Raw genomic sequence first — 72,089 nt, 5'->3', positions numbered from 1 at the left:
AGATTGTGAACAGAATTGATCCAAATTTCTTTGAAAAAACGTAATCTGCCCCCTACCAGCTGAGCTGGAATGAGGGCCGCACCTTCATGTGGACTTAGAAGCTGGCTTTGCTTTTCTAGAAGGCTTGGATTTATTCCAGACTGGAGATGGTTTCCAAACTGAAACTGCTCCTGAGGATGAAGGATCAGGCTTTTGTTCTTTGTTGAAACGAAAGGAACGAAAACGATTATTAGCCCTGTTTTTACCTTTAGATTTTTTATCCTGTGGTAAAAAAGTTCCTTTCCCACCAGTAACAGTTGAGATAATAGAATCCAACTGAGAACCAAATAATTTATTACCCTGGAAAGAAAGGGAAAGTAGAGTCGATTTAGAAGACATATCAGCATTCCAAGTTTTAAGCCATAAAGCTCTTCAAAAATGGCATCACAGATAAAATTATTAGCATGTTGAAGAAGAATAATAATATTATGAGAATCATGATCTGTTACTTGTTGCGCTAAAGTTTCCAACCAAAAAGTTGAAGCTGCAGCAACATCAGCCAATGATATAGCAGCTCTAAGAAGATTACCTGAACACATAAGCTTTTCTTAGAAAGGATTCAATTTTCCTATCTAAAGGATCCTTAAAGGAAGTACTATATGCCATAGGAATAGTAGTACGTTTAGCAAGAGTAGAGATGGCCCCATCAACTTTGGGGATTTTTTCCAAAACTTTAATCTATCAGTCGGCAAAGGGTACAGTCTCTTAAACCTTAAAGAAGGAGTAAATGAAGTACCCAAACTATTCCATTCCCTAGAAATTACATCTGAAATAGCATCAGGAACTGGAAAAACCTCTGGAATAACTACATGAGGTTTAAAAACCGAATTTAAACGTTTACTGGTTTTAATATCAAGAGGACTAGACTCCTCCATATCTAATGCAATCAACACCTCTTTTAGTAAAGAACGAATAAACTCCATCTTAAATAAATATGAAGATTTGTCAGTGTCAATATCTGAGGCAGAATCTTCTGAACCAGATAGATCCTCATCAGAGATAGATAAATCAGAATGTTGGCGGTCATTTAAAAATTCATCTAATTTACGAGAAATTTTATAAGACCTTTTACGTTTATTAGAAAGTGGTATAACAGACAGGGCCTTCTGAATAGAATTAGAAACAAATTCTCTTACATTAACAGGAATATCATGAACATTAGATGTTGAAGGAACAACAACAGGTAATGGATTATTACTAATGGAAATATTGTCTGCTTTCGAAAGTTTATCATGACAACTAACACAAACTACAGTCGGAGGAACAGTTACCACAAGTTTACAACAAATGCACTTAGTTTTGGTAGAACCGACATCAGGCAGCAGCATTCCAGAAGTAGATTCTGATACAGGGTCAGATTGGGACATCTTGCAATATGTAATAGAAAAAACAACATATAAAGCAAATTGATCAAATTCCTTAAATGACCAGTTTCAGGAATGGGAAAAATGCAAACAGTATAAGCCTCTGGAAACCAGAAGCAAAAAGAAACAAAGACTTAAATAATGTCAAAAAAACTGGCGCCAAGTATGACGCCCAGAATTGACAAAAAATTTTGTCGCCAAAAACGTCTGCAACAAACACGAGCGTCATAGATGACGCAACTACGTGAAAACTCTCGGCGTCAACTATGACGCCGGAAAAGACATTAACGTCAACAAACGTAATTCTCGCGCCAAAAAAGTATCGTGCCAAAAATGATGCAATAAATTCTAGCATTTTTTGCACCCGCGAGCCTAACAGCCCGCAATTTAGAAAGAAAAGTCAAATTTTAAAAATTTTCAGGTAAGAAAAAAATGTATTCATATGCATTTCCCAAAAATGAAACTGATAGTCTGTAAGAAGGAAATATACTGATTAACCATGGCAAATATAAGTATAAAACATATATTTAGAACTTTATAAAAAAAGTGCCCAACCATAGCTTTAGAGTGTCACAGAAAATAAGACTTACTTACCCCAGGACACTCATCTACATGTTGTAGAAAGCCAAACCAGTACTGAAACGAAAATCAGCAGAGGTTAATGGTTATAATATAAGAGTATATCGTCGATCTGAAAAGGGAGGTAAGAGATGAATCTCTACGACCGATAACAGAGAACCCATGAAATAGACCCTGTAGAAGGAGATCATTGAATTAAAACAGGCAATACTCTCCTCACATCCGTCTGACATTCACTGCACGCTGAGAGGAAAACCGGGCTCTAACCTGCTGCGGAGCGCATATCAACGTAGAATCTAGCACAAACTTACTTCACCACCTCCATAGGAGGCAAAGTTTGTAAAAACTGATTTGTGGGTGTGGTGGGTGTATTTATAGGCATTTTGAGGTTTGGGAAACTTTGCCCCTCCTGGTAGGAATGTATTTCCCATACGTCACTAGCTCATGGACTCTTACTAATTACATGAAAGAAATACAAACTTACCTGTGAAATAAAAGTAAAACCTACGCTGTCTTACACTAAAACCTAACATTACAAAAAATAAAAAACACTAAAATTACAACAAATAAAAAAACTACCATTACAAAAATTAACAAACGAAATTATCCAAAACAATAAAAATTATTCCTATTCTAATTAGAAATAAAAGAAACCTAATCTATAATAAACTTCCAATAGCCCTTAAAAGGGCCTTTTGTATGGCATTGCCCTAAAGAAATCAGCTCTTTTGCTACAAAATAAAAACAAACCCCCCCTAACATTACAAACCCCACCCCCCCAACCCACAAAATAACTAAAAAAAACTAATCTACCCATTTCCCTGAAAAGGGCATTTGTATGGGCATTGCCCTTAAAGGGCATTCAGCTCTTTTAAGATTGCCCAATAGCCCTAATCTAAAAAAAAAAAAAAAAAACACCCCAAAAAAACCTTAAAAAAACCTAACACTAACCCCTCTTTAGGTACTCACAGTTGCTGAAGTCCGGCTTGAACGATCTTCATCCCAGCGGCTCCATCTTCATCCAGGCGGCTCTAAACTGCTGTAAGTCACTGGCGACTCCAGAAATGTGTATTTACGCACATTTCTGAACATCGCTATTTTATCCGACTTACGGCAGTTTATGAACTGCCAGCACCGTATATGTGATTCCTTGATATGCGAGGTGAATTTACAGGTGACGCGGGTTTCAGCAGTTACGCTGAAGCCTGTGCCACACATGTATTCTCGCCCGTAGTCTCAGGAGCAGCAATGCACTGCTGGGAGCAAGCTGGTGATTGGTGGCTTATATATGCCTCTTGTCATTGGCTCACCTGATGTATTCAGTTAGCCCATGTAACACATTGATGTCCTTTCAACAAAGCATAACAAAAGAACAAAGCAAATTTGCTAATAGAAGGAAATTGGTAAGCTATTTAAAATGATATACTGTGTCTGAATCATGAAAGAAAAATGCTGGGTTTCATGTCCCTTTAAGTTCCGGTCAATGGAGATAATTAAAGAACAAATAAAAAATAAACACCCTGTTATGATGAAACCACTTCAAAGTACAGGGCCGATTATATAAACTTTGCCAGATCAGACTTGATTTTTCAGGATGACCCTCGCAGGGGCCGCTCTGGTAGAATTACCTTTAAAAAGGGGTAGTTCCTGTGAGTGGTGAGATGTCTCCTATTGAAAGTAAAGGAACTCGCCGGAAAGGGAATCTTCACTGTTTAGGGCAAAGTGAGCAGGGGGCGCACTTTTAAAATTAAATCCTGCAGCCAATATATCTTGCATCTTGCAATTGATTATATTTTCGTATTAAAGTGATTGTAAACTTTAATTAATTAAAGCCCAGTATCAAAAAATGATCTTAAAAACAGGGGCACTTTAATTCATTTAAGTTTACAAAGACGCTTATTTTTTAAAATACTTAACATTGCGTTATGGTAAACATAACGCCGATCCTCCACCTGCATCTCCTGCTTTCTTTAGCATATGGATGACGATTGCGGCTGGATGCCAAAGGGGGCACGCAACGATTGGAGGAAGCCGGATTCATCATCGATTTTAATTTTCATTTGAGAGAAAAAACTGTGAAAACTGCAGGGAAGAAATATTTAGGGAATTATGCTGGGATTTGAGAGAAATTTTCATACACGCCCATAGAATTCCCATTTTACCAAAAAAACAATAATAACACTTTGTATTTTGCACTTAATTATGAATTTTTTAATGTATTTTTGCAAATCCGGTGTACTTAAATTATACTTTACGCTGTGCATATCTAATATGATTTATTCCTGTGTAATTTATAAACAAATTTTACGTTTTTAATAAAATACTTTCTTTGTTTAACAATTTTGTTACAATTTTCGTTGCACCTTAATATTACAATTTTCCCCTGCATATTTTTGTGTGAATGGCTCAATTATTAATTTGGTAAGATTTTAAAATAACGATTTTAATTGTGTACTTTTGTAATGTATGTCTCTCCTTCCGATACAAAAATGCAGTATATGCCTCTTAGCGAGACACCCTGTTTTCAGGGTAAAAGTTGCTTTAGATAATTCTACCATAGAAATAGGACAGACGATCATTCTTATAGAATCTCGCCAGCCCATAGATCATTAGATAATGGGCGCCTAACTTAGAATCTAATTATATAAAATCAGTTTTAGCGGACTTCCGGTGGGCGGGCGAAGTGAACGGACGCAAGGGAAGGAGCTCCCGGTCTGTTCACTGCAGAAAACAATAATTAAACTGCCCGAATTAGAACCGACATCCTTGGCAGCAGTGAAGGGACTGCCCGGAACTTAGTCGGTGAGGAATCTGTCATCCGATTCCCTCACCGTTGAAGGAACAGACAGAGAAGTGGAAAGCTGCGGCGGAGTCAGCCGCCATCAAACTGGGCCGCACCGCAACAGGGCTAGCACGATACCGCAACTGACTGAGCCCAGAGCACGATCCGACAGAGCCCAAGGAATAGGAGAGAAGGAACCTTGGAGCACGGCAGCAGTACATAAGGCAGGAGGGTGAGATAATCTGAGGCGGGAAACCGCCATATTAGGTCTGACAAAGAGGTGATACACAGAGTATAGCGTGTGCAGACAGAGCTGCAAGTAACATCGTGGGTCACACAGGGAGAACGAGTGAGGAGATTAGTGCAAGTCAACTTAAGGCACAGTGAAAGAGGATTAAAACATCATAATATCACCCTCCAAACTGCACAGAGAGTACTAGGGGCAAAGCACTCTAACAGGGGTAAAACTCAAGCACAACACAATAGAGCCAAACAGTTATAGAGATAGGAGATGTGGCGCAAATCAAACTCAAGCTTTTAACTGCCAAACAAGACATCCAGATATTTGGCACATCGACAAAAGCGCAGAGACCCCTCATACACAATATTAGCTGGAGGACACACAGAAAGGCGGGCGCTGAGCCACATTGTACTCCCTAATACCGGACTGACCAGCAGAATAAACTGACAAAAACAAAACTTTGGCAGGAGACATTCCCCCAACTTGAGGGAGGCCTTTAGGGGTTGAAAATACTGCAGAAATCCACAGGTGTCACGTGTTAAAGGGCAAGGGAGCGATCTCTCCCCCCAAATGGACTTCTCTAATTTCAAAGGACAGCTGACATCTACTTTAGACATGCAGGACTAGACCAAGAAAATCCCCATCCCCCTGCTCACCCACCATAACCGTGCTATCATAGAAATTTCAGCAGATGCAGGCCCAGTTACTTATAACCTCAACCTCATAAGAACGAGAGATATTTCCTATTAGATATACACAGTTGGAGATAACAGCTTTAAACCCCAAGACCTGTATGCACAAATATTATAACTCCTACGTTAAAAAAACGGACGCCATGGCAAGTAGGCAAAAAAATGCAGACAAGAAGAAAAATCAAGTAGAGGCTCAACAGGCCTTAGGGCCTGTGGAAGACATTCTCCCCACGAGCTCCCAAGACACACACCCAATAGTGTCACAAATCTCAGCACTGTTCCTGCCAAAGATTGACCAGCTTCAAACAGGCATGGACTCCCTTACAGAGGAAGTTAAATCCTTTAATGGCAGATTGACAAGAGTGGAGCAGAAGGTGGCAGAAGGGGAATCACGCCACAGAGAGACTGAATCCCAAGTTCACTCCCTGCAGCAACAAAATGAAAGGTTGTGGGCAAAAATTGATGACCTGGAAAATAGGTCGCGAAGAAACAACCTTAGAATGGTGGGAGTTCCGGAGTCGCTCCCTGGCTCACAGCTGGTGGAGTTTGCAGAGACAATCTTACCCAACCTACTAAACATCCCAAAACAATCCCTGCCATGTACAGTAGAGAGAGCCCACAGAGTGGGGGACCAAAGAAGACAAGGGGACAATAATAACCTACAACCGCGCCAAGTTATGGTGAAATATCTCAACTTCAAGGACAAAATCACAATTCTACAAGCGTACAGGAAGACCAACTCTTTGGAATATGAAGGGAAAAGAATCTTGCTGTTCCAGGACTATTCGGCGACAGTGGCAGCAAAAAGAAGAGAGTTCACGCCATACTGTAAGCAGCTTAGTGAACAAGGCAGAACAGCAGCTTTGCTGTTCCCGGCAAGGCTGAGACTACACACAGACAGAGGGCCACTGTTCTTTGAATCTCCAACGCAGCTCAAGCTACATCTTCAAAGAGAAAGACGACAAGCACCAGATGAGGGGGACGCTGTCCCTTGATCCAGAATCAGGGCTGGGCCTGAAATTATAAGCCACATTTGAAACATCAAATGTTTATGGACAGAACCATGGACAAATGTATCCTTACAAAGTGAGGGGGGGGGTTACAAAAAGTAAAAAGTTTTATTTGCACTTAATAGTTAAGTTCCTGAGAAAGAAGATAACCCAAAGTTTACAGTTTACAGGTTAAAAAAAAAAAAGTTATCTGTCATAGTCTAATACTATTGTTCTCAATTTTTATGTTTTTATGTTCCTTTTGTATTATGTGCTAATTGCCTGTCTGTATAAGAGAGTGGACACACTGGTTTTCACATTGACATTGATTGTAAAATCTTAGGACAAGGAGGAAGAAGGGCTATATGCTAATAGAATCTATCGCATACTATAGATTAAAGTATCTAGAGAAGGGAATAGCCCACAGTTTAAAGTAGATACCTCAGGAAGCTGACTCACCTAGACGAACTAATCCGTTGCTGGTCTTATATTTCTGTGTATTGTTTATCTTGAGCACTAACTGTTTTTTTCATACTAGAGAAAGAGCTAAGCCGCCTCTCCTCTGGAAACCGCACGGGGGAAATAGGGGCAGAGGACCTGCAAGAATATAACAGCAAGGAAACCGAGACATAAGGACAAATTCTGTAAGGTACCCCATACACGATATACACGCTTAGGGGCCTTAGATTACACTTACCTAGTCTACATAAGACATTTTCATACCTCAGGACCACATGAAGCTCATAACTTGGAATGTGGGGGGGATTACCTCCCCAATAAAAAGGAAAACTATTTTAAGGCACTTAAACATTAAAAGAACTGATGTAGCTATATTGGAGGAGACCCATCTTTCCCAAAAAGAGCACCAGAAACTCAAACAGGGATGGGTGGGGGAGGTTTTGTATACACCGTATGAGGGGAAGAGGGCCAGAGGTGTGGCAATACTTTTCCGTAAAGGCCTAGACTACTCGGTCTCACAAACTGTAGCAGACACAGAGGGGAGATACCTCATAGTTAAGATCAAAATAGGCAGCTTACACGTGGTACTGTGCGGAATATATGGACCGCACACAGACAAGAAAACATTTCTGACTGGATTGCAGACCAAACTTCTACAATTCTCAGACCTTCCCATAGTGATGGGAGGTGACTATAATATTGCACCGCATACACCAGCGGATAGGTTCTGTAACCCACAATACTCCACACGACGTACAATACAATGGCAAGGCTCCAAAGGGGAAACACGTATGCTTAACCACTTCAGAAACACTCTATCTTTGGTAGATATTTGGAGGGACAGGAATCCAGAGGCCAGGGACTATACTTGCCTACATCCAGCTAAAACGACACTGTCACGCATTGATTATTTTCTGGTCACTAATTCCCTTTGCCCACGCATAACAGATATCAAGATAGACCCGATAACCATCTCAGATCATGCCCCAGTCTCATTACTCATAGACACTGATACACCCCATAGGCAAACACTTAGATGGAGATTCCCTACACACCTCTTTCATGACCTCAATCTACACAAACACCTACTGGGGGAATGGTTGGTTTATAAAGAACTAAATGCCCAACATATCAATGATATCTCCTTATTCTGGGAATCGGCGAAGGCGGTGTTGAGGGGGGTAGTAATAGCATATGCAGCTAAAATAAAGAAAACACGCAGAATGCGAGGAGACCTCCTATTAAGACAGATACTAAACGCTAGGAATAGGTACTTGAGGAACCCAACAGAACAAAATAGAGTTAGATACAAGGAGGTTAAAGGCCTTAGAGACACATACTTAATACAGACATCAGTGTCTGCCCAAAACCGCTCACAGGCAAAATACTATCGCTACGGGAACCGCACAGGGAAATTATTAGCCAGACTCACTAAACTGGATAAAAAATCAAACACCATAGCAGCAATTCAAGGTAGAGAAGACATACTTACATCAGACATAGGAATACAGAAAGTATTCCAAGACTACTATTCAAATCTATATAGCTCCCAAGAAGTAGACCCAGATAAAAAAGCAAAGTTCTGGGAGGATTTGGCACTCCCGCAATTAGATGAGGACCAACTGCAGTTTCTGAATGCTCGTATTCAGCCATCAGAGATAGCTAAAGTAATTGAAACACTTCCACTAGAGAAGGCCCCAGGACCAGATGGGTTACCCGGGGAATTCTACAAAATTATCAAAGCTGAGGCAGTAGAAACACTAGCATTACTATTCAAAGCAATTTTGGAAGGGAAAGCCGATCTGTCCAATAGGTTCACTGAAGCCAACATAACAGTGCTCCCTAAACCAGATAGGGACCCTCTATTAGCCCAATCCTACAGGCCGATATCCCTTTTAAATTCGGACTACAAGATATTTACCAAATTACTTGCGAATAGATTAGCAGAACTACTCCCGCTATTAGTCCATGAAGATCAAACTGGGTTTGTAAAGGGTAGGTCGGCAGTTAAAAATATGAGAAAATTACAGTTACTGCTTACACACTATTGGAATCAGGACAGGGAAGGTAAGCACTTGGATAAGGAAGAGGCCTGTTTAATATTAGTAGACGCCGAGAAGGCATTCGATAAAATATTGTGGGACCACCTATACAATACTATGGAGAGATTTGGGATAAGGGGATCCTTCATGGAAGCCATTAAAGCCATTTACAGTAAACCTCATGCTGCTATCCTGGTAAATGGGTCACCCTCCGAAACGTTCCTCCTTAAGAGGGGCACGAGGCAGGGATGCCCCTTGTCCCCGCTCCTTTTTGATCTAGCACTGGAGCCTTTGGCAATTAAAATAAGGAAAGAAACGCCAGGCCTGGAGATGGGTGGGGTGGTCAATCACTTATTACTTTTTGCAGACGACATGGTGTTATATATCAGGGACCCCAGGCGAAACATCCCTACTATAACTAAAACTATCGCTGAATTTAGTGAGATCTCAGGCTATCAGATAAACAAGGACAAATCTGAATTACTATGGCTGCTGAACAAAAACCCTGACACACCCCTAGAGGACAAGTTTAAAGTAATCACCCACACCTTTAAATACCTAGGTATCACGCTGACCAGAGATCCAGCCCAGTGGTATGGAATCAATCATAAACCATTACTGAAAAGCATGAAACAAATGTTAGGGACCTGGCACACATTACCAATATCCTTACCAGGAAGGGTAGGGCTGATCAAAATGATTTTATTTCCCAAACTACTCTACACCCTACAGATGCTCCCAGAAATCCTGCACAAACAAGACCTCAAGACATTAAATAGAGATATACTACACTTTGTTTGGAGGGGGAAAAAGCATAGAATTAGCTACCAAAAGTTGACATGTGGGCCAGAGGTTGGGGGCTTCGGACTACCAAACATAGAGCACTATAACTGGGCGGCGGTGACCAAATACGTGATGGACTGGTTGACAGATGGGGGACGCTTTACCAATAGCAAACTGGAGGCAGAATACATTAAACCGTGGTCACTCAAAATGCTACCACATATGACCGGTGCGCAAGTAGACACCATTCTGGGAGGGGTGACAATGTTCAGTAGCCCGATAGAAGCGTGGAGAAAGGTTTGTAGAGCCCTTGGGGTCTCCTCGAGCCATACAATATTCTTGCCGCTGGGAGGTAACCCGGACTTCCCGGCCGGGTTTACCACAAAACCATTTAAACTGTGGGGGGAGCGGGGGGTGACATCTCTTAAACACATCCTCTCTGTGGATGGAACAACAATCCGACCGTTTGGGGACTTACAAAGAGATTATGGCTTACCGAATAGCCATCACTTTGCCTATCTCCAGGCGAGGCACTATGTGCAGAACCTGTTGAGATCTGAGAAGATGCCAGATGCTGGCTGCGACATATACAGACTGCTGTCATTAACACAGGGGGGGCTAACATCCATTTCCCATACATACAAAATCCTCCAGAAAAAAGTGAACAAAGCCAATTTGACACACCTCAGGAACACTTGGAACTCACTTATAGAGCAGGACATCACTGACACTTGTATTGAACAAAGTTTCGCAAAGGTGAGGGAGGCTACACTGTCAAATGAAATAAGAGAATCCCATATTAAATTGCTCCACAATGCATATATAACGCCAAAACTATTCCACAAGTGGCAACAAAACACATCAGGTTTGTGCCCAAAGTGTTCGAATGCCAACCCAGACATAACACACATGATATGGCAATGCCCAAAACTTGCAAAATTTTGGGGTATGACACAAAGATGGCTGGAGATGAGTACGGGAGAAAAAGTCAGTTTAACACCTGAAATGGTGATATTCTTACACACACAGGCAAAGATTAGAAAGCACAGAAACTACATACATAATGTAATCCTACACGCTAGGAAACTGATTCTCAAACAATGGCTAGCACAGGCTCCACCAAGCTTAGCTCAACTTAAGGAAGGATTGAGGAAACAGATGATATGCGAACAAGTAGACACTCAGGGGGACATCACAAAGAGAACAAAAAAGTTTATGACCAAATGGGAACCACTTATCAACACATTAGATATCCTACATCAGAGACAGGTCATCTATCCCTTTAAAGATACAGAATACATATTCAACGCACAATTGAGGGGACAATGGAATATTTTTACTTAAGACAAAATCAGATAAATGATGCGAGGATCTGCATGGGGGGAGGGAGAGGGGAAGATTCTGAGGGCGGTGACTGGAGGAGAGGCGGCCAAGACTGGTCTGGATGGACAGGATTAGAATGTGGACCAGGGGAAGGAGTGCACACCCGGTGCAACTGGAAACAGGTTCTTGTATCAGCATCAAACAGGAGCAAAGTATTAGGAAGGCTAGAAGAGAATAATAGAAAGAATCCTTCTAAGCACGGGGACACCGGATCAGCAACAGTAGAGGATTGGTAGTGAATAAGTAGAGGCAGAAACATAGCTCACATTATACCTCGGGCCTAACAAAAGGAGGTGAGGGCGAGAGAAAGGCGATGGTGAGACTCTGTGGTTAAGGAGACTGTAGGAAAAGGGGGGGGGGGGATAAAATAAAAAAAAAAGCCCAATGCGACTGAGGTGATGAGACATATGGATATACTGTATTCTAATGAAAATGCATGTAATTGTTTCCAATGGTTTTGTATTTATGGTTGAATTCTCACTGTAAGTTGCAATGGAATAAATAAAGTATTGAAAAAAAAAAAATAGTTTATTAGGCACTACAATTGCAGCCAATGAAACCAGGAAGTATGGTGGTATTTGTTACTTCTGCCATAGGTTCCCCACCCCTGGTATAGTGGAAAATAATAAGGGTTTTATTTTACTTTTAAGCTGTTTATTGGGCTTGCAACAAAATATTTAAAACAATTGTTTATGAATTACATTTGGAGAGATGAACTTTTGCATAAAATGGACGTGTGTCATCTTGGGCTAAAAATGGACACATTTTCCTTGATTACTGGAGACAAAGATGACTGTAGGGGAAGATTCACAGAGCTGCATCATAAACAATTGTAAGCAATAAGATTTACCTTTACAAGTTTTCCGTCATTAGTACCCAAGAATGCAATGGTATGTTCCTCTTCAACAGCTACAGCAACTGTTGTAAATGTGTTTTTCTCAAGCACTAGCACTGGTGATGTGACTACACCGTCTCTGCTCTCCAGGGGGTACGGTAAGTGTTCCTGGCCACATGGGTAGTTGATAACAGCATCCTAAAAAAAAAGATAGGGGGGTAAATTGATTTCACCCACCTGACTGATGACACATGAAAATAATGAATATCACCACTAGTTAGGTCAATAAAGCGTCATGAAACGCTAAGACTTTAATATACTGTAGAACATTAACTGTGGACATTACACCCATTATTTATTTCAACTGGCTTTGATTGTAAAATACTGTGTTTTATGTAAAAAATTGCTTGTCCCTTGATCCCTTTGTCTTGGAAATTGCCTATACCAACTACTAAACAAGTGTATTTAGGTGTTTAGCAACAAATGCAGAATATGGCCAGCGTCAATTCGGCTATTTTCAGAGCTGGATTTATTCTTGTGAAAGTGCAACACACAAAGATCTGTGCAAATCCTGGAGTGTTGCACCTTCAGAAGAAGAAATCTGTCTCAGAAAGAGTGCTGATAGCAGCTGGCGGCGGCCATATTTGGCATTCGTTGCTAAATGTCTACCAACTACGTACCACACAGTGATTGTTAACAACGTAGACAAACTCATGTACAGTAAAGATAAAATGAGTCTTCAGATAAGATGAGTCTTCATGTGACATAGTACCTAGTTTCTCAACCTGTAATAAGTGTAACCTTAGGGCATTGGCCTTCATTATTTTTTTCTGATGTAGCTATTGCAAACTTTACATATTAAAGAAAGCTGTGTTTCTCATTGCTACCCTTGAGCACTCCTAACAGGGCAGAGTGTGAGTATTGCCCAGCCTAGGCTGCACAATCACTGATTCACCTTAAATTGGTAAAACCTTAGATTCTGGGGGGCAGTTATCAAGCCGTCTACTTTTCTGCCTTCGCCGGCCCAATACGCCCGCCTAAGCTCGCCTACCTTCGCCGCCACGGACCTTGAATACGTTCGCCTAAGTTATCAAATAAAGCTGTCAAAAAGCCGCGGGGCGATGAGCAGCGGACTGTGAGAGTTATCACTCATCCGATCTCGCTGCTCTTCGGCTTTTTCCCAGCTTTATTGCTAGCCTGTCACTAAGGACTCACACTAAACTACACTGTTCTATCCCTATACCGGCGCCCCCGGAGCCTCCCGCAACTCAATAGTTACTAACCCCTAAACCGCCGCTCCTAGACCCTGCCGCAACTCTGATAAATGTATTAACCCCTAAACCGCCGCTCCCGGACACCGCTGCCACCTACATTATACCTAGTAACCCCTATCCTGCCCCCCCTACACCGTCGCCCTCTATAATAAAGTTATTAACCCCTATCCTGCTGATCCCGCACCTCGCCGCAACTAAATAGTTTAACCCCTAAACCGCCGCTCCCTGAACCCGCCGCAACCTATATTAAACCTATTAACCCCTATCCTGCCCCCCCTACACCGTCGTCACCTATAATAAATTTATTAACCCCTAATCTGCCCCCCCTACACCGTCGCCACCTATAATAAATTTATTAACCCATATCCTGCTCCCCACTACGCCGCCGCCACTGTAATAAAATTATTAACCCCTAAACCTAAGTCTAACACTAACGCCCCCCTAACTTAAATATTAATTAAATAAATCTAAATAATATTTTTATTATTAACTAAATTAATCCTATTTAAAACTAAATACTTACCTATAAAATAAACCCTAATATAGCTACAATATAAATAATAATTATATTGTAGCTATCTTAGGATTTATTTTTATTTTACAGGCAACTTTCAATTTATTTTAACTAGGTACAATAGCTATTAAATAGTTATTAACTATTTAATAGTTACCTAGCTAAAATAAACTGAAATTTACCTGTGAAATAAATCCTAACCTAAGTTACAATTACACCTAACACTACACTATACTTTAATAAATTAATTGATCGGAAGAGCCAATAGAATGCGAGCTCAATCTGATTGGCTGATTCCATCAGCCAATCAGATTTTTCCTATCTTAATTCCGATTGGCTGATAGAATCCTATCAGCCAATCGGAATTGAGGGGACGCCATCTTGGATGACGTCCCTTAAAGGAGCCTTCATTCGTCGCAGTCCGTCAGTGAAGAAGGAGGTTCCGCGTCGGCGGGAGGAAGATTCAAGACCCGGCTTGGAAGATGACATCGCCCAGATAGAAGACCTCTTCAGCGCCTCTTGGAAGATGACATCGCCCGGATCGAAGACTTCTTCAGCGCCGCCTGGATGATGACTTCATCGGATGGAAGATTTCTTCAGCGCCGCTTGGAGGATTAACTTCTTCCGCTCCAGATGTCCACTTCGGTTCCATCGCTGCTCGGCTGAGTGAAGACGACTCAAGGTAGGATGATCTTCAGGGGATTAGTGTTAGGTTTTTGTAAGGGGGGTTTGGGTTAGATTAGGGGTATGTGGGTGGTGGGTTTTAATGTTGGGGGGGGTTGTATTTTTCTTTTACAGGCAAAAGAGCTGAACTTTTTGGGGCATGCCCCCACAAATGGCCCTTTTAAGGGCTGGTAAGGTAAAAGAGCTTTGAACTTTATTTAATTTAGAATAGGGTAGGGCATTTTTTTATTTTGGGGGGGTTTGTTATTTTATTAGGGGGCTTAGATTAGGTGTAAGTAGCTTAAAATTGTTGTAATATTTTAAAAATGTTTGTAACTTATTTTTTTATTTTTTGTAACTTAGCTTTTTTTATTTTTTGTACTTTAGTTAGTTTATGTAATTGTATTTAATTGTAGTTATTTGTAGGTAGTTTATTTAATTAATTTAATGATAGTGTAGTATTAGGTTTAATTGTAACTTAGGTTAGGATTTATTTTACAGGTAATTTTGTATTTCTTTTAGCTAGGTAATAGTTAATAACTATTTAATAACTATTCTAACTAGCTAAAATAAACACAAAGTTACCTGTAAAATAAATATAAATCCTAAGATAGCTACAATATAATTATTATTTATATTGTAGCTATATTAGGGTTTATTTTACAGGTAAGTATTTAGTTTTAAATAGGAATAATTTATTAAAGTATAGTGTAGTGTTAGGTGTAATTGTAACTTAGGTTAGGATTTATTTTACAGGTAAATTTCAGTTTATTTTAGCTAGGTAACTATTAAATAGTTAATAACTATTTAATAGTTTTTGTACCTAGTTAAAATAAATTGAAAGTTGCCTGTAAAATAAAAATAAATCCTAAGATAGCTACAATATAATTATTATTTATATTGTAGCTATATTAGGGTTTATTTTAAAGGTAAGTATTTAGTTTTAAATAGGATTAATTTAGTTAATAATAAAAATATTATTTAGATTTATTTAATTAATATTTAAGTTAGGGGGGCGTTAGGGTTAGTGTTAGACTTAGGTTTAGGGGTTAATAATTTTATTACAGTGGCGGCGGCATAGTGGGGGGCAGGATAGGGGTTAATAAATTTATTATAGGTGGCGACGGTGTAGGGTGGGCAGATTAGGGGTTAATAAATTTATTATAGGTGGCGACGGTGTAGGGGGGCAGGAAAGGGGTTAATACATTTAATATAGGTTGCGGCGGGTTCAGGGAGCGGCGGTTTAGGGGTTAAAACATTTATTATAGTTGCGGTGGGCTCCGGGAGCGGCGGTTTAGGGGTTAATATGTATAGAGTAGCTTGCGGTGGGCTCCGGGAGCGGCGGTTTAGGGGGTAATAACTTTATTTAGTTGCGGCGGTGTAGGGGGGGCAGATTAGTGGTGTTTAGACTCGGGGTACATGTTAGGGTGTTAGGTGTAGACAGTTCCCATAGGAATCAATGGGATGTCTGTCAGCAGCGAACTTGTACTTTCGCTATGGTCAGACTCCCATTGATTCCTATGGGATCCGCCGCCTCCAGGTGTGGCGGTTTGAAAACCAGGTACGCTGGGCCGTAAAAGTGCCGAGCGTACCTGCTAGTCATTTGATAACTAGCAAAAGTAGTGAGATTGTGCCGCACTTGTGTGCGGAACATCTGGAGTGACGTAAGAATCGATCTGTGTCGGACTGAGTCCGGCGGATCGAAGCTTACGTCACTAAATTCTACTTTTGCCGGTCTCGAGCCTTTGATAACTAAGGCGAATCAGCCTCGCCACAAATACGCTGCGGAATTCCAGCGTATTTGAGGTTGACGGCTTGATAACTACCCCCCCCCTGGCTTGAGACAATTTGCAGATAAATGTGCCACTGTGAAATAGGTAAAGTGCATCATACTGAAGTGTTCTGCAATAAAACAAGACAGATAAACTGTGCATGAAATGGTTATTAAAAATATAAAGATGGTATTGTAAATATTACTTTCCTCATCATGCAGAAAATTTTTATTTTCCTTTTTTAATAATATAAGAAGCTCAGTAATTGCATCTAATTATTAACATCAATGGACTATTTATCTGTGTTTTAAGTGTTTATTATTCTCTGCTGTAATATTGACAAATCTTAAATTCCAGAAAACATAAAACAAATATCTAATCCCTATATATTTACTTCATTAAAGGGATAGTAAACCCCACACTTTTCTTTTATGATTCAGATAGAACATACAATTTTAAATAACTTTCCAATTTAATTCTATTATCAAATTTTCTTCATTTTCATTTGTCTGAAGGGACAGCATTGCTCTACTGACAGGAAGCTGAAAATATCTATTTAGCCAATCACAAGAGACAAATGTGTGCAGGCACCAATTAGCAGCAGCTCCCACTAGTGTATGATATGTGCGTATTCATTTTTTAACAAGGGATACTAAGAGAAAGAAGCACATTTGAAAATAGAAGTGAATTTAAAAGGTGTGTTAAAATGGCATGCTCTATCTGAATCATGCAAGTTTAATGTTGACTTTCCTATCCCTTTAATATATCTGATACAAGCTTGTGAAATCAAGTAATACCCATGATTTCCATTTTTGCTCATGTAAAAAAGATTATTAATATTTGTGCTACAGTTGGGGTACACAGGAAACAACTGTATGCCTACAGGGGTACATTTTTAACAAAAAGGCAGAGAAACGCTGGCATGGTACAATTCATAAAGTGAGAGTTTATTAAATAAAATGAGAATTGATTTTAACATTTGTTCTGCATGTGGGTCTTTTCCAATTCAATATTCAAAAAGATTTAAGTGCAATAAGAAAATGTTCTAAAGTGTTATATGCAAGAAATAGCACAATATTAAAATGCTCTAACTATGTTTAACACCTGCAAGGGGTTCAAGTCCTCTGCTAAACAGCAATGCACTACTGGGCCCTAGATGAACACATCTGTTAAGCCAATTAAAAAGAGATGTGTGTAGCTACCAGCTAGCTCACAGCAGTGCATTGCTGCACCTGAGTCTACCTAGGTTGGGCATTCAACAAAGGATACCAATAGAATGAAGCAAATTTGATAACAGAAGTTAATTGAAAAGTCTCTTGAAACTGCATCAGGGAAGTTTAAGTTTGATTAAAGAAGCAAGAAACCAATGGCACTACTCATATGTATACTCCTAACCCTTATTGATAAACAGATTCATAGAGATCTATGTTAACGGGTGTGGGTGAGGCTCATATTTATCTCTACATAGATTGTCAATATGTGTTTTAATGTTGTTTTTCCTACTTTAATAAAAGTTATGTTTTAAACTTTTGTCAGAACTCTCACCCCAGGTGTTTAGGCAAATTACTCACACAGACTGTGTGTTCCTGTTCTTATTATTCCGTTATACTCCAGAGTGCTAAAAGTGTATTCTTGTTAGAGGGCCCCCTCTTTCCCCCTCCAAGTTTAATTTTGACTTTCCTGTCCCTTTAATTGCTAAAATAAAAGAATGTCCAGTGAATTTATAAAAAGATACACGCATTTAAACAAACTGTACACAGAGTTGTGCGTTATTAACTGTTTGACTTAAAGGGACATGTAACCCAAATGTTTTCTTACATTTTTCAGATAGAGAATACAATTTTTAAAACGTTTCCAATTTAATTCTATTATCAAATATGCTTTGTTCTCATGTTATTCTTTGTTGAAGAGATATCTGGCTAGGTAGCGTGCACATTTCTGGAGCTCTGCATGACAGGAAATAGTGCGGCCATCTATTGCATGCCATATAGGGCTCCATTTATCATTCAGTGGCGGACAGGGGCAAACATTTTCGCCTCCGTCCACCCAGCTACCCCTCATACGGGCAGCAATCCGATGCCCGCATTAAACATTGCACACGAGTGCTCCTTTGCGCTCGGCTGCAACCACAACCCCATGCCCACGCACAGCCAATCACACGCAGGCAGGAGCTGTTAATCTTCCCGTTGGATGAGACCGGGGAGATTGAAATTCTCCACCTAAAAGGTGGTGAACTGGGTAGGGATGAAGGGGTCAGATGACCGCTGCTTGATAAATACTGACGGCAGGTTCGCTTGTGGGGGAAAAGGGCTTGATAAATCAAGACCATATGGCTGCAAACACGTGCACACTCCTGAACTTGCCTTCCTGCTTTTCAACAAAGGATAACAAGAAAACTACGAAAATGTGAAAGTTGTTTAAAATTGTATGCTTTATCTGAATAAAGAAATAAACATTTTTGGGTTTTTTTCCCTTTAAGTGCTGCAGGGAGATGTGAAGTATATAAAGCAATTTACATATATTTACTGTTTTCTGTATAATTAAAACTGAGCAACAATGTATTAAAACAAAAAACAAAAATGTTTTAAATAATATCATTTTTTTGGGGGGGGGGGAATGTAATGTTTAATTTTGTGGTTATATTTGTTTCAGGGAAATAAGGTTCTTAGTTTGTGCAATTAACGTACTGCTCTCAGTAATTATGCTATTTATAGAGACTGCTAAAAGCTGTTATTTTAGCTCACACAGAAACTATTATTTCTCATCCTGAAGCTCCTGGGAGTTTCTAAACCCATTAGACAGCGTGTTTAAAATTCCAGGTGCTTCTCGATCACAGATAATATGAACTCTGGGCTGCAATGAATTTCATGCTTTTGGTTAAGGAAGGGCAGCTGGTAAACCATTAGCAGCTGGGCTCATTTTAATATATAGTTACTGCTGAATGCACGGACGCAGCGCAAAATACTTTACTACTGCTCTAAGGGCAGAAACTGTACGGCAGGCACAGTTGGCAAGCAATTAAGTTTTGAAAAAATGATTATCATGAAAAAGTTTAAGTGTCACTGAGTGCCCTAGTGCACAAATGCTTATTAAAAGGTGTATTGTATTTCCCAATTTCAAGTAAAAAGATGGTATTTCAAAATGTTTTAAAAGTGTCCACCCCCCCTAATTCTTCTACTGTATAAACCAATTATTTCTCTAACAGCTCTCCCTATTAGCCAGTGAGAAATAGATACCTAGGTACCAGTTGCATAAAACTACACATTTCCCCTCGAAGGTATATTATGCATTTCAGCCAACTGTATGTAAAGCCTATTTTAAATTAAGGATGAGAAGATTTATGTATCTCAATGCCACAATTCTGTATTGGTAAAACTGTCCTGTGTTGATTCTGTTTCCTACAATAAAAATAATAAAAAACAAAAACAAAAAAAAACCATAATTTATGTAAGAACTTACCTGATAAATTAATTTCTTTCATATTGGCAAGAGTCCATGAGCTAGTGACATATGGGATATACAATCCTACAAGGAGGGGCAAAGTTTCCCAAACCTCAAAATGCCTATAAATACACCCCTCACCACACCCACAATTCAGTTTAACGAATAGCCAAGCAGTGGGGTGATAAAGAAAGGAGTAGAAAGCATCAACAAAAGGAAATTTGGAAATAATTGTGCTTTATACAAAAAATCATAACCACCATAAAAAGGGTGGGCCTCGTGGACTCTTGCCAATATGAAAGAAATGAATTTATCAGGTAAGTTCTTAAATAAATTATGTTCTCTTTCATGTAATTGGCAAGAGTCCATGAGCTAGTGACATATGGGATATCAATACCCAAGATGTGGAGTCTTCCACTCAAGAGTCACTAGAGAGGGAGGGAATAAAAATAAAAACAGCCATATTCCGCTGAAAAAATTAATCCACAACCCAAAACAAAAATAAGTTTATTTCATCTTTGAAAGAAAAAAACTTAAATCAAAAGCAGAAGAATCAAACTGAAACAGCTGTCTGAAGAACTTTTCTACCAAAAACTGCTTCCGAAGAAGCAAATACATCAAAACGGTAGAATTTAGTAAATGTATGCAAAGAGGACTAAGTCGCCGCTTTGCAAATCTGATCAACTGAAGCTTCATTCTTAAAAGCCCACAAAGTGGAAACTGATCTAGTAGAATGAGCTGTAATTCTCTGAGGCGGTGCCTGACGCGACTCCAAATAAGCTTGATGAATCAAAAGTTTCAACCAAGAAGCCAAGGAACTAGCAGAAGCCTTCTGACCTTTCCTAGGACCAGAAAATAAAACAAATAGACTGGAAGTCTTCCTGAAATCTTTAGTAGCTTTTACATAATATTTCAAAGCTCTTACCACATCCAAAGAATGTAAGGATCTCTCCAAAGAATTCTTAGGATTAGGACATAAGGAAGGGACAACAATTTCTCTACTAATGTTGTTAGAATTCACAACCTTAGGTAAAAATTGAAAAGAAGTCCGCAAAACTGCCTTATCCTGATGAAAAATCAGAAAAGGAGACTCACAACAAAGAGCAGATTGCTCAGAAACTCTTCTAGCAGAAGAGATAGCCAAAAGGAACAACACTTTCCAAGAAAGTAGTTTAATGTCCAAAGAATTCATAGGCTCAAATGGAGGAGCCTGTAACGCCTTCAGAACCAAATTAAGACTCCAAGGAGGAGAAATTGATTTAATGACAGGCTTAATACGAACTAAAGCCTGTACAAAACAGTGAATATCAGGAAGTATAGCAATTTTTCTGTGAAATAAAACAGAAAGAGCGGAGATTTGTCCTTTCAAGGAACTTGCAGACAAACCCTTATCCAAACCATCCTGAAGGAACTGTAAAATTCTAGGAATTCTAAAAAAATTCCAGGAGAATTTATGAGAAGAACACCATGAAATGTAAGTCTTCCAAACTCTATAATAAATCTTTCTAGAGACAGATTTACGAGCTTGTAACATAATATTAATCACTGAGTCAGAGAAACCTCTATGACTTAGAACTAAGCGTTCAATTTCCACACCTTCAAATTTAATGATTTGAGATCCTGATGGAAAAACGGACCTTGAGATAGGTCCGGCCGTAACGGAAGTGGCCAAGGCGGGCAACTGGACATCCATACCAGATCCGCATACCAAAACCTGTGTGGCCATGCTGGAGCCACCAGCAACACAAAAGACTGTTCCATGATGATTTTGGAGATCACTCTTGGAAGGAGAACTAGAGGCGGGAAGATGTAAGAAGGATGATAACACCAAGGAAGTGTCAGTGCATCCAAGGCTTCCGCCTGAACATCCCTGGACCTGGACAGGTATCTGGGAAGTTTCTTGTTTAGATGAGAGGGCATGAGATCTATCTCTGGAAGACCCCACATCTGAACAATCTGAGAAAACACATCTGGATGGAGAGACCACTCCCCTGGATGTAAAGTCTGGCGGCTGAGATAATCCGCCTCCCAATTGTCTACACCTGGGATATGCACCGCAGAGATTAGACAGGAGCTGGATTCGCCCAATCAAGTATCCAAGATACTTCTTTCATAGCTTGGGGACTGTGAGTCCCACCCTGATGATTGACATAAGCCACAGATGTGATATTGCCTGTCTGAAAACAAATGAACGGTTCTCTCTTTAGCAGAGGCCAAAACTGAAGAGCCCTGAGAATTGCACGGAGTTCTAAAATATTTATTGGTAATCTCGCCTCTTGAGATTTCCAAACCCCTTGTGCTGTCAGAGATCCCCAAACAGCTCCCCAACCTGAAAGACTCGCATCTGTTCAAATCACAGTCCAGGTTGGCCGAACAAAAGAGGCCCCTTGAACCAAACGAAGGTGATCTATCCACCATGTCAGAGAGTGTCGTACATTGGGATTCAAGGATATTAATTGTGATATCTTTGTATAATCCCTGCACCATTGATTCAGCATGCAAAGCTGTAGAGGTCTCATGTGAAAACGAGCAAAGGGGATCATGTCCGATGCTGCAGTCATGAGACCTAAAACTTCCATGCACATAGCCACTGAAGGGAATGACAAACTGAAAGTGCCGGCATGCTGCGACCAATTTTAAAGTCTCTTGTCTGTTAGAGACAGAGTCATGGACACTGAATCTATCTGGAAACCTAAAAAGGTGAACCTTGTCTGAGGAATCAAGAAACTTTTTGGTAAATTGATCCTCCAACCATGTTTCCGAAGAAACAACACTAGATTCGTGTGAGATTCTGCAGTATGTAAAGACTGAGCTAGTACCAAGATATCGTCCAAATAAGGAAACACCACAATACCCTGTTCTCTGATTACAGATAGTAGGGCACCCAGAACCTTTGAAAAGATTCTTGGAGCTGTTGCTAGGCCAAATGGAAGAGCAACAAATTGGTAATGCTTGTCTAGAAAAGAGAATCTCAGAAACTGATAGTGTTCTGGATGAATCGGAATATGAAGGTATGCATCCTGCAAGTCTATTGTGGACATATAATGTCCTTGCTGAACAAAAGGCAGAATAGTACTTATAGTCACCATCTTGAAAGTTGGTACTCTTACATAACTATTCAAAATTTTCAGATCCAGAACTGGTCTGAACAAATTTTCTTTCTTTGGTACAATGAATAGGTTTGAATAAAACCCCAAACCTTGTTCCTGAGGAGGAACTGGCATGATTACCCCTGAAGACTCCAGGTCTGAAACACACTTCAGAAAAGCCTGAGCTTTTACTGGATTTACAGGGATGCGTGAGAGAAAAAATCTTCTCACAGGAGATCTTACTTTGGATCCTATTCGATACCCTTGAGAGACAATGCTCTGAATCCAATGATTTTGGACAGATTTTATCCAAAAATCCTTGAAAAACCTTAATCTGCCCCCTACCAGCTGAGCTGGAATGAGGGCCGCACCTTCATGCAGACTTAGGGGCAGACTTTGGTTTCCTAAATGGCTTGGATTTATTCCAATTTGAGGAAGGCTTCCAACTGGAAGCAGATTCCTTGGGAGGAGGATTGAGTTTTTGTTCCTTATTCTGACGAAAGGAACGAAAACGGTTAGAAGCCTTAGATTTAACCTTAGGTTTTTTATCCTGAGGCAAAAAAACTCCTTTTCCTCCAGTGATAGTTGAAATAATAGAATCCAACTGAGAACCAAATAAATTATTACCTTGGAAAGAAAGAGACAGTAATCTAGATTTAGATGTCATATCAGCATTCCAAGATTTAAGCCACAAAGCTCTTCTAGCTAATACAGCTAAAGACATGGATCTAACATTAATTTTGATAATATCAAAAATGGCATCACAAATAAAATTATTAGCATGTTGCAGTAAGCGAGTAATGCTATATATGTCAGGATCCAATTCTCGTTGCGCTAAATTCTCCAACCAAAAAGTTGAGGCAGCCGCAACATCAGCCAAAGAAATAGCAGGTCTGAGAAGATGACCTGAATATAAATAGGCCTTCCTTAAATAGGAATCAAGCTTCCTATCTAAAGGATCCTTAAAGGAAGTACTAGCTTCCATAGGAATAGTGGTACGTTTAGCAAGAGTAGAAATAGCCCCATCAACTTTGTTTTTTTTCCCCCAAAACTCTATAGATTTTGCTGGTAAAGGATACAATTTTTTAAACCTTGAAGATGGAATAAAAGAAGTACCTGGCTTATTCCATTCCCTAGAAATCATATCAGAAATAGCAAAAACCCCTGGGGAAACCACAGGCGGTTTAAAAACAGCATTTAAACGTTTATTAGATTGAAGGTCAATAGGACTGGTTACCTCAATATCCAAAGTAATTAACACTTCTTTTAATAAAGAACACATACACTCTATTTTAAATAAATAAGTAGATTTGTCAGTGTCAATGTCTGAGGAAGGATCTTCTGAATCAGATAGATCCTCATCAGAAGAGGATAAATTATTATGTTGCTGGTCATTTGAAATTTCATCAGCTAAATGAGAAGTTTTAAAAGACCTTTTACGTTTATTAGAAGGTGGAAATGCAGACAAAGCCTTCAGAATAGAATCAGAAACAAATTCTTTAAAATTTACAGGTATATCATGCACATTAGAAGTTGAAGGAACTGCAACTGGCAATGTACTATTACTGATGGAAACACTATCTGCATGTAAAAGTTTATCATGACAACTATTACAAATGACATTTGGTGGAATAATTTCTACACTTTTACAACAAATGCACTTAGCTTTGGTAGAACCGATGTCAGGCAGCAATGTTCCAGTAGAAACTTCTGAGGCAGGATCAGATTGGGACATCTTGCTCAATGTAAGAGAAAAAACAACATATAAAGCAAAATTATCTATTTCCTTATATGACAGTTTCAGGAATGGGAAAAAATGCAAAAGCATAGGCCTCTGATAGAGAAAAAAGCAAGAGGCAAACATCAATGGGGTATTGAAATAATAAAAATGACACACTCACGTCACTAATGACGCCGCCGTGTGAAAGGTCTCGGCGTCACGTATGACGCCGGAAATGCCGAAGTTGCGTCATAAACGGCTTTTTCCGCGCCAAAAAAATTTCGCACCAAGAATGACGCAATAAAGTTTAGCATTTGACGCACCCGCGGGCCTAATACCCGCAATAGCAAGAAGTAGTCAATTGAAAAAAAGACTAAAACCCCAGGTAAGAAATACATTTCTTAAAATGTTTAAATTCCCCAAATATGAAACTGACAGTCTGCTGAAGGAAATACATGAACCTGACTCATGGCAAATATAAGTACAATACATATATTTAGAACTTTATATAAATGCATAAAGTGCCAAACCATAGCTGAGGTGTCTTAAGTAATAAAAAACATACTTACCAAAAGACACCCATCCACATATAGCAGATAGCCAAACCAGTACTAAAACAGTTATTAGTAGAGGTAAGGGTAAATTGAGAGTATATCGTCGATCTGAAAAGGGAGGTAGGAGATGAATCCCTACGACCGATAACAGAGAACCTATGAAATAGACCCCCGTTAGGGAAATCATCGTATTCAAATAAGTGATACTCCCTTCACGTCCCTCTGACATTCGCTGTACTCTGAGAGGAATCGGGCTTCAACAATGCTGAGAAGCGCATATCAACGTAGAAATCTTAGCACAAACTTACTTCACCACCTCCATAGGAGGCAAAGTTTGTAAAACTGAATTGTGGGTGTGGTGAGAGGGTGTATGTATAGGCATTTTGAGGTTTGGGAAACTTTTCCCCTCCTGGTAGGATTGTATATCCCATATGTCACTAGCTCATGGACTCTTGCCAATTACATGAAAGAAAACACACACATTTCCTGATAGTTTTATTAAATGGCTTTTAGTTTTTATGCAGTAATATTCTAACATGTTTAACCATTGTTCCACCATATATAGGAGAGAAAAAACAAAATTTATGCTTACCTGATAAATTTATTTATTTCTTGACACAGTGAGTCCACGGAATCATCAATTACTGTTGGGAATATCACTCCTGACGAGCAGGAGGCGGCAAAGAGCCCCACAGCAAAGCTGTTAAAGGGACATTTAACACCCAATAAAAATCCCTAAAACCTACTTTTTCTTATTAATAAAAATAAAATAATCATGTGCTCCTCTTACCCCAAACTGTTGAAGGATATTGTTTTAAAGTACAGCACTGATCCACTGCTGGTGTCTCCTATGGAAGCTGCCATATTGTAACGCACGCTACAGGCAGGGGCACAGAAGTCACATGCTCATGATGCAGTCAAGGACACACACAGCTATATTACATACAGTGTACTTAGAGGATCACATCTGTGTGAGCTGCTGTGACTGAAGAAACATTTGTTAGAGTATAAAAGGTATTAGATTTAGCCATGTATGTATAATACACATAATATGCATCTTAACGTTAATAAAATGATCATTAAGTACTGTTTATTTGTGTTTCTAACTCCCCCCACAGTTAAAACTTCAAACTGCCCACAAGTTTTAGGATTTAAGAAAAGCCGTTTTCTGCAGGCAGCCAGGCACTATCATCAGTGTAATTTATTTGTTGTAACCTCCGTGAGGGAAGAGGGAGGGGGAGGCTGTGACGCTGCATATACTCTCGGTGCAGAAGATTTCTGCTTTTCAAGAGTTCTCCTCTGTTTATATAAATCACTAAGGGCTGACAGTTGTACAAGCTTAGGGATCATTTAGCAATGATTGTCTCTTTCAATGCAGACGATCATTGCTAAACGATCCCTAAGGGAGTGTCGTGAGAAATACATTTATCAGGTAAGCATAAATTTAGTTTTCTTTCTTAAGACACGGTGAGTCCACGGAATCATCAATTACTGTTGGGAATTAATACCCAAGCTAGAGGACACATATAATTAGGGAGGGCAAGGAAGGTAACCCAAACAGAAGGCACATTGCAAAACCTTTCTCCCAAAAGAAGCCTCAGCCGAAGCAAAAGTATCACATTTATAAAATATAGAAAAAGTGTGCAAAGAAGACCAAGTCGCAGCCTTACACACCTGTTCTAAAGAGGCCTCATTTTTGAAGGTCCAAGAAGACACCGCCCTAGTGGAATGAGCTGTAATTCTCTCAGGAGGCTGCTGTCCAGCAGTATCATAAGCCATACAAATAACACTTCTCAACCAGAGGGAAAGAGAAGTGGCAGTAGCTTTCTGGCCTTTGCGTTTACCAGAAAAGCAACCTATGCAGCCTAATTACTTCACCACCTCCTTGCACTAGAGGCAAAGAGAATGACTGGGGGTTATGGGAAGGGAAGTGATACTTAACAGCTTTGCTGTGGTGCTCTTTGCCTCCTCCTGCTGGCCAGGAGTGATATTCCCAACAGTAATTGATGATTCCGTGGACTCACCGTGTCTTGAAAGAAATAAGTACAATGTCCCTTTAAATTAAAGTGCATAATAGTTGTATTACTACTCTCATTGCAATACATATTAAAAAGGAAGAAAAAAAATTGGACAAAGATTTATGGCATTTGTACTCCTTTCTAATAGAAAGTGACAAACAAGCCAGAAGGCTAGCAGTAGTATGCTAACACAACGGAATCTGGAGCCCAACAGTTATGGCAGAACTGCATTAAGCCCTTAACTTCTGATCTATTTACAAACTATGTGCTGAGCTGTTTTGGAGTTTTAGCTGATGCTCACAATTAAGCCTTACTGTATTTTATTTCCAAGTGTGTTTATATATACAAGGAAACGCATATGACAAAAGGTACCAGCTCTGATGACAAACATTTTGTTAAACCCTAAAAGCCAAAGTCCCATGGCTGCCAAAACTTCTTTCCTGGCTCTAATCAATTTGTCAACCCCTGGCTTAGAAAACTATATTTGGGTGCCACAGACTGTTCACCTGACATATCTGCTTTCCACTCCACAAAGACAAAGTGAACTTGGAAATGTTACCCATGGGAACCTGAGAAATCACTAATGATTAGCTATGATAAGAACATGCAGAACTTTGAAATCTATTTTACTATTGTTGTTTAGGGAGACTAAATAAACTCCAATGAGCACTCATTTCTGAGAACCAGCAGAAGAACCTGATTATGTATTGCTAAGGTGGAATTTTCTGATTGGCTTTGAGAATCATAAAATACAAAAGGAATAATGTGCTTTCCTTTGTACAAGATTAACTGAAATTTGAGACACTATAAAAAAAACTAGAAATAGTGACAGGAATGCTCCTATAGGGGATATGGATGAGCAAAACCTTATGCTGACCTTTTGCCTCTACCACTGTCACATAATTTGAGTTTGTGATTTGCAGGTTTGGGAGTGAAATGGATCTCTGGGTATCAAAAATCTCGAAAAGTTAACCCTTTGCACAAATGCTGAAGAATATCAGACAGTATTTGCTGAGGTAGTAAGGACTAATGAATATCAACAGTATCTATCACAGTTGAATTATATGCATAAGCTTGGAAAAAACTAGTGTGATTGGCTTTTTAGACTTCCATGACATACTGTATGCCATCCTCTATATCAGTGGGAGCATGATGTATGCTGGGGATAGGATTACGTTATAATAAATAAATCCAAACATTATTTATTAGACGTAGGCAGAGCATGGTGCACATTAGGGCAGGGCGATATGGACCCAAAAAATTTGCAATTGCGATTTTAATCGCAATTTTCTTATAAATGACTATAACACCTTAATTTTCCAATAAAAACATATTTTACACTACAAAATCTTAATGTACGTTTCTTAATGTCCAATACACTCTTGGAGCATAAAAATCCAAACCACAAAATAGTAAAAATAAAAAGAGCTGCTTGTGCTGTGGTTACATAGTAGCCACTAGCCAGTTCTTAGGTCTTCGGACACAACATTGTCATGTCTTCTTGGGCAGTCATTCTAACTGTGGTAAGATTAACATATGAACCTCCCATAAATCAGAAAAAAATGTCTTTCAAAAACGAAGCCTCTTCTTTAAAAGAAAGTCTTGTTGAAGAGTTTAAAAACATTTCAGAATGTGCGCCATGGAAAATAGATCAGACAGTAGAGTAAAAGTGCACTAGTACTTCACTGTCTGAGCTATTTTCCGTGGTGCACTTTCTGAACTGTTTGAGTCAAATACTTTCTTTAAAAGAAGAGGCTTAATTTTTTCTATGTAAACAGGCTTTATTTTACCTGTGTAGGCAGCTGTGACTGCTGCCATCAGAGCGGAGGCAAACCGGCAAATTCCTCCATAGCGCAGCTCTTGCATAACCTCTCTACTCCCCCATCCCCTCCTTTCCCTACATAAGCCTCCGCGCAATGAACAGTTACAGCCAGCCCTCCTGTATGTCATAGGGGCCATTTCTTAATGGCGGCAATTAATTGTGCAGCCCTAGTGCACATTAAACTAATATACAACCATGGGCATTGTTGTAATAAAGAAAACATTATGCAGTGGGTTAAACTTAAAAAAAAATCCTTTTAAAATGATAAAGATTATTTTAAATATATTTGTGTAGTGTCCATTACTTCCTGTCACAGTTCTACAAGGAGGCCAAGGTCTCTACATGAAGGCATAAATCTTCTAGAGCAGCATGAGCTGGTCTAGGGCCAGATTATGAGTGGCGCAATAACAGTTATGTGTGAGAGATATCGGGTTTATTGCGGATGTTTGCACTTGTCGGATGTAGCCCTCGTATTATAAGTTGAAAGTGAACGTGATTGCTTGAGTGCAATTGAAGTTAACGCGTTTTCGGATAGAGCAACCTCAGATCTCTGGTTCTAAAGACACTTCTGGCCAAACTTTTAAATTGGTTAAATAAAGCTCAGTTTTAACAGCACCAAGGAATCATGCCAGTTTGTTCTTTGATTATGTTTGAAACGTATCCTCATACACCGGGCGTTTTCCTTTCCTGCTGAATTGGGCTGGAGTTTGTTTGATGCCGGTACTTAGCGGTCAGGTGAGCAGGCTGTTTTTGAGAGAAGCTGTTCCTGGTCTGAATACACAGCATACTACAGTGGATATGGATCATCAGTTTTGCTGCTGAAAAGAGGAAGCATTTTAATTTTAGCCTGTATAACTACCGCACTGGCAAACTGGGGGACAAATCCAAGGCGGACCTGCAAAGTTCCCGGGGGACCGGTGATCATCTGGACTCTGGGGAGCAAAGTGTGTTCCGTTTATTGTTCAAGGCAGTGTTTGCTACAACCCGTAGCTGGAAGATAGGAGCCCTGAACAGGGCAGGCTTCATGTGAGATAATTGAGATAACACAACACATCCTAGGCAGCTATTTGGTGAAAATTTCCACTAACATTCTAAAACTGCAGACAAACAGTATTTCTCCATTTTTTGCTTGCCACTGATATTTAACTGTCATGTTTTACTGTGTATTGAGTAAAATTATCTACATACATTTTTGATTATATATATATATATATATATATATATATATATACACACACACACACACAGTTGTGCTCCTAAGTTTACATACCCTGGCAGCATTTAGGATTTCTTGGCCATTTTTTAGAGAATATGAATGATAACACAAAAACTTTTCACTCATGGTTAGTGTTTGGCTGAAGCCATTTATTATCAATCAACTGTGTTTACTCTTTTTAAATCATAATGACAACAGAAACTACCCAAATGACCCTGATCAAAAGTTTACATACCCTGGTGTTTTTGGCCTGATAACATGCACACAAGTTGACACAAAGAGGTTTGAATGGCTATTAAAGGTAACCATCCTCACCTGTGATCTATTTTCTTGTAATTAGTGTGTGTGAATAAAAGGTCAATGAGTTTCTGGACTCCAAACTAAAACAGGAAAGGTATATAAAAAGATATCCAAGGATTTGAGAATGCAAATCAGCAGTGTTCAAACTCTAATAAAGAAGTGGAAAATGAGGTGTTCTGTTGAAACCAAACCATGGTCAGGTAAACCAAATAAAATTTCAGCCACAACTGCCAGGAAAATTGTTCGGGATGCAAAGACAAACCTACAAATAACTTCAGGTGAAATACAGGACATGTGGTGTGGCTGTTTCAAGATGCACAATAAGGAGGCACTTGAAGAAAGATGGGTTGCATGGTCGAGTCGCCAGAAGAAATCCATTAATATGCAAATGCCACAAAGTATCCCGCTTACAATACGCCAAACAGCACAGAGACAAGCCTCAAACCTTCTGGCACAAAGTCATTTGGAGTGAGGAGACCAAAATTTAGCTTTTTGGCCACAACCATAAACGCTACATTTGGAGGGGTGTCAAGAAGCCCTATGATGAAAGGTACACCATTCCTACTGTGAAACAGGGAGGTGGATCGCTGATGTTTTGGGGATGTGTGAGCTACAAAGGCACAGGACAGTTGGTCAGAATTGATGGCAAGATAAATGCAGTATGTTATCAAACAGAACGCCTCATTTTCCACTTCTTGATTAGAGTTTGAACACTGCTGATTTGCATTCTTAATTCCTTGGATATCTTTTTTATATCCCTTTCCTGTTTTATACAGTTCAACTACCTTTCTCCCACAGATCCTTTGACAATTCTTTTTCTTTCCCCATGACTCAGAATCCAGAAACGTCAGTGCAACGCTGGATGAAAGATGCAAGGGTCTTTCAGGAGTCCAGAAACTCATTGACCTTTTATACACACACTCTAATTACAAGCACACAGATCACAGGTGAGGATGGTTACCTTTAATAGCCATTAAAACCTCTTTATGTCAACTTGTGTGCATGTTATCAGGCCAAAATCACCAGGGTATGTAAACTTTTGATCACGGTCATTTGGGTAGTTTCTGTTGTCATTATGATTTAAAAAGAGTAAACACAGTTGATTGATAATAAATGGCTTCAGCCAAACACTAACCATGAGTGAAAGAAAAGTTTTTGTGTTATCATTCATATTATCTGAAAAATGGCCAAGAAATCATAAATTCTGCCAGGGTATATAAACTTATGAGCCCATATATATATATAAATATATATATATATATATATATATATATATATATATATATATATATATATATATATATATATATATATATATATAAAAATATAAAATCCCCAAGAGAGGACAAAAGGAGGCCGATTCATCGCCCAAGGCAGGTTCAAAATAAATTTATTGAGCAAAGGTGCTAGTACATAGGTGAGAGCAAAGCCTTAACACCTGACGCGTTTCGCGCATGCGCACATGCGCTTCATCAGAGGTGATGTGTTCAAGTTGTGAGTGAACTTAAATGCAACAAGGCAGCCAATTAAGGCCCCATTTAGCCCAAAACAGTGGCTACACCTGTAACTTTAAATAACTAGGTGAGTTGTTGCAGATAAGTCACTCATCCTATTTTACAAATATAAGTGTACAAACAAAACATAACAGAACTCCATATATATGCGGTATGAATATGGTAATCAATACATCCTAAAGCATACAAAATTATAATAAAAAAGGTCTAAACAGAAAGTGATTAAAAAAAAACCCATATGAGTTAAAAACCAAATGATCAATACTAAGGGGGGCAAAGTAAATAAGCAATAATTAATTAGCCCATAGTATGTAATAAGAAAAAATACAAATATAAATATCCAGTCCTAATACAAAAAGAAAAATAATTGTGCTAAAGGAAAAAAAACAAAAAATTAAAAAATAAATTATATATATATATATATATATATATATATATATATATATATATATATATATATAAAACATAATTTATGCTTACCTGATAAATTCCTTTCTCCTGTAGTGTAGTCAGTCCACGGGTCATCCATTACTTATGGAATATATCTCTTCCTAACAGAAAACTGCAAGAGAATTACCCAGCAGAGCTGCTATATAGCTCCTCCCCTCACCTATCATACTCAGTCATTCGACCAAAGCAGACGAGAAAGGAGGAACCACAGGGTACAGTGGTGACTGGAGTTTAATTAAAATTTAGACCTGCCGTAAAAACAGGGCGGGCCGTGGACTGACTACACTACAGGAGAAAGGAATTTATCAGGTAAGCATAAATTATGTTTTCTCCTGTTAAGTGTAGTCAGTCCACGGGTCATCCATTACTTATGGAATACCAATACCAAAGCTAAAGTACACGGATGAAGGGAGGGACAAGGCAGGAACATTAAACAGAAGGAACCACTGCCTGAAGTACCTTTCTCCCAAAAATAGCCTCCGACGAAGCAAAAGTGTCAAATTTGTAAAATTTTTAAAAAGTGTGAAGCGAAGACCAAGTCGCAGCCTTGCAAATCTGTTCAACAGAGGCCTCATTTTTAAAGGCCCAGGTGGAAGCCACAGCTCTAGTAGAATGAGCTGTAATCCTCAGAACCACCGAAGCTCTCTCCTGTTTGATCTTGGCAATCAAACGAGGAAGCATCGGGAATGGTGGAAACACATAAGCCATGTTGAAGACCCAAGGGGCTGTCAGAGCATCTATCAGCACCGCTCCCGGGTCCCTGGACCTGGATCCGTAACAAGGAAGCTTGGCGTTCTGACGAGACGCCATGAGATCCAGATCTGGTTTGCCCCAACGACGAATCAGTTGAGCAAAGACCTCCGGATGAAGCTCCCACTCCCCCGGATGAAAAGTCTGGCGACTTAGAAAATCCGCCTGCCATAAGTCTCGTGTGGTGGCGTCAATAGGAAACATTTTCCTAAATATGGGAGGAGGGGTAAAAGGCACACCAGGTCTATCCCACTCCTTGCTAATAATCTCTGTAAGCCTTTTTGGTATAGGAAATACGTCAGTACACACCGGTACCGCATAGTAACTATCCAACCTACATAATTTCTCTGGAATTGCAACCGCGTTACAATCATTCAGAGCCGCTAATACCTCCCCTAGCAATGTGCGGAGGTTCTCTAGCTTAAATTTAAAATTGGAAATCTCTGAATCCAGTCTCCCTGGATCAGATCCGTCACCCACAGAATGAAGCTCTCCGTCCTCACGTTCTGCAAACTGTGACGCAGTATCTGACATGGCTCTCATCTCATCCGCGCGCTCTATCCTTAACCCAGAGCTATCGTGCTTGCCTCTTAATTCTGGCAACTTAGATAATACTTCTGTCATAACAGTAGCCATGTCTTGCAAAGTGATTTGTAAGGGCCTCCCTGATGTACTTGGCACCACAAAATCACGCACCTCCTGAGCGGGAGGCGAAGGTACTGACACGTGAGGAGAGTTAGTCGGCATAACTTCCCCCTCGTCGTCTGGTGATAATTTCTTTACATGTAAAGATTGACTTTTATTTAAAGTAGCATCAATGCAATTAGTACACAAATTTCTATTGGGCTCCACATTGGCCTTTAAACATAGTGAACAAAGAGATTCATCTAAGTCAGACATGTTTAAACAAACTAGCAATGAGACTAGCAAACTTGTAAATACTTTTCAAAATTAATTTACAAGCAATATAAAAAACGTTACTGTGCCTTTAAGAAGCACAGAAAAACTGATACAGTTGAAATAACAATGACCAAAATAGTTATAGCAACCAAATTTTCACAGTAAATGTATTAAGTTAGCAAAGGATTGCACCCACCAGCAAATGGATGATTAACCCCTTAGTACCCAAAAACGGATAACAATTATATAATTAACGTTTTTCTCACAGTCAAATACACTGTCACAGGACTGCTGTGCCTGATTACCTCCCTCAAAATGGATTTTGAAGACCCCTGAGCTCTCTAGAGACAATCTGGATCATGGAGGATGAAGTAGACAGATTGTGACTGAATTTTTACTGCGCAAAAAAGCGCTAAAATAGGCCCCTCCCACTCATATTACAACAGTGGGGAAGCTCAGAAACTGTTTCTATGCAGAAAACAAAAATGGCCATGTGGTAAAAATCATGCCCTAATAAGTTTTATCACCAAGTACCTCACAAAAACGATTAACAAGCCAGTAAACGTTTTAAACATACATTTGAAAGTTATGTATTATTATTAATAAGCCTGCTACCAGTCGTTTTTACTGCAGTTAAGGCTCATACATTATTTCAGTATTAACAGTATTTTCAGAGTCAATTCCATTCCTTAGAAAAATACATTCAGTGTACACACACACACACATCAGCCTGATACCAGTCGCTATCACTGCATTTAAGGCTGAACTTACTTTACAATGGTATCAGCAGTATTTTCTCAGTCAATTCCATTCCTCAGAAAATAAATTACTGCACATACCTCATTTGTTGCAGGGGAGCCCTGCATGCTATTCCCCTTCTCTGAAGTTACCTCACTCCTCAGATGAGAACAGCCAGTGGATCTTAGTTACGTCTGCTAAGACCATAGAAAAAAAAACCCAGGCAGATTCTTCTTCTAATGCTGCCTGAGAATAAACAGCACACTCCGGTGCCATTTAAAAATAACAAACTTTTGATTGTAGAAATAAACTAAGTTAAAAAACACCACAGATCTCTCACAGCTTCCTTTTTAGTTAGGCTGCAAGAGAATGACTGAGTATGATAGGTGAGGGGAGGAGCTATATAGCAGCTCTGCTGGGTAATTCTCTTGCAGTTTCCTGTTAGGAAGAGATATATTCCATAAGTAATGGATGACCCGTGGACTGACTACACTTAACAGGAGAAATATATATATATATATATAAAAGAAGAAGATAAAAATAAACTTGCAAAAGAAGTTCACATGGGTATAAAAAATATGTAAAACAGGAGAAATCAAAACCAATGGGGAAACAATACATTAGTATATAGTCTACACTATTAAGATAAGGTTCCAAGGAATGGAAACACATAAGTGTTAACCCATAATGAAAGAATCAGAGATAAGGGCAAGCTATATAAATACCAGGGAAACAGAGAGCTATTCAACAAATAAATCAACATCCATCCTTTTGTTGATGCCTTCTGGTGCCCTGGTATGCAACTTGACAATCCAAAATATTTCTTTTTTCCCAAGACTTTTTTCCCCATCTCCCCCCCAGGGTGTTTTTTAATTATATCAATGCCAATAAATGAAAAATATTTAGGTCCCATGCCATGCAATCTGAAGTGTTTAGCTACAGGCGTTCTTGGTTCTTTTTCATCCAAGGAACGCAAATGCTCACGAATTCTGTCTTTCAGTGGGCGGGTAGTGATGCTTACGTATTGGCAAGAACAAAATAAGCAATTAATTAGATAAATAACATATTGGGAATTGCAGTCAATCCTATCCCTAATATGAAATACTTGATTAGTGACTTTTGAAGAAAAAGTATCTGTCACAGTAACACAAGTACACCCTTTGCATGGTACATGGCCACATTTAAAACATCCCGGTTTTGGGCTTAACCAATGAGAGCCTACTGTTTCTTTATCTGTAAATTGTTTGCCAGTTATGTCTCTTATAGTAAGTAGGGGCTTTACGTGCTATGCACTTGACTCCTGATGTTAAGATATTTTTTAAGGCCTCATCTCCTTTTAAAATGACCAAATTTTTCTTTACTATACTACAGATTTGATTGTATTGCCTACTAAATTGTGTAATAAACAAAAGATTTTGGTTAGGTAGGACAGTCTTATCAGTTGCAGAGGTCTTATCAAGATTATTTCTTCCTTGAAGTAAATTTTGTCTATTTAAATCTGCCACTTGTTTTTCTATTTTCAATAACAAATTTCTTTGATAGCCTCTGTCTGTTAATCTATTAGTTAGTTCCTTGGCCTGGGAATAGTACTCTGTTAATTCTGTACAATTCCTCCTCAGATGTAAGTACTGGGCCTTCGGAATACCTCTTTTTAAATGATTAAGATGACAGGAGTCAGCTCTCAGTATTGTGTTTCTGGCCAAAGGTTTACGATAGGTGCATGTAGAGATTCTATTATCTATAGCCCTTAGGTTTAAGTCTAAGAAATCAATGGTCTGACTAAACTTATGAGCACAAATTTTATATATATATATATATATATATATATATATATATATATATATATATATATATATATATATATATATATATATATATATATATATATATATACACACATACAAACATACACACAGTCCAGAAAGGGCTTAGCACTCTCAGTTACTCATTCCAGACAGAGGTACTTAACAAAACAAACATTCATAGATATAGAAGGCACTCTCCAGGAAAATCCATCAATGATATACTATACTGGGCAAAGATTTTACCAGATACAGATGTGAATGCTTATGTTATGGGAATTAGATTTTTTTTTTTTTACTTTTAGTGTAAATCCACAATAGAAACTAACTGTATACTTACACAAACTGTGTGTGTCACAAACTATATGTGTGTGTATATATGTAAATGTGAGTGTGTATGTACAGCACCCTCCATTAATATTGGAATATTGGAACCCTTGGTAAATATGTATTAATTTTTTAACCTTTTGATCTTTTGTTAAAAACATACACAAAAACAGAATTTATGTTTACCTGATAAATTACTTTCTCCAACGGTGTGTACGGTCCACGGCGTCATCCTTACTTGTGGGATATTCTCTTCCCCAACAGGAAATGGCAAAGAGCCCAGCAAAGCTGGTCACATGATCCCTCCTAGGCTCCGCCTTCCCCAGTCATTCGACCGACGTAAAGGAGGAATATTTGCATAGGAGAAATCATATGATACCGTGGTGACTGTAGTTAAAGAAAATAAATCATCAGACCTGATTAAAAAACCAGGGCGGGCCGTGGACCGGACACACCGTTGGAGAAAGTAATTTATCAGGTAAACATAAATTCTGTTTTCTCCAACATAGGTGTGTCCGGTCCACGGCGTCATCCTTACTTGTGGGAACCAATACCAAAGCTTTAGGACACGGATGATGGGAGGGAGCAAATCAGGTCACCTAGATGGAAGGCACCACGGTTTGCAAAACCTTTCTCCCAAAAATAGCCTCAGAAGAAGCAAAAGTATCAAATTTGTAAAATTTGGTAAAAGTGTGCAGTGAAGACCAAGTCGCTGCCTTACATATCTGATCAACAGAAGCCTCGTTCTTAAAGGCCCATGTGGAAGCCACGGCCCTAGTGGAATGAGCTGTGATTCTTTCAGGAGGCTGCCGTCCGGCAGTCTCATAAGCCAATCTGATGATGCTTTTAAGCCAAAAAGATAGAGAGGTAGAAGTTGCTTTTTGACCTCTCCTTTTACCAGAATAAACAACAAACAAGGAAGATGTTTGTCTGAAATCCTTTGTAGCATCTAAATAGAATTTTAGAGCACGGACAACGTCCAAATTGTGTAACAAACGTTCCTTCTATGAAACTGGATTCGGACACAAAGAAGGTACAACTATCTCCTGGTTAATATTTTTGTTGGAAACAACCTTCGGAAGAAAACCAGGCTCAGTACGTAAAAACCACCTTATCTGCATGGACCAGATAGGGCGGAGAACACTGCAGAGCAGATAACTCAGAAACTCTTCTAGCGGAAGAAATTGCAACCTAAAACAAAACTTTCCAAGATAATAACTTAATATCTATGGAATGTAAGGGTTCAAACGGAACCCCTTGAAGAACTGAAAGAACTAGATTAAGACTCCAGGGAAGAGTCAAAGGTCTGTAAACAGGCTTGATTCTAACCAGAGCCTGAACAAACGCTTAAACGTCTGGCACAGCTGCCAGCCTTTTGTGAAGTAAAACAGATAAAGCAGAGATCTGTCCCTTCAGAGAACTCGCAGAAAATCCTTTCTCCAAACCTTCTTGTAGAAAGGAAAGAATCTTAGGAATTTTTATCTTGTTCCATGGGAATCCTTTAGATTCACACCAACAGATATATTTTTTCCATATATTATGGTAAATTTTTCTAGTTACAGGCTTTCTAGCCTGAATAAGAGTATCTATTACAGAATCTGAAAACCCACGCTTTGATAAAATCAAGCGTTCAAACTCCAAGCAGTCAGTCGGAGGAAAACCAGATTCGGATGTTCGAATGGACCCTGAATAAGAAGGTCCTGTCTCAAAGGTAGCTTCCATGGTGGAGCCGATGACACATTCACCAGGTCTGCATACCAAGTCCTGCGTGGCCACACAGGAACTATCAAGGTCACCGAAGCCCTCTCCAGATTGATCCTGGCTACCAGCCTGGGAATGAGAGGAAACGGTGGGAATACATAAGCTAGGTTGAAGATCCAAGGTGCTACTATTGTATCCAATAGAGTTGCCTTGGGATCCCTGGATTTGGACCCGTAACAAGGGACCATGAAGTTCTGACGAGAGGCCATCAGAACCAAGTCTGGAATGCCCCATAATTGAGTTATTTGGGCAAAGATTTCCAGATGGAGTTCCCACTCCCCCGGATGCTCCTCCATCGCCAGGGAACTCCTTGTTACCCCCTGATGGTTGATATATGTAACAGTCGTCATGATGACTGATTGAAACCTTATGAATTTGGCCTTTGCTAGTCGAGGCCAAGCCTTGAGAGCATTGAATATCGCTCTCAGTTCCATTATGTTTATCGGGAGAAGAGAGTCTTCCCGAAACCATAGACCCTGAGTTTTCTGGGGTTCCCAGACCGCGCCCCAGCCCACCAGACTGGCGTCGGTCGTGACAATGACCTATTCTGGTCTGCGGAAGCTCATTCCCTGTGACAGGTTGTCCAGGGTCAGCCACCAACGGAGTGAATCTCTGGTTATTTGATCTACTTGTATCGTCGGAGACAAGTCTGTATAATCCCCATTCCACTGTCTGAGCATGCCCAGGTGCAATGGTCTTAGATGAATTCGTGCAAAAGGAACTATGTCCATTGCCGCAACCATCAACCCTATTACTTCCATGGACTGTGCTATGGAAGGAAGAAGAACAGAATGAAGTACCTGACAAGAGCTTAGAAGTTTTGATTTTCTGGCCTCTGTCAGAAAAACCTTCATTTCTAAGGAAACTATTATTGTTCCCAAGAAGGGAACTCTTGTTGACGGGGACAGAGAACTTTTTTCTATGTTCACTTTCCACCTGTGAGATCTGAGAAAGGCTAGGACAATGTCCGTATGAGCCCTTGCTTTTGACGGAGACGACACTTGAATCAGGATGTCGTCCAAGTAAGGTACTACTGCAATGCCCCTTGGTCTTAGCACTGCTAGAAGGGACCCTAGTACCCTTGTGAAAATCCTTGGAGCAGTGGCTAATCCGAATGGAAGTGCCACAGGTAATGCTTGTCCAGAAAGGCGAACCTTAGGAACCGAAAATGTTCCTTGTGGATAGGAATACGTAGGTACGCATCCTTTAAGTCCACCGTGGTCATGAATTGACCTTCCTGGATGGTAGGAAGGATCGTTCGAATGGTTTCCATTTTGAATGATGAAACCTTTAGAAACTTGTTTAGAATCTTGAGATCTAAAATAGGTCTGAATGTTCCCTCTTTTTTGGGAATTATGAACAGGTTGGAGTAAAAACCCATCCCTTGTTCTCCTAATGGAACAGGATGAATCACTCCCATGCTTAACAGGTCTTCTACACAGTGTAAGAATGCCTGTTCGAAGATAATTGAGACCCGTGGAACCTTCCCCTTGGGGGTAGTTTCCTGAATTCCAGGAGATAACCTTGAGAAACTATTTCTAGCGCCCAAGGATCCTGAACATCTCTTGCCCCAGCCTGAGCAAAGAGAGAAAGTCTGCCCCACACCAGATCCTTCCCAGATCGGGGGCCAACACTTCATGCTGTTTTGGTAGCAGTGGCAGGTGACTTGGCCTGCTTACCCTTGTTCCAGCCTTGCATCGGCCTCCAGGCTGGCTTGGTTTGAGAAGTATTACCCTCTTGCTTAGAGGGTGTAGAATTTGAGGCTGGTCCGTTTCTGCGAAAGGGACGAAAATTTGGCTTCTTTTTAGCCTTAAAAGACCTATCCAGAGGAAGGGCGTGGCCCTTTCCCCCAGTGATGTCTGAAATAATCTCTTTCAAGTCAGGGCCAAACAGTGTTTTACCCTTGAAAGGGATGTTAAGCAAAAGCGCTCTGCGCGCCACGATAGCAAACCCTGAATTATTCGCCGCTAATCTAGCTAATTGCAAAGCGGCATCTAAAATAAAAAAGAGTTAGCCAATTTAAGAGCTTGAACTCTGTCCAAAACCTCCTCGTACGAAGATTCTTTATTGAGCGACTTTTCTAGTTCTTCGAACCAGAAACACGCAGCTGTAGTGACAGGAACAATGCATGAAATTGGTTGTAGAAGGTAACCTTGCTGAACAAACATCTTTTTAAGCAAACCCTCTAACCTTTAATCCATAGGATCTTGAAAGCACAACTATCTTCTATAGGAATAGAAGTGCGTTTGTTTAGAGTAGAAACCGCCCCCTCGACCTTGGGGACTGTATGCTATAAGTCCTTTCTGGGGTCGACTATAGGAACTAATTACTTAAATATAGGGGGAGGACAAAAGGTATGCCGGGCCTTTCCCACTCCTTATTTACTATGTCCGCCACCCGCTTGGGTATAGGAAAAACATCGGGGGGCACCGGAACCTCTAGGAACTTGTCCATCTTACCTAATTTCTCTGGAATGACCAAATTGTCACAATCATCCAGAGTAGATAATACCTCCTTAAGTAGTGCGTGGAGATGTTGAAATTTAAATTTAAAAGTTACAATATCAGGTTCTGCTTGTTGAGAAATTTTCCCTGAATCTGAAATTTCTCCCTCAGACAAAACCTCCCTCCTGGCCCCTTCAGATAGGTGTGAGGGTATGTCAGAACAGATATCATCAGCGTCCTCTTGCTCTTCAGTGTTTAAAACAGAGCAATCACGCTTTCTCTGATAAGTAGGCATTTTGGAAAAAAATGCATGCAATAGAATTATCCATTACAGCCATTAATAGTTGTATGGTAATAAGTATTGGCGCACTAGATGTACTAGGGGCCTCTTGTGTGGGCAAAACTGGTGTAGACACAGAAGGGGATGATGCAGTACCATGCTTACTCCCCTCATTAGAGGAATCATCTTGGGCAATATCATATCTATGGCATTATTATCCCTACTTTGTTTGGACATTATGACACAAATATATCACATATATTTAAATGGGGAGACACATTGGCTTTCATACATATAGAACATCGTTATCTGATGGTTCAGACATGTTAAACAGGCTTAAACTTGTCAACAAAGCACAAAAAACGTTTTACAATAAAACCGTTACTGTCCCTTTAAATTTCAAACTGAACACACTTTATTACTGAATATGTGAAAAAGTATGAAGGAATTGTTCAAATTTCACCAAAATTTCACCACAGTAACTTAATTTGCACACCAAATTTGAAAGCTTTAACCCTTAAAATAACGGAACCGGAGCCGTTTTTACATTTAACCCCTATACAGTCCCAGGTATCTGCTTTGCTGAGACCCAACCAAGCCCAGAGGGGAATACGATACCAAATGATGCCTTCTATAAGCTTTTTCAGTGGTTCTTAGCTCCTCACACATGCATCTGCATGCCATGCTTTCCAAAAACAACTGCGCATTAGAGGCGCGAAAATGAGGCTCTGTCTATGACTAGAAAAGGCCCCCAGTGAAAAAGGTGTCCAATACAGTGCCTGCCATTTTTATTAAAACAATCCCCAAGATTTAACAACTATTAAAAGTAATAATCTGCCAAATATACTTAGTAAAGTAATCGTTTTAGCCCAGAAAAATGTCTACCAGTTTTTTAAGCCCTAATGAAGCCCTTTATTCTTTTACTTAAACTAAGAAAATGGCTTACCGGTTCCCATAGGGAAAATGACAGCTTCCAGCATTACCGAGTCTTGTTAGAAATGTGTCATACCACAAGCAGCAAAAGTCTGCTCACTGTTTCCCCCAACTGAAGTTAATTCCTCTCAACAGTCCTGTGTGGAAACAGCCATCGATTTTAGTAACGGTTGCTAAAATCATTTTCCTCTTACAAACAGAAATCTTCATCTCTTTCCTGTTTCAGAGTAAATAGTACATACCAGCACTATTTTAAAATAACAAACTCTTGATTGAAGAATAAAAACTACATTTAAACACCAAAAAACTCTAAGCCATCTCCGTGGAGATGTTGCCTGTACAACGGCAAAGAGAATGACTGGGGAAGGCGGAGCCTAGGAGGGATCATGTGACCAGCTTTGCTGGGCTCTTTGCCATTTCCTGTTGGGGAAGAGAATATCCCACAAGTAAGGATGACGCCGTGGACCGGACACACCTATGTTGGAGAAAATACTCTACACTCATGGATATCAAACAATTGCAAACACAACACAGGTTTATATATATATAAAAAAAATATTGTTAAATATATGTGTGGCACAATAACTGGAACCCTTTAAGTCAATACTTTGTGCTACCTCCCTTTGCCAAGATTACAGCTCTGAGTCTTCTCCTATAATCAAAAAAAACAAAAGGTGGTGGCAGCACTACTTTATTGGAGCATAAACACAACCAAACAGCGACTTTGTTGCTGAACTCTGCCAGTCTGACCATTCTATTGGTTTACCCCTGAACTGCTATACTGCTGGATATCCTTTTGTTGCCGACTCCTGCCTGTTCCAGGTCCTTCTATTCTATTGGTTTACCCCTGAACTGTTATACTGCTGGATATCCTTTTGTTGCTGACCCCTGCCTGTTCCCGCTTCATCTATTGGTTTATCCCTGAACTGCCATACTTCTGGATTACCTTCCTGTTGCCGCTGAGTACTGCCCTGCCTGCTGTGAGCACTGCTTACCTCATGTAACAATCTCTCGCTCTGCTCTGGGATGTTTCCTATCATTCCACTTGATGCTGGGATAAGACGACTACTGGCCAAGTTTGGTCTGATAGTGGAATATCCCACGAGCATTACACTCCTTGCACAGAAGGCAAAGAGAATGACTTGGTGTTGTGGGAAGGGAAACTTAACAGCTTTGCTGTGGTGCTCTTTGCGTCCTTCTGCTGGCCAGGAGTAGTATTCCCAACAGTAATTGATGAAGCTGTGGACTCACCATATCTTAGGAAAGAAATATAATCAATATTCTAGTACAGGGCTCCACAAACCCAGGAGCCTGGGAGCCACTGGCTCCTAGAATTTTACAGCTGGCTCTAACTTTTGGGGGTTTTCTTCATATATCTATATACAAATCCCATTCTCTAGCTCCTAAAAATATGTCTAGCTCCTAAATATCCTTACTGGCTCCTAAATTTTAAACAGATTTGCCAAGCACTGTTCTAGTAATCACTCTGCGTGTATGAAACTACAGAGCTAAGTCTATTAGAACTCAACTAGAGAAAACAATTTAATGGACAAGTATAAGGTAACCTCATTGGGTGCTCTGAACAATTAAAGATGAGTTTCTGCTTATGAGGATGGCATGTTCCATACCATTTAAAAAAGGATAGTGTATAGATGAACCTACAGGGAACCTTACGTGCTTATGGAGAGAGTAAGTAGCAGTATCTAGAAACTACTGATATGTATACCTGCTTTCCCTGAGGAAAAACACATCTCTGATCCCGGCTCCATAGCTTACCCAGGAAGAGTAACAAAATCTGTGCCCGGCGAGAATGTAGGAAACTAACTAGTGAACACTCACCTAATAAACAAAGTGGATCAACCAAGGAACCGAGAGACATCAGTATAGAAACATCCTACCCCATTGTCTTTTGAGCCCGGTGTCCACCCAAGAGCAATCCAATAGTAGTAATAAACTGCCAATTTCTGGAAAAAAGTCACAGTAGTGGCGTATACTCCTCATACTGATCTTGAATATTTGCGGAAAGCACACCATCTAGGAGAAAAGAAAGGCTCGGAAATTCATAGCACCCTCCACCAACCAGCCAATGTCCTGTGCTCAGCCTCTCTCCTCTCTGTCCGCCATAATGGCGTTTGTGCAGATTTGAATACAAAAGATAAAATGAGGAGACCCGAGCGCGGCACCCGCCGGCAGTAACGAGTGAGGATATGAGCCCCGTCACCACTTTCTGTTGGAGTACCGCAAGGCTCTGTCCTCGGTCCCCTTCTCTTCTCAATCTACACGTCATCACTAGGTTCCCTAATAAAGTCCCACGGTTTACAATATCATTTGTATGCCGACGCACCCAAATCTACTTCTCTGCACCAGACCTATCTCCTTCCTTGCTAACCCGTGTCACTAACTGTCTTTCTCACATCTCTAACTGGATGTCCTCTCACTACCTCAAGCTAAATCTCTCCAAAACTGAGCCCCTTATTTTTCCCCCTTCCTCAAAACTCTCCACCCCCAATCTCTCTATAACTGTCAACAACTCCATCATTACCCCTACCCCGCACGCCCAATGTCTCGGGTCACATTTGACTGAGATCTTTTTTTCACTCCTCACATTCAGTCAGCCTGCCGCTTCCACCTTAAAAACATCTCTAAAATTAGACACTTCCTTACACAAGACACAACTAAGATTTTAATCCACTCTCTCATTCTTTCCCGCCTTGATTTCTGCAACTCTGTCCTCTCTGGTCTCCCCACCTGCCGCCTAGCTCCTTTATAATCCATAATGAATGCCTCTGCCAGACTCATCTTCCTTACACGTCGCTCTTCATCTGCTGCACCTCTCTGCCAATCTCTTCACTGGCTTCCTCTTGCCTCTAGGATCAAACACAAAATTCTCATTCTGACATACAAAGCCCTCAACTGCACTGCTCTCCCCTATATCTCAGACCTTGTCTCCAGATACTCTCCCTCCCGTCCCCTTCGCTCTGCTCATGACCTCCTACTCTCCTCCTCTCTTGTCACCTCATCACACTCCCGTTTACAGGACTTCTCCAGACTGGCTCCCATCTTGTGGAACTCTCTGCCTCGCTCCACAAGACTCTCTTCTAATTTTAAAAGCTTCAAGTGCTCCCTAAAGACTCTACTGTTCAGGGATGCATACAACCTACACTAACCTTTACTAATACCAGTTCCTCTCCTCCATTGCTATCCCCTGAACCCCCTTAGCATCTAAGCCTATGAGTCCAGCTGTTTGTAGATCACCTTCTTAAGAGCTGACTACAACAGTGCAACTCTTGGCAGGGCCCTCTACCCATTTGATCCCTATAATTGTTTTGTTGTACTCCGCCTTTGTTTATAGCGCTGCGGAATCTGTTGGCGCTCTACAAATAACCGATAATAATAATAATAATAATAATGATAATAATAATAATAAGTGTCCCTGTCCTTAGTATAAAATATTAGCCAATATTTGACATGTTGGAATGCTGTGAGCTAAACTGCTAGTAAAGTCCCAGAAATACCCAACAAGAGTAACTAGTGGTGCTGTACCATTAAGCCAGGCTATGAACACAAGTGTAGCCATTGGTGGCATTAGGGCTGATAGAGATACATGGGTACTTACCCAGGTGCAGTCCCTTCTACTGTTCTTACCCCTATGGAGACAGAAGGTAGCCCATCCTGTGCTGTAACTAACAGTAAAGGATATCTTGAGAGAGTCCTTTTAATAGCCAAAACAGGAGGAGGCTAAAGAACTATCCCAGCGACACCCATGGCAGGCTTGTGACACAACTCCAACAAGAAGATGTAATTTGCACAGCCAGTACTCTTCTGGAACCTTCTCTTCAATGAACTATCCATTGACCGAAATTCTGGGATTAACATCCCTGCGATTCTTTAAAAAAAAAAAAAAAAAACTGGAACACCTCTATCCTTGCCTGCTCCGTGTTGATGAGGCAAATGACTACTGGGATAGAGAGGAAAGTGGGAGGGATATTTAAAGCTTTGCTGTAGGGTCTCTTTGCCTCCTCATTGTGTCCAGGAAGTGAAATCCCCACAAGTAATGATTTTTGTGGACTATCACCACCATAGAAAGAAATTACATCTTGTGTTCAATGTTCCTGTAATTGATGGACTGTTGGTTGTAGTTAAAGTGATTGTCAAGTTTTTAAATATTTTCTGGCTACTATATAAAATTACTATAAAAAACAGGGGCACTTAAATTGATTAATTATTTTTAAGATGCTGGATTTCTAAAATATTTACCATTTAGAGATAAGCATCGTGCCGTTCCTCCACCCACATCTCCTTCTTTCTTTAGCTGAGCAATGACGAATCCGGATTAATCCAATCATTCGGCTAGATTACGAGTCTTGCGTTAGCCTTAAAAAGCAGCGTTGAGAGGTCCCAACGCTGCTTTTTAATGCCCGCTGGTATTACGAGTCTGGCAGGAGAGGGACTACCGCTCACTTTTCTTCCGCGACTCGAGCTTACCGCAAATCCCCTTACGTCAATTGTGTATCCTATCTTTTTTTTTTTTTTTTTTTTTTTTTTTTTTTTTTAATTTTTTATTGAGGTTTAATGAAATGACATACAGGCAAAGTATACAGAAATAAATTCAAAAACATAATACATAAAGAAATGCCAGCAAAGTTATGGACCTTCTCCTCTACTCCAGAGGCCACTTTTGGACCCCACAACATGTAAAATAAAACAGTGGAAGGTACAATGAAACTAATGAGACCACTCATGGGTCTCAAATGAACCTCAGGTTTTATAATATTTTTTAAGCTATAAAACATGTTTGAGTAAATGCAGGTTCTAAAATATTTTCAAATCTATAAAACATACTTGGATGCATGGATAACATGGGAGAGATAAATAGTAGAACATGCTTGAGTAAATATAGGGTCTGTATTGTTTTTAACACTAGCAAACATGCTTGAGTATGGCAATATAGTAAGATAGATAATATGCAGGTATGATAGGAATACCCAACAATAATAGAAGATGGCATGGACGCCCTCACTTAGAATAACCTAAGCCGCAATTCATTATGCAATTAAGACCTCATATGCGTTTTGCTCTTTGCACCCTGCTCGGCAAGGAAAAAGCAGATATATAAGCTGAAAGGGCATAAAGGGGTACCTTAGGAAGCTCTTGAGATATACCAAGTCACAGTACAGTTAGATCTTGGCTGCACAAATAAACAGTACAGTATGATAGACATTAAGGGATAAATATTAGATTATATAGTTAGAAGAAGGTGGACACATTTGCTGATACATGTCTAAGCTGCAAACTGCAAAGAACCAGAAGCTTATGAGACACAAAAAACTATGCTAGTAAGTTCCTGACACAGGCTAGGCCAGAGTGAGACTAGGTTTTGGCCTCTTAGCTGGGAGAGTAGGCATAGGTATGACAGGAGTCATTCTGCAAGTTGGGTGACTACAGCTCTTATTGGATAGCACAAAATCATAGAAATAGGTGCGCTCAAAGTATAAGCAGTAAATAATAGGAATTCAACGATAACAGTACATGGGAATAATCATATTAGTATTCAAGTGCATAGGCTAGGCTTAGACAGACATGAGCTCTTTAGATTTATACTTGGGATGTAATAACCCTATAGGTAGAAATGGCCTATAGTAATGCAGGAAACTAGGGACATAGGGCTGACAGTTAAAGCGTGAACTGTAGTTTCCGCCTCGGCCGCTGGCGAAAACACAGCCACTAGTTTACATGGTGTACTAACCTAGTAGCAGCTCTATGAGGGAGTCATATATTTAACTAGTCTTAGCTAGACATGGTGGATATATCTACTATAGGTATGCAAACTGTTGATAACATATAAACTATTCAATGTATTAACTAAATAACTAACCAAAACTAGAAAAACTTAACCCATGTTGTAAGGGTGTATTAACTTTGCTGAGCAAATAAACCAAGGTAACCCCCTCAAACAGGACAGTTATCCCATGCATTAATAAATCTTGGCTATAAATGAAAAGAAAAAACATAAATAAATCAAACTTCTTGTACGAGTTGCTGAATCACTCTGTCCACAACATTACAGCAATCCAGATATACAATGCCCGTTCAGGATTGGGGCAGCATTTACCCCACTCCAGCTTTCTCTAAAGAGAAGCGATATTTGAGGTTTGTAATATAAATGTCCCCAAAAATAGCTTTATATTTCGTGACGATATTCAACAAGTCAATCATTTATCCCGGCTGAAGTAAAAAAGAGAAAGCCTATGTGCGTTAAAAGACCGCAAACCACAAACTTTGAACCGGAATGAAAGGAGCAGTCCTAGCCCACACCAAACCTCGAATTTAGCAAAATGTTCTCCTGAGGTACCTTTACTTCTTGTGATGTGAGGCTATATTGAGTTGGCGGGTTCATTGTGGGCCGTGTATGAGAGCCCTCAGTAATAAAAGGCCAGCTAGAGCCAAGTTCATTTGCCCAAATGTTTCCCCGTTTACTGCCTTTTACTCTCCAGTCTGCTAGCAAGTTGCGATAGTTGCTCATCTGTGCTGGGACGGCCCGTGGTTCTTTTATACTCTGGGTGGCAGTGCGGGCTGTGAAACCACCATTTCCCCTGACCTCGGGTCCGAGATTGTCTCTCATAAAACTATGTCGGGCAAACTCGGTAATCATGCTGGTTCTGGGAGCACTATCAGGTAGAAAGGGACAGGAAAGTAAGGGGTTACTGTAGCACTCACTCTCACTTTAATTGATGATATAAAATAAGAACATTCATACTTTATTATTATTAAGTAAAACCAGGATAAACATCCCTAGTGGTTAAATTATGCTACCCACAACCACCTATTATACTAAAATAAAAGCAAAGTTGGCCCTCCTAACACTCCTCTGTTTCCTGGCCGATAACTGGAAGCGTCGGCATCAGGTGGCTGGAGTGATAGGGTGAGCCGGTAGAGAACGTGCTGTACAAACGCGTTTCGGCTATTAAAAAGCCTTTGTCAATGTTTCACATTCCAAGTCTAAAAATAGTAAGCCGAGGCTCCGATGTTCGGAGCTTAATATCTCCCCAGAACACCGGTCAGTAGCCAATCCGGGATCTTTCCCAGGTTCCACCTTCATGTCCTCCAATCGGTTACGGGCTTAGTTCACGCCCATACAAAAGTATTCATCCGATTGGAGTAGAGCAATTCACCTTGACAGTGGTGGATTAACATGCATGATTCACGTCCGTAAGAAAGTCTCCATCTGATTGGAGCAATACCACACGCTTTGTCATTGGTGTAATATCGGACTCTGTGAAATCTGCATCCTATGGCTACTTAACCTTAGATACTTTAAACCCCAATGCATCCATGGAAAAATCCATCATCATTCTGCCAGTTATATACAGTCTTCTAGAATCTATGGCTATTTCATATACAGTGGTTATGTATAGTATCGTAGAGGAGGGATGGAACATATCTCCAGGATGATATGTAGTTATAAAATAGAACAGATATAATGAACCTGATCAACTGTCCTATTTTGGGAGCTAATTTTGAGCTTCCACAGGGTCGAGGTTGGGGGTCTAGGATTTTTATAATTTCTTTTACTTTACATCCTGATATTTGTGTTTTTCCCTCGTCAATAAATTTAATTTTGACCTAAACAATTTCCACCATCTAGTATACATTGATGATTGTTTCACGGAATGGTCGTTTGTGGAGTGAACTTTGTAACAATTAATGCCCCCATATACGAAGGGGTAATGTTTTTACTCCTTCCTATGCCTATAAGAGACTGAAAAAGAATTTATGCTATATAGGTATAGTCCAGTATATGAAGGTGAAACACACAGAGATGTGCATAGGATTATATGTTTAAGTGTAATATTATGGTCTGCTGGTACTTATCGGATACGAATACATATCTTTGTATGGATTTTACGTATCTAAACACAGAGTATTTCAAGCCCACAAAATACATAACTAACTACTTCGGGGAGATAATATTGGTAACATTCCTATGTCTCCACAAATCTGTACACATTTTAAAGTCATCATTATTACGATCGACTTGGATGATGGATTTTTCCATGGATGCATTGGGGTTTAAAGTATCTAAGGTTAAGTAGCCATAGGATGCAGATTTCACAGAGTCCGATATTACACCAATGACAAAGCGTGTGGTATTGCTCCAATCAGATGGAGACTTTCTTACGGACGTGAATCATGCATGTTAATCCACCACTGTCAAGGTGAATTGCTCTACTCCAATCGGATGAATACTTTTGTATGGGCGTGAACTAAGCCCGTAACCGATTGGAGGACATGAAGGTGGAACCTGGGAAAGATCCCAGATTGGCTACTGACCGGTGTTCTGGGGAGATATTAAGCTCCGAACATCGGAGCCTCGGCTTACTATTTTTAGACTTGGAATGTGAAACATTGACAAAGGCTTTTTAATAGCCGAAACGCGTTTGTACAGCACGTTCTCTACCGGCTCACCCTATCACTCCAGCCACCTGATGCCGACGCTTCCAGTTATCGGCCAGGAAACAGAGGAGTGTTAGGAGGGCCAACTTTGCTTTTATTTTAGTATAATAGGTGGTTGTGGGTAGCATAATTTAACCACTAGGGATGTTTATCCTGGTTTTACTTAATAATAATAAAGTATGAATGTTCTTATTTTATATCATCAATTAAAGTGAGAGTGAGTGCTACAGTAACCCCTTACTTTCCTGTCCCTTTGTTCCTCATATAGATTTGAGGGGTAGCACCGGAATTTTATAATTCCTATCTCATCTATCATTACAGTGTAGTGCCAGTTTGTCTTTCTTTTTGTTCCTAGCACTATCAGGTAGCCCAGGGAACGCCAAGTTCTCTGCAGTGTAGCACCTCGAACTTATGGTTAGCAGAACTGTGGGTCCCAGAGGCACATCGCAGCTAACATGGCTGTCATTAGAAGCCCCGTCTCTCTCGGCAGCCAGTGTCTCTCTCTGCTTTAACGGAGCTAGTGTGGCAGTATCTGTACATGGCTGTGACGGTCCCACTTTTACTGCCTCGTTACCCCCTGACTGGCCGTTGGGGCTTGCGGTCCTCCCTAGAATCTGAGACCGGGCGTCCTTTTCCCTCTCAAGGGGCTCCATATTAAGTGTAGATCTGTTACTCGCCCGTCGTGCAGCCTTGCAGAGCGAGTCAAAGGTGTCTGTTATAGATGCCAGGAGGGTCGCTTTATGCAGGTCTAAGAGCTCAGTGAGTTCCACCATGATTGCTATGTTCCTCTCCATGTCGCACAGTAGCGTGGTCTTTCAGCTGATGGTTGCAAATAATAGAAAGTTATTATCCTATAATAAAGGATATCGTAACCCCTGGGTGGGGGGGGGGTATTAACACGGCAGCCCCAGACCCACGTTTCAAGACCTATACAGGATCCTCTTTTCATAAGTTACTGCGTAGCTGCAAAAATGGCTTGAATCCTGTTAATAGGCCTGTCCCGTAGCTGCCTCAGAGAACATAGGCAGGAGCTCCATCAAAACATCAACTCCTAGGATCTCTATTCACCGTGATAAATAGCCAATAAATATCCGTTGTAGAGCGATAGATATTGAAGTTTTGCTATATTAAACTTATTAAAATAACTTCAGATACAGAGAGCTTCACTGAGATGCGTCCTGCCGCAGAGAGTGTAGGCTCCGCCCCCCTGTATCCTATCTTTTTAATGGGACTTGCATAACGCCGGTATTACGAGTCTTGGAAGAAGTGAGCAGTTGACCCTCTCCTGTCAAGACTCCTACCGCATTTAAAAGTCAGTAGTTAAGAGTTTTATTGGCTAACGCCGTAACATAAAACTCTTAACTAAAGTTCTTAAAAGTACACTAACACCCATAAACTACCTATTAACCCCTAAACCGAGCCCCCCCCCCCCCACATCGCAAACACTTAAAGGTTTTAACCCCTAATCTGCCGACCGGACATTGCCGCCACTATAATAAACATATTAACCCCTAAACTGCCGCACTCCCACCTCGCAAACACTAGTTACATTTTTATTAACCCATAATCTGCCGTCCCTAACATCGCTGACACCTATCTACATTTATTAACCCCTGATCTGCCGACCCCAACGTCGCCGCTACTATATTAAATTTATTAACCCCTAAACCTAAGTCTAACCCTAAGTCTAACCCCCCCTAACTTAAATATAATTTAAATAAAACAAAATTAAATTACTACAATTAAATAAATTAATCCTATTTAAAACTAAATACTTACCTATAAAATAAATCATAAGATAGCTACAATATAACTAATAGTTACATTGTAGCTATTTTAGGATTTATTTTTATTTTACAGGCAGGCAACTTTGTATTTATTTTAACTAGGTAGAATAGTTATTAAATAGTTATTAACTATTTAATAACTACCTAGTTAAAATAAGTACAAATTTACCTGTAAAATAAATCCTAACCTAAATTACAATTACACCTAACACTACACTATCATTAAATTAATTACATAAACTAACTACAATTAACTACAATTAAATTAAATAAACTAAAGTACGAAAAACAACAAACACTAAATTACAGAAAATAAAAAAATAATTAAAATTTTTTTAAACTAATTACACCTAATCTAAACTCCCTAAAAAAATAAAAAAGCCCCCCAAAATAATAAAATTCCCTACCCTATACTAAATTAAAAATAGCCCTTAGAAGGGCCTTTTGCGGGGCATTGCCTCAAAGTAATCAGCTCTTTTACCTGTAAAAAATAATACAATATCACCCCCCAACATTAAAACCCACCACCCACACACCCAACCCTACTCTAAAACCCACCCAATACCCCCTTAAAAAATCCTAACACTACCCCTTGAAGATCAAGCAAAGAATGAAGGTTCCTTTAAATGACGTCATCCAAGATGGCGTCCCTTGAATTCCGTTTGGCTGAAAGGATTCCATCAGCCAATAGGATTGAAGTTCAATCCTATTGGCTGATCCAATCAGCCAGTAGGATTGAGGTTGCATTCTATTGGCTGATTGGATCAGCCAATAGGATTGAACCTCAATCCTATTGGCTGATTGGATCAGCCAATAGCATTTTTCCTACCTTAATTCCGATTGGCTGATAGAATCCTATCAGCCAATCGGAATTCAAGGGACGCCATCTTGGATGACATCATTTAAAGGAACCTTCATTCTTTGCTTGGACTTCGTTTGAAGAGGATGCTCCGCGTCGGCTGGATTCAAGATGGACCCGCTCCGCTCCGGATGGATGAAGATAGAAGATGCCGCTTGGAGGACCTCTTCTGCCCGGATCGGATGAAGACTTCTGCCCCTCTGGAGGTCCACTTTTGCCCGGCTGGGTGAAGACGTCTCAAGGTAGGGTGATCTTCAAGGGGGTAGTGTTAGGTTTTATTAAGGGGGGATTGGGTGGGTTTTAGAGTAGGGTTGGGTGTGTGGGTGGTGGGTTTTAATGTTGGGGGGGTATTGTAATTTTTTTACAGGTAAAAGAGCCGATTACTTTGGGGCAATGCCCTGCAAAACGCCCTTTTAAGGGCTATTTGTAATTTAGTATAGGGTAGGGAATTTTATTATTTTGGGGGGCTTTTTTATTTTATTAGGGGGATTAGAATAGGTGTAATTAGTTTAAAAAAATTGTAATTATTTTTTTATTTTCTGTAATTTAGTGTTTGTTTTTGTACTTTAGTTTTTTTAATTTAATTGTAGTTAATTGTAGTTAGTTTATGTAATTAATTTAATGATAGTGTAGTGTTAGGTGTAATTGTAATTTAGGTTAGGATTTATTTTACAGGTAAATTTGTACTTATTTTAACTAGGTAGCTATTAAATAGTTAATAACTATTCTACCTAGTTAAAATAAATACAAAGTTGCCTGTAAAATAAATATAAATCCTAACATAGCTACAATGTAACTATTAGTTATATTGTAGCTATCTTAGGGTTTATTTTACAGGTAAGTATTTAGTTTTAAATAGGAATAATTTATTTAATTGTAGTTATTTTATTTAGATTATTTTAAATTATATTTAAATTAGGGGGGTGTTAGGATTAGGGGTATACTTAGGTTTAGGGGTTAATAACTTTATTATAGTGGCGGCGGCAGATTAGGGGTTAATAAGTGTAGGTAGGTTGCGGCGACGTTGGGGGGACAGATTGGGGTTAATAAATATAATGTAGGGTTTGGCGATGTTGGGGGCAGCAGATTAGGGGTTCATAGGGATAATGTAGGTGGTGGCGGTGTCCGGAGCGGCAGATTAGGGGTTAATAATATAATGCAGGTGGCGACGATGTCGGGGACGGCAGATTAGGGGTTAATAAGTGTAAGATTAGGGGTGTTTAGTCTCGGGGTTCATGTTAGGGTGTTAGGTGTAGACATAAAATTAATTTCCCCATAGGAATCAATGGGGCTTCGTTAGGAGCTGAATGCTGTTTTTTTTGCAGGTGTTAAGTTTTTTTCAGCCAGCTCAGCCCCATTGTTTCCTATGGGGAAATCATGCACAAGCACGTTTAGCCAGCTCACCGCTACCATAAGCAGCGCTGGTATTGAGGTGAGATGTGGAGCTAAATTTTGCTCTACGCTCACCTTTTTGCGGCTAACGCCAGGTTTAAAAAAACCTGTAATATCAGCGTTGTCTTAAGGTAGCGTTAAAAAAAAAGGCTTGTTAGCAACGCACCCCTGTTACCGCAAAACTCGTAATCTAGGCGATTATGTGCCCCACGAGCTAGATGCCAAGTGGGGCATGCTACGATTGGATGAAGCTGGATTTGTCATCTCTCAGATAAAAAAAGGAGGAGATGCAGACGGAGGAATGGCGCAATGTTTACCATGTCTAAATGGTAAATATTTTAGAAATGCAGCGTCTTAAAAATAATTAATCAATTAAAGTGTGCCTGTTTTTTATAGTAATTTTATTTAGTAGCCAGAAAATCTTTAATTTTTACAATCACTTTAACATTGTACAGTTTCATATCTGAAATTGAGAACTTTCAAAGTTCCAATAGGTTTTTATTTTCCAGCATAAAGAAACAAGGCCTGAAAGATTGTTTCTTTCGTTTACAAAGAAATATGTATTGTGGTATATTAAAAATGTATTGCCAACTACACCAATGATAAAAACTAAATTTAAGTACTAACACTTTATTGAATCCAAAAGTTATTTAACAAGAAAAGCATATACAATACCTTTGCAAGTCCTCCACACTGTATATCAGCACCATACGGTTTGTAAAAAATCTTTATCCCATTCTTCATCACAGTACTCTCCTTACTGGTATAACATGCTTCACGATTATATTCAAATTTAGCATTTATATCTTTCAATGAAAATACACAGAGAGCAGATCTCTCTGAAACAGATTCTTTCCCATTTTTGCTGTAAACTCCAAATAGAAATTTCCCTTCTTCAGGTGACTTGTTCATGACACGTGCTAACTCCTCTCCAGGGGTGGTGATAAAAAACGAATGGCAGAAATTGTAATCATGCTGATTGTCTTTACATTCAAGGTCCATCTCAATGTAGGAATAATAGTTAGGATCATATTTACACATCCTGGAAATTAACGTCTTATTTCTACCTGTACTTTTCTCCAAGCGGGTAGATATAAAAAAAACGTATCGATCATCCTCAAACGCTGTGACAAACTGCTGAAAAGTGAACGATAATGCAGCAGACTTGAATGCTGTAGAATCTACATATGTCTCAAAGGGTCCCCGATCACCATATTCATCTAGAAGTCTAGTGCTAATGATAATTCCATTGTCTGACTGCCCATTGCCTTTACCAACAAATAAGACCCGCAATGTTTCAGACATCTTTACGACTGTCAAGTTGGTCACCAAACCAACAGTTGAAATATTTTCATCGTTGCTTGCAACAAATGATTTCTCACCTTTGCTATCATCATAAGATATTTCTGCTGAAATATTCACTGCTTTCCTCAGAGAACATATTCCTTTAAAGATGCTTCCACATACAACAATCCGATCATTTGGCCCATCTAGCAAAAGTAGTTTATTATAATTGTCTGTTAGCGTTGCATGGGAACACTGAGAGATATCAATAGGAGGAGTACACGTTTTTAAATCTAATCTTGGACCTGTCGACACATTAACTTGCAATCCAAGATCTGCAGAAAGTTGATATAAACGGTTAATGGCTCCTACATAAACTATGCCATTTTCAGGGTTTATTGTTTGTTGATTTAGTTCAGTGTCACTCTGAAAATACTGGAATGTCTCTGCTTTTGATGATAATATAAAAAAGTTCAAAATGCTCAGTGCTTGAATCCATGCAGCCATGTTGGGATAGTGCCTGAAAGAAAAAAAAAGAAAAAGCAAGTTTAAACAAAAACACATTAAGTGACTGCATCCAGAATTAAATTTGTCAAGAAATACAATTATCTGCTACATGACTGCATATATACCCAAAAAAATCAGGGTATATTTTAGCCTAGGCAAACAAAGAACTTGCCTAGGGCAGCAGGTTTGGGCGGGGGCAGCACTTTGAGTATGACTTCACACACACTCACATACACATTTACATGAAAAGAAGTCACTTTACACCCTCACCAAAAAAATATTATGGCCAAAAAAGGCCTATATCCGGACATCCGGCAGCAGAGTTTTGAGTGCCTATGGCAGCACAAAACCTAAATACACCAGCACATAAAATAACAGAATTTATGCTTACCTGATAAATTACTTTCTCTTGTGGTGTATCCAGTCCACGGATTCATCCTTTACTTGTAGGATATTCTCCTTCCTAACAGGAAGTGGCAAAGAGAGCACACAGTAGAGCTGCCCATATAGCTCCCCCTCTAGCTCCACCCCCCAGTCATTCGACCGGAGGTTAGGAAGAAAAAGGAGAAACCATAGGGTGCAGTGGTGACTGTAGTTTAAACAAAAAAATCTACCTGACTTAATAGCCAGGGCGGGCCGTGGACTGGAAACACCACAAGAGAAAGTAATTTATCAGGTAAGCATAAATTCTGTTTTCTCTTGTAAGGTGTATCCAGTCCACAGATTCATCCTTTACTTGTGGGATACCAATACCAAAGCTTTAGGACACGGATGAAGGGAGGGAACAAGACAGGTACCTTAAACGGAAGGCACCACTGCTTGTAAAACCTTTCTCCCAAAAATAGCCTCAGAAGAAGCAAAAGTATCGAATTTGGAAAATTTGGAAAAAGTATGCAGCGAAGACCAAGTCGCTGCCTTACAAATCTGTTCAACAGAAGCCTCATTTTTAAAAGCCTATGTGGAAGCCACTGCTCTGGTAGAGTGAGCAGTAATTGTTTCAGGAGGCTGCTGGCCAACAGTATCATAGGCCAAACGGATGATGCTTTTCAGCCAAAAGGAAAGAGAGGTAGCAGTCGCCTTCTGACCTCTCCTCTTACCAGAATAGATGACAAACAATGAAGTTGTTTGTCTGAAATCCTTAGTTGCTTGTAAATAGAACTTTAAAGCACAAACCACATCAAGATTGTGTAACAGACGTTCCTTCTTCGAAGAAGGATTAGGACACAGAGAAGGAACAACAATTTCCTGATTAATATTCTTATTAGACACAACCTTAGGAAGAAAACCGGGTTTGGTACGCAAAACTACCTTATCTGCGTGGAACACCAAGTAAGGTGAGTCACACTGCAAAGCAGATAACTCTGAAACTCTTCGAGCAGAAGAGATAGCTACCAAAAATAAAACTTTCCAAGATAAAAACTTAATATCTATGGCATGTAAAGGTTCAAACGGAACCCCTTGCAGAACTGAAAGAACTAAATTCAGACTCCATGGCGGAGCCACAGGTCTATAAACAGGCTTGATTCTGACTAAAGCCTGACTAAACGCTTGAACGTCTGGTACCTCTGCCAGACGTTTGTATAAAAGAATAGACAAAGCAGATATCTGTCCTTTTAAGGAACTAGCTGATAATCCTTTCTCCAATCCTTCTTGGAGAAAGAACAATATCCTAGGAATCCTAATCTTACTCCATGAGTAACCCTTGGATTCGCACCAACAAAGATATTTTCGCCAAATCTTATGGTAGATTTTCCTGGTGACAGGCTTTCTAGCCTGAATCAGGGTATCGATAACCGACTCAGAGAAACCACGCTTAGATAGAATTAGGCGTTCAATCTCCAAGCAGTCAGACGCAGAGAAATTAGATTTGGATGTTTGAAAGGACCTTGAAGTAGAAGGTCCTGCCTCATTGGCAGAGTCCATGGTGGAACGGATGACATGTCCACTAGGTCTGCATACCAAGTCCTGCGTGGCCACGCAGGCGCTATTAGAATCACCAACGCCCTCTCCTGCTTGAATCTGGCAACCAGACGAGGAAGGAGAGGAAACGGTGGAAACACATAGGCCAGATTGAAGGACCAAGGCGCTGCTAGAGCATCTATCAACACCGCCTGGGGATCCCGGGACCTGGACCCGTAAAGAGGAAGTTTGGCATTCTGACGGGACGCCATCAGATCCAATTCTGGAGTGCCCCATAGCTGAGTCAGCTGGGCAAATACCTCCGGGTGGAGTTCCCACTCCCCCGGATGAAAAGTCTGACGACTTAGAAAATCTGCTTCCCAGTTGTCTACTCCTGGGATGTGAATTGCTGAGAGGTGGCAAGAGTGATCCTCTGCCCACCTGATTATTTTGGTTACTTCCATCATTGCTAGGGGACTCCTCGTTCCCCCTTAATGGTTGATGTAAGCTACAGTCGTGATGTTGTCCGACTGAAATCTGATGAATTTGGCAGCAGCTAGCTCAGGCCATGCCTGAAGAGCGTTGAATATCGCCCTCAGTTCCAGAATGTTTATCGGGAGAAGAGCTTCTTCCCGAGACCATAAGCCCTTAGCTTTCAGGGAGTCCCAGACAGCACCCCAGCCCAACAGACTGGCGTCGGTCGTTACGATGATCCACTCTGGTCTGCGGAAACACATTCCCTGAGACAGGTGATCCTGAGACAACCACCAGAGAAGAGAATCTCTGGTCCCCTGGTCCAACTGTATTTGAGGAGACAAATCTGCATAATCCCCATTCCACTGTTTGAGCATGCATAGTTGCAGTGGTCTGAGGTGTATCCGTGCAAAAGGGACTATGTCCATTGCCGCTACCATTAGTCCGATTGTCTCCATGCACTGAGCTACAGACGGCCGAGCGAATGGAATGAAGAGCTCGGCAAGTAGTTAAGAGTTTTAAATTTCTGACCTCTGTCAGAAATATTTTCATTTCTACCGAGTCTATTAGTGTTCCTAGGAAGGGAACTCTTGTGAGGGGGGAGAGAGAACTCTTTTTGATGTTCACTTTCCACCCGTGAGACCTCAGAAAGGCCACTACAATTTCCGTGTGAGACTTGGCTCTTTGGAAAGTGGACGCCTGAATTAAGATGTCGTCTAGATAAGGCACCACTGCTATGCCCCGCGGTCTTAGCACCGCCAGGAGGGACCTTTGTGAAAATTCTGGGAGCAGTGGCCAACCCGAAAGGGAGAGCCACAAACTGAAAATGCTTGTCCAGAAAGGCTAACCTGAGAAACTGGTGATGATCTTTGTGGATAGGAATGTGTAGATACGCATCCTTTAGATTCACGGTAGTCATATATTGACCCTCCTGGATCATTGGTAAGATTGTCCGAATGGTCTCCATCTTGAATGATGGGACTCTGAGGAATTTGTTTAGAATTTTGAGATCCAGGATTGGTCTGAAAGTTCCTTCTTTTTTGGGAACCACAAACAGGTTTGAGTAAAATCCCAGCCCTTGTTCCGCAATTGGAATTGGGTGGATCACTCCCATTGTATGTAGGTCTTCTACACAGCGTAAGAACGCCTCTTTCTTTGTCGTGTCTGTAGACAGACGAGAAATATGGAACCTTCCCCTTGGAGGGGTGTCCTTGAATTCTAGAAGATATCCCTGGGATACAATCTCTAAGGCCCAGAGACCGTGTACGTCTCTTGCCCAGGCCTGAGCGAAAAGAGAGAGTCTGCCCCCTACTAGATCCGGTCCCGGATCCGGGGCTACCCCTTCATGCTGTCTTGGAGGCAGCTGCAGGCTTCGTGGCCTGTTTACCCTTGTTCCAGCCCTGGTAAGGTTTTCAGGCTGCCCTGGGTTGTGAAGTGTTACCCTCTTGCTTTGCAGCAGGGGAGGATGAAGCGAGACCGCTCCTGAAATTTCGAAAGGAACGAAAATTATTTTGTTTGTTCTTTGTCTTGAAGGACTTGTCCTGAGGGAGAGCATGGCCTTTTCCCCCAGTGATTTCTCTCTCAATTCAGGCCCGAAAAGGGTCTTTCCTTTGAAAGGGATGTTCAGCAGTTTGGATTTTGACGACACATCGGCCGACCTTGAGCCATAGCGCCCTGCGCGCCAGAATGGCGAAACCTGAATTCTTTGCCGCTAACTTAGCTAGTTGGAAAGCGGCATCTGTGATAAAAGAATTAAGCTTAAGAGCCTTAATTCTGTCCATAATATCCTCATATGAGGTCTCCGTCTGGAGCGCATCTTCCAGCGCCTCGAACCAGAAAGCAGCTGCAGTAGTTACAGGAACAATGCACGCTATAGGTTGGAGAAGAAAACCTTGATGAACAAAAATTTTCTTAAGTAAACCCTCTAACTTTTAATCCATAGGGTCTTTAAAAGCACAACTGTCCTCAATTGGTATGGTTGTGCGTTTAGCAAGTGAAGAAACAGCCCCCTCCACCTTAGGGACCGTCTGCCACGAGTCCCGCGTGGTGTCAGATATGGGGAACATTTTCTTAAAAACAGGAGGGGGAACAAACTGAATACCTGGTCTATCCCACTCCCTAGTTACTATATCCGCAATCCTCTTAGGGACCGGGAACACATCAGTGTAAACAGGAACTTCTAGGTACTTGTCCATTTTACACAATTTCTCTGGAACCACCAAAGGGTCACAGTCATCCAGAGTAACTAATACCTCCCTGAGTAATAAACGGAGGTGTTCTAGTTTAAATTTAAAAGCCAACGTATATGAGTCTGTCTGAGGAGCAACCTTTCCCGAATCGGAAATTTCTCCCTCAGACAGCACATCCCTGAGTGAGTGTATATCGGATACGGCTACTAAAGCGTCAGAATGCTCATAATCTGTTCTTAAAACAGAGCTATCACGCTTTGCAGGTAACACGGGCAGCTTAGATAAAAATACTGAGAGGGTATTATCCATAACTGCCACCAAATCTTGTAAGGTAAAAGAGTTAGACGCGCTAGAGGTGCTAGGCGTCCCTTGAGCGGGCGTAACTGGTTGTGACACTTGGGGAGAGGTCAACGGGCTAACCTCCTTACCTTCTGTCTGAGAATCATCTTGGGCCACATTTTTAAGTGCAACAATATGGTCTTTAAAATGTATAGACATATCAGTACACGTGGGACACATTATGAGAGGGGGTTCCACCATGGCTTCTAAACACATTGAACAAGGATTTTCCTTGGTGACAGACATGTTTAACAGACTAGTAGTAAGACAAACAGGCTTAGAAATCACATTAATCAAGCAAAAACACACTTTGCAAAAAAACGTTACTGTGCCTTTAAGAAATAAAAAAGGCACACAATTTTCCAAAACAGTGAAAAATGCACCAAACTTTCTGAAATTTTCACAGTATGTACCTAAGGCATTAGTAAGACACAACTAGCCAAAAAAATCGATTAACCCCTTAATGCCCAAACCGGATCAATAGTAAGCTAAAAGACTGGTTAAAACAAATTTAGCACCTTGCCACAGCTCTGCTGTGGCCCTACCTTCCCTCAGGAGTCGGATTCATGGGGAAAAAGCTTCTTATGGGTCCTCAAACTGTAGCAGTGAACACAGCCTGAAGATCTAGTCAATTTAACTGCGCATCTGAGGCGCGAAAATAGGCCCCTCCCACCTTACTCCTGTGCTGTGAGGCCTAAAGAAACACTCCTAGGAGTTATAATATTAGCCATGTGGGTAACAACCCCTTCTCAAAAACGATGTTTATAAGTAAAAACCGTTTGCCATAAAAAAGTGTCAACCCATAAAAAAGTGTCAACCAGCATAAATTAGCCCTGTTATGTAAGCTTGTAATTCCATACTTAGTCTCTGAATAAAGCTTACCCTTCCCTCATGGGGATCTTATCAGTCCTTTTCTAGCATTATCACAGTCTTGTCTAGAAATAAATGAATGAACATACCTTATTGCAGCCTAATCTGCAAACCGTTCCCCCCAACTGAAGTTTTCTTGTACTCCTCAGTCTTGTGTGGGAACAGCAGTGGATTTTAGTTACAACATGCTAAAATCATCTTCCTCTCTGCAGAAATCTTCATCCCTTTTCTGCTGGAGAGTAATAGTACAAACCGGTACCATTTAAAAATAACAAACTTTTGCTTGTAGAACAAAAACTACAAATCTAACACCACATTCACTTTACCCTTCCGAGAGAGACCCTATTGCTTAGAGCCGGCAAAGAGAATGACTGGGGGTGGAGCTAGAGGGGGAGCTATATGGACAGCTCTGCTGTGTGCTCTCTTTGCCACTTCCTGTTAGGAAGGAGAATATCCCACAAGGATGAATCCGTGGACTGGATACACCTTACAAGAGAAATATGCTCTTTTTATATTTGCATTTTGGCATAGTATTCAGGTACTAATGAGGTATACTGCCTTGTTTTGTTCCTTACTGGGAGAAGGTAGAAACACAAGCAGAGGTCTTTAGGAAGCCTACACCTCCTTGTATTGTCAGCTTCAGTTAATATACAGCCAAGGCAGCCTACTTACTGCACCAATTTATTGTAAACGGAACTTCTTGAAGTAGCTGCCAAAGCAAACTGAAGTGCCAGAATCTAGTAAAAGATGTTAACATGAGGAATCTGAAATGGCACAAACGAATAGGAACATAAATGTTGGCATCTTTCTGATCAATAGTTGTCCTGAATGCATGGTTCCAAAATAAGAATGACAGTATTTAAAGCGACAGTAAAGTTAAAATTAAACTTTCAGAAATTCAGATACAGCACGTCATTTTAAACAACTTTTCAATTTACTTCTATTATCAAATTTGTTTTGCTCTCTTAAAATCCTTTGTTAAAGACTAATTCTAGGTAGGCTCACATGGGCTCAGGAGCGTGCACAAGTCTTCAGTACTCTATCACAGCTGTGCTATAAATTGTTGCAATCACTGCTGCTACAGAATACTAAAGACACGTAAATTGCTCCTGAGCCCCCTTTGAGCCTGCTAATACTTACTTTTCAAAGGATATCAAGTGAACAAAGCAAATTTGATAGCGGAGAAAAATCGGAAAGTTAATTATAAAACAGGGGGGGAAATGCAAAATATTTACATAATTAGCATTGTAGAGTTTGTTATTAACCCTGTAAAGTAGAAATGTGGTTTACAATCTAAGGGCTCCATGTACTAAGCCGTCAATTCATCCGTCATTGTAGACGCGGATAAACTCGCCGTTACTCGCCGCGGGCGAAATGGTGTCCGCTGTCGCTATGTACTAATATTCCCCCAATAAATAGACAAGTCTAGCCCGCCGCGAGCAGTTGCGGATTGTTGATAAATTTGACGCCTCGCTCGCCGCGACTAAGCTGATGTACTTAACTTTCAGTTGAATTGTCTGGCCAATTATTAACAAGTGACATGCAAGGTGTCACGAACATCATAGTAGTCGCGGGAATAGAATTTTGCTCCTATAAAAGTTCAAATTATCTAAACAACTTTATTATTGTTCAAAATTTTTTGAAGAGTGATAACAGAGCGTTATTTTTGTAATATTTATTTACAATTTGGATATGGCTTCATCTGGATCTGATAATATATAAATATTAATATAAAAATAATTATAAAGATTGACAACTATACAATACAAATTTAAAATATAGATTACTCTTTAATTACAGTCGACAAATTGGGCGCAATTTATGTACATGGAAATGAGAGACAAATTAGACGCCAGTTATGCTGTAAGTACAATGCTGATATTACTGCCTTTTATATATGTCTAGACTGGCGTCTAGATTGACTTTCCTATTGTTTTGTACCTTGCCCGCCACCTAAAAGGTGGCGAGGCAAAAATAACGAGGTGGGAGCGGAAATTGTAGCGAGCGGACAAATAGATTTTTTAGTACATTCGTTTTTGGCGAGTTGGTGGTCAAATGTGTCTAATTACAGTGAAAAATGGAGCGGTAGCGAGGTTTGGCGGATAAGTATGCTCGCAATTTTAAAGATGCGAGTTTTAACATAATTGACGGCTTTGTACATATCAGTTTGCGAATTTCGACGCAAGATTTGTTGCGGGTAGCTCGCTGACTGCTTAGTACATGGAGCCCTAAATGTTATATTATTGGACAAATATTTAGCCTTGTGTTTAATGCAGATTGCAAATATTGTTGCATATGTGTAATGGTTTAAACAAATAGTTAAGAATGGCCTGTAAGTATTATTTAGATTCTAGAAGGTCTACTCATTGTTAGATATGTCTTGGTATGTTATATGTACTCATTTCCCCCCTTCTTTTATCTTATGTGTTTTAATTATGTGATACTAATAATGAAGTGACCTTTATTGGACAACGTGTAACACTCCAGGTTCCTATTTTGTACCGTACTACATATTCTGTTACACATATTGTATAAATGCCTATGTTGCAACCTAATAAAAATTATAATATAAAGAAAAACAAACAAATAGTTTAACAACCAATATGTGGTGTGTGACTGTTCTTTTAATTTAATATTTGCCATCAATAAGGTTCCTGTTTGGCTCCATCATATTAAAAAGTTTGCAGGTTATGGAGTTTAACATGGACTTTAGAAGTGTCAAACATTCATAGAAATACAAAACTAGCCACGGAACTTGTATTCTAAAACTAATTTCTGGCCCTGAATGCTTCTGATGCCTGAATATCCTAATTAAAATAAATGCAGCTGTGATCATTGAAAATCATTTTAGGAATGTCTAATAAAGTACAAGGCATCCTGAAAATTACACTTAATAATGTGCGAAGAAATAAATCACTTTCTAAATAATTATGGAAATTGCATCTGAACTTTTCTGGCAGCTCTATTTTTGAGAACAAGAGATAATTGCTTTTAAACTGTTAATAGTACTTAACGAAGCAGATTAAAGCCCCCCCCCAATTATGGCAAAAGGATAAACAATATGTCCTTAGTATTTCATCAGGCACGTGTGTGGATTTATATATTTGCATGTGGTAAGTAATAATTTTACATATTATTTATTTTATTTAAATTGAGTTTAAAATGCCAACCAGAGACACAACAAATTATGGGCACAAGTTAGGTGCAATGTGAATACATTATAGGCACATTATAGATACAAGTTAGGTGCAATGCGAACGTGACCTCGCGTTCCCATTCCATGGAAGCTTTGCTCTTACAAGAGTACACTTCCATAGGCTCCAATGGGAGCCTCGCTCTCATGCCGTGAGACACGGCTTAGAACCTAGAGCAGGGAAGGGGGTAAGTCACACATCGATGGGCTGCAGATTTAAAAATATATGTATATGAAAATATACATATATTTTCCATCTTAATGGGAGGAGAGTCCACTTCTTTATTCATTACTTGTGGGAATTAAGAACCTGGCCACCAGGAGCAGGCAAAGACACCCCAGTCAAAGGCTTAAATATCTCCCCCACTCCCCTCATCCCCCAGTCATTCTTTGCCTTTCCTCAAAGGAGGTTGGCAGAGAAGTGTCGGAAGATTCAGAGTAGTCTCTTATGGAGGGTAGTACTCATCGCAATGGGACTGGAGTTTTAAGTAGTCCTGTCAGCCTCTCAGTGAGAGCATGGGTGAAAGTTAGAGTCCGGAGATGCAGGGAGAGTCTTTAGGCAAAACCATCCAGACTCAGATTAACAGCTCCATAAGCAATCAGCGTTGACAAGTTTCGCTACCTGCTTTCAAGTCCATATCAGGAGCGACGCTACTAACCTGTCACACTTGAAAGCCTGTGTCCCTGTTCCACGGCGTATATTCTGGTAAGATCGTTTGATTATATATATATATGATGACTTAAGAAGACAGGGTCACAGTTTGTCTCCTTTTATCTGTATAGAATCAAGGGTTAATACCCCAGGAATGGAGGTTATTGAACAGGGGGGATTTGTGCACAATGTTGTCTACTGTTTATTGTGTTTATGCTGCCACATGTGTGAGATGTGGCTCTGTCAATGTGCAAACGTGTTTTCTCTTTAGTGAAGGGGCAGTTCCTGCATGACACTCCATGTGACTGGGTGCGGCCTCTTCAACTTCCTCTTTCTTGACTGGTTGTTGCAGGAGACTAAGTGTTTTCTCTGTTGTCCGGGTCATAGGAGATGGTGAGTGCCCCGGCCATTGGGATATAAAGGTGCCATTTAGTTTATATCTAGTACGTAATAAAGGCGCAAGATATGGAGGACTCTGATATGTTAGAGGGTACTCCCTCTTTAATTAAACCTAACAACTGTGTAAATTGTAAGAAGGTCCCGGTTGATCCGCCTGCTCAACTCTGTTCCACATGCTTTAATAAGATTGCAATATCTAAAAAGAACAAGGTATTTATTACAACTGAGCTGCCCACCTCTGAGGGTTCTCCGTCCCGTGAGGTGCGTTCCCTACATTCATCTACGATTGCACATGCAGCTCCCCAGGCCGATACTAATCCTCCCGCGGGAGGGGCGCTTTGGCCACCAGATTTTGCTGAGCAGTTACAGACAGCAATGACTGCGGCTTCAATTCCTTACCACGCCCTGGTAAGCGCAAGCGAAAGGTGAATCATAGCTATCCGTCCCAGGGGTCATCGACTCGGCTGGATGTGTCTTACAGATTATCCGCTGATGAAGACGACTGACTCTTCGGAGGACGCTCTTTCTGGGTCAGAATTGGCTATATCTAGGCCTCCGTCTTCGGAGGAGACAGATTTTAAAATTTAAGATGGAGCTTTTGCGCTTTCTGCTAAAGGAAGTGCTAGCTACGTTAGAGGTACCGGAGCCGAAATTGCCGGAGGAACCTTCGATCCCTAAACTAGATAGGGTTTACGAGGACAGGGTGGTACCACAGACCTTCCCGTTTTCCTTTAAAATGGCTAATATTATTAAGAATGAATGGGAGAAACTTGGCTCGTCCTTTTCCCCCTTCTTTTAAAAAGCTGTTCCCCGTTACGGTCTCGCAGCTCGAGCTGTGGAGGGTCATTCCTAAGGTGGATGGTGCTATTTCCACTCTCGCTAAGCGAACGACTATCCGGCTCGAAGATGGCTCTTCGTTCAAGGAGGCCATGGACATAAAATTGGAGTCCATGTTAAGAAAGATGTCCCAACTTTATAAAGCCAATCAATCACTAAATGACGTAGCCATGGTTATTGACCAGCTAACTACCTAACTAAAGAACAACCACAAGCCATTAATCGGACGAGACTGGGGAGATTGAAGTTCTCCACCTAAGACCACAGCTCCAAAAAACAATAGCAAAGCTATGCATGTCTGCTATTACTAAACATAGTTGATCCCAGAGAAGCTTTTACAACCATGTGTGTTATGACTGCAGATCGTATGTAAATAATTTCAGTGTGAAACTCAGAGTTTGTGAAAAGTTTTTTTTTTTTTATTAATATGATCACATTTGGCAGCGAAACAGCGGCATAAAATATAACAAAATGAGCCTAAATCAATACCTTTGGTTGTCTACTAAAATATATATATATAATAGCAGAGAAAAACTTGCCCAAAATACTGGTGAATTTTTTATATTTTCTATATTTATTTTGGGCATGTTTTTCTCTGAAAATCCCGGTAGTGAAGTGGTTAATGCATTACCGGCCCTTGTTCCTGTAAGAACTCCTAGCGCCACTCATGAGATCAGACAGAAGCAGCCGAGGTAATAATAATCTGACCTGAATTTCTCCTAATGAAAGAAGCAATTTAGCAATTTAGTATATTATCTACAAAAGAGTTTGTTTGGCCAAAATGCAATTTCTGTATTTTCTATTATACAAAATGGATTAATGCACTAAACTATGAAGGTCAATAAACAGTGGGTGCACTCAACTCCAGTCCTCAAGTTCTCCTACCGGGCAGATTTTTGTGATATCTTAACTAGAGCACAGGTGAAAAAATTAACTGATGGCTGAGAGCTGGTTAGTAACCATGGTTACTGATCACTTGATTATTTCACCTGTGCTTCATGAAAATGTGGCCTGTTATAAGGGACTTGAGGAATGGAGTTGAGAAACACTGCTGTAGAGATCACTCTGTTCGAAATCCTGTAAAGCATTTTTTTTATATCAGATAAGGGAAAACTTTTGTAAATGTTTATAGTACAACATCTGTGGGTTCAGCAGGACGATCAATACAACACAATCAATATCTTGGCCAATGGCAAAGAAAATTACTCCTGCGTGCAACTGTACTTTTTGTGTCAAATGCATCCTTTGGCATCAATTCAGCTCTGGTTTAACAATACGTGCTTGCTTTGAGCAGACAGCAGTTAGTATAACAGAAAACTGGGTACAAAATACTGCAGGCCTATTACAGAAGTAGCTTTGTAACACAGCAATGTAAACACTGAGCTGCTCGGATTACGAAGCTATGAAACTTTCAATAAGTCATTGAACAGTAAACACATTGCTATTAAAGGGACATTAAACCCCAAATTCTTCTTTCATAAGTCAGATAGAGAATACAATTTTAAACAACTTTCTAATTTACTTCTATTATCTAATTTGCTTCATTCTCTTGATATTCTTTCCAGAAAAGCATATCTAGATAGGATCAGTAGCTGCTGATTAGGGGCTGCACATAGATGCCTCGTGTGATTGGCTGACCCATGTGCATTGCTATTCCTTCAATAAAGGATATCTAAAGAATGAAGCAAATGAGCTAATTGAAGTAAATTTGAATGTTGTATAAAATTGTATTCTCTGTCTAAATCATGAAAGAAAATTTTGGGGTTTAATGTCCCTTTAAAAGGCTTTTCTGTTTTGTTGCTGTAGAATAACAAATAAGCCAAGTCTAAATGATTTTAAAACAAAATTAACCCAGTTCATACCAGGGACAATTGTAATATCGGAACAAAGTATCGATGTACACATTTGCTGGAGAAAAAAAATCACGTGATCATCAATGTGGTCATGTGATTTCAAGGCCGGGATCGGATCATGGAGAACTTTCTACGATGCTAGGTCCGATCCCCAAGTCAGATTGTCCATTAACTAAAAGGAGGGGGTGCAGAACGCCATATAAGGTAGGACGTTCCAAGCCATCCCAACGGCGTTAAAGCCCGGCGCTGTTAGGGCGGCATGAAACATCCTAACGGGGTGAAATGTTTAACCACTTAACGCCGATAGGACGTTCCATGCCATCCTAACTGCACAGGGGTTTAGCGACATTAGGACGGCATGGAATATCCTAGCCGTTCTGCTATACTGAAGCAGCTATGGATTCCTAACTGGGAGGGTGTCCCTAGCGTCATAAGCACTCCCCCCCCCAGACCCGATCCCATCATTGAAATCATGCATGTACGATTGCGAGATTAAATTTTTTTTACTAATTTGTTTACATCAGAATTTGGTTCCGATGTACAAATTAGTACCGGCAGGAAGGGGTTAACCTCCTTTTTACGGCAATTGTTTATCAAAAGCCAAACTCCATCTACCATTTGACTTATTTGGAGGAACCAATCTGGGCTCCAGTCTGCACACAAGGCCGGCCATGGTTATATATATTAAGCATAAAATTAAAAACAACTTTCCAACGTACTTCTTTTATCACATTTAATTATTTTGATGTCCTTTGTTGAAGGAGCAGCAATGCATTACTGGGAGCTTGCTAAACTCATCATGTTGTGAGCTAATTACAAGAGGCATATATGTGCAGCCATCAAATAACAGCTGGCTCCCAGTAGTGCAATATGCTGCGCCTAAGTCTACCAAGATATACTTTTTAAAAAAGGATACAAAAAGAACAAAGCAAACTAGATAAAAGAAGTAAATTGGAAAGTTTAATATTGTAAATCATCTGTCATGAAAAACAAATTTTGGGTTTCATGCACCTGAAGTTTGCTGGTCATGGACAAATGCCTAGCAGACAATATTTAAACAATGCAGCTGTTCACAATCCATAGATTTTATAAAAAAAAAAAAAAAAAAACATTCTCCCCATGTATCAAGTGCAAAATAGCACTTTTATTGCATACGCATCAGATTTTATTTCCTACTTTTAATGCCTTATGAGATCAGTCAGAACTCCTGGAAACAAAATAAATTGACTTACAAAAAATAAAGAAAAACAAAACAAGGAAAAAAAATCCCAAGAGTAATTTATCAGAGGTCAAATATTTTAGAAGCCTCTTAACCCCTTCGCTTTCAGGAATTTCTGAGAAAATGTTGCCCAAAATACCAGAGAATTGTTAGCATTTTTGCGAATAGTCAATTTAAAGAGAAATAGAGCCTTGGTGTTTTTTAAGTAGACAACACAAGGTATTGATCTAGGCCCATTTTGCTATATTTCATGCCACCATTTCACCACAAAATCATATACATAAAAAAAAAGTTAAGGTTTTCAACATATTTTGGGTTTCTCACTGAAATTATTTACATACAGTTTGTGCAGTCATAACACAAATGGTTGTAAAAGCTTCCCTGGGATACATTTTGTACATAAATAGCAGACATACATGGCTTTGCCATTACTTTTTAGTAATTAGAAGGCCTCTAATTGCAGCTGTGCACCACACTTCTGAAATTCCCAGGGGTTAAGGCGTTAGTTTGCTGGTGAGGGTAACAGTATTGTAATGTAGGTATTATCCTCCCACCTCCTGATCCCTCCCAAATAACTCTCCCCCCATCTTAGGTACTAGCTGACAGTCTGCCAGTATGCATTTATTATTATTTATTTATTTATACAGCGCTAACAGATACAGCAGCGCTGCCCGTGGGTACAAGGATAAAAGTACAACATACAAAAAAAAACTAAATTTTACAGACAGATACAGGGGGAATTGAGGGCCCTATTCCTGTGGGAACTTACAATCTAGATGGGTAGGAGGATGGGAAACAGGAGGTGGGGACTGCAAAGGTGGGAACATTAGTGGGGAGATGAGGGTAACTGTTGGGTTAGTGAAGTTCATTTGTTAATGAGTCGGGTGATAGGCTTCCCTGAACAAAAAAACATAATTTATGCTTACCTGATAAATTCCTTTCTTCTGTTGTGTGATCAGTCCACGGGTCATCATTACTTCTGGGATATAACTCCTCCCCAACAGGAAATGCAAGAGGATTCACCCAGCAGAGCTGCATATAGCTCCTCCCCTCTACGTCAGTCCCAGTCATTCGACCAAGAATCAACGAGAAAGGAGTAACCAAGGGTGAAGTGGTGACTGGAGTATAATTTAAAAGATATTTACCTGCCTTAAAACAGGGCGGGCCGTGGACTGATCACACAACAGAAGAAAGGAATTTATCAGGTAAGCATAAATTATGTTTTCTTCTGTTATGTGTGATCAGTCCACGGGTCATCATTACTTCTGGGATACCAATACCAAAGCAAAAGTACACGGATGACGGGAGGGATAGGCAGGCTCATTATACAGAAGGAACCACTGCCTGAAGAACCTTTCTCCCAAAAATAGCCTCCGAAGAAGCAAAAGTGTCAAATTTGTAAAATTTGGAAA

The 72,089-nt window shown here is 40.1% G+C and overlaps 1 protein-coding gene across 1 annotated transcript; it reads right to left on the bottom strand.

The window, feature by feature from the left end:
• Positions 1-12,092: 12,092 nt before the first annotated feature.
• Positions 12,093-56,757, bottom strand: LOC128643556 (plexin-B2). Its single transcript, XM_053696399.1, has 3 exons — positions 55,638-56,757; positions 12,204-12,386; positions 12,093-12,146 (listed from the first exon to the last, which is right to left on the bottom strand). Exons 1-3 carry the CDS (start codon positions 56,751-56,753, stop codon positions 12,093-12,095), a joined length of 1,353 nt encoding a protein of 450 aa, XP_053552374.1. The 5' UTR covers positions 56,754-56,757.
• Positions 56,758-72,089: the final 15,332 nt, after the last annotated feature.

The sequence above is a fragment of the Bombina bombina genome, unplaced genomic scaffold (genome assembly GCF_027579735.1).
Source record: "Bombina bombina isolate aBomBom1 unplaced genomic scaffold, aBomBom1.pri scaffold_1219, whole genome shotgun sequence".
Taxonomy (NCBI): domain Eukaryota; kingdom Metazoa; phylum Chordata; class Amphibia; order Anura; family Bombinatoridae; genus Bombina; species Bombina bombina.
This window is presented reverse-complemented; position numbering and strand designations above follow the sequence as displayed.

Coding starts and splice junctions, on each gene's coding strand:
- LOC128643556 (XM_053696399.1), bottom strand. CDS start 56,753: ATGGCTGCATGGATTCAAGCACTGAGCATTTTGAACTTTTTTATATTA. Junction 12,387..55,637: donor AGTGTGGAGGACTTGCAAAG/GTATTGTATATG, acceptor CTTTTTTTTTAG/GATGCTGTTATCAACTACCC. Junction 12,147..12,203: donor ATGACGGAAAACTTGTAAAG/GTAAATCTTATT, acceptor CTTCCCCTACAG/TCATCTTTGTCTCCAGTAAT.